Source organism: Erpetoichthys calabaricus, chromosome 13 (genome assembly GCF_900747795.2).
Source record: "Erpetoichthys calabaricus chromosome 13, fErpCal1.3, whole genome shotgun sequence".
Classification (NCBI taxonomy): Eukaryota; Metazoa; Chordata; class Cladistia; order Polypteriformes; family Polypteridae; genus Erpetoichthys; species Erpetoichthys calabaricus.
In genome coordinates, this window is record NC_041406.2 from 70,219,093 (window position 1) to 70,291,181 (window position 72,089).

At 37.1% G+C, this 72,089-nt stretch overlaps 1 protein-coding gene across 1 annotated transcript; it reads right to left on the minus strand.

The window, feature by feature from the left end:
• Positions 1-2,957: 2,957 nt before the first annotated feature.
• On the minus strand, positions 2,958-54,833 carry steap4 (STEAP family member 4). Its single transcript, XM_028791039.2, has 5 exons — positions 54,569-54,833; positions 52,497-52,956; positions 26,936-27,463; positions 9,395-9,559; positions 2,958-3,601 (listed from the first exon to the last, which is right to left on the minus strand). Exons 1-5 carry the CDS (start codon positions 54,586-54,588, stop codon positions 3,326-3,328), a joined length of 1,449 nt encoding a protein of 482 aa, XP_028646872.1. The 5' UTR covers positions 54,589-54,833; the 3' UTR covers positions 2,958-3,325.
• Positions 54,834-72,089: the final 17,256 nt, after the last annotated feature.

Genomic DNA, 72,089 nt, shown 5'->3' on the forward strand with positions numbered 1-72,089 from the left:
TAGACCCATAAATACTTTTGGTGCAATGGCATAGCCTATTCGAAGCACTTCTGGGTCAATCTCCAAAAAGTAGGAATCACGTATGCCTTCAGCACTCCAAACAGCACCAATTGAACCTGATAAGGCTACCCTATGGGACTACAGTTCCCAGCATGCCCTGAGGGTCTCTGTGGAGGTAATGTTAGGATGCTGCTACCTACCATGTCAGGGGACCATGTATTCCTGCCAGGTAGTCTTCTCTGTATTTTATCAGACTGGCTTCCTGTCCTGGTAAGGTATTGGAACCCATCGTGACTGAGATGCCGGCCCATGCATGCTGCCCATTACAATGGTTGAATTTTAGAGCTGTAGTGTTATTCATGTATATTTTGTAACTGTCTATGTAAAATTCTATCTCTCAAGTCATCAGAAGTATTTTACAAAGCATTGTTTTCAAACAATGTAAATATTTTTGAATTATTCTACAACTTTAAACTATAGTGTCTATTAGGGACGTCATGATGCCAGAATTTTTATGTTCAATACTAATACCAGTGAAATTTCGTAATACTTAATTCCTGTTTGATACCACAGCAAAAACAGTAATCCCTTTCACCAGCTTTTTAATTAAAAGTAATTCCATTATTCAAGTGGACAATATTGTGCCTTTTTCTGTAATAGAATATAAAATATATAAATGTAATAGAAACAGAAAATTTAAAATAGTAGTATATCAATCCTCCTGCTCTTCCAATCACACTTGTTTAACAAAGGGGGACACTCTTCCGATTATGTTTATTTCACAAAGGGAGGTGATTTACATTGGCTGTGATTGGGTTGCTAATGAATTTTAAAATGCAAAGCTGGGCCGCGGGACCATAAAGGTTCAGAAACACTGCATTAGCTGATAATAATGAGAATATTATGAGTACTGCTGCTGAAAATATAACACTGATCCCTGTGAGCTGGCAGCACAGAACTGCATGGCTAATTTTCATGCATAATTAGCCATGTGCACAGCTAAGATCTTAAAACAAGTGTTAAAGGATCCCTTCCTCTTCCCCTTCTTGCATCAGAAAGATATCCCATTAAATAATAATCATAACAAAAGATTTAACACTATTTAGAAGGTGCTTATTTCTTCTTGATGATAAAAAAATTGCAAAGTATCTGAAGATACCACAATGTGTGCCACAGGACTGGAACTTCGTGAGAGCAATGATCTGTATTTTATTTACTTATTGCTAGTTTGTCTGCACTGTGGCACAGTGGTTAGCATTGCTGCCTCACAGCTCAGGTCACATCTTTTGCCACAATACATTGGAACCTCGGTTCAGGACCATAATTCGTTCCAAACCTCTGGTCGTAAACTGATTTGGTCGTGAACCGAAGCAATTTCCCCCATAAGATTGTATGTAAATACAATTAATCTGTTCCAGACCGTACGAACTGTATGTAAATATATTTTTTTTAAAGATTTTTAAGCACAAATATAGTTAATTACACCATAGAATGCACAGTGTAATAGTAAACTAATGTAAAAACATTGAATAACACTGACACAAACACCCAGGCTCCCTGCTCAGCTGCACGCACAGGCTCTCTCTCTCTCTCTCTTTCTCTCTCTCTCTCTCTTTCTCTCTCTCTCACTCTCTCTCTCTCAGCAGCACGTGAGCCCCCTCCCCCTCTGTCTCTCAGAGGCAGTCTCTCTCTCTGTAACATTGCAGCAGTCCATGCTATAGCCTTACAATCTGATCGTTGTATAAACACTTTTTTTTTAAATGAGTTTTAAGCACAGGTGGAAAAAAAAGGAACATTTCAACAAATCTGAACTTTATTTAAAAGCCAACAAAGACAGTAACATTGCAGGAGTTCACGCTAATAGCATTACAGCCCGATCGCTGTAAACACTCTTTTTAAATGAGTTTTAAGCACAGGGGGAAAAAAAGGAACATTTGAACAAATCCGAACTTTATTTAAAAGTCAACCAAGACAGTAACATTGCAGGAGTTCATGCTAATAACATTACAACCTGATCGCTGTAAATACTCTTTTTAAATGAGTTTTAAGCACATGGAAAAAAATAAACATTTGAAAAAAAGAGAAAAGTAACATTGCAACAGTTTCTTCTCACCACTCTTCACTTGCTTAGAAGCCATGGTTAACTGCAAAAGCACACAAAATACTGTAGAGCACAAAGAGTTCACTGGTAAAGCACGCACGTCTGACTGAGAACAATGAACAGGGAGAGACTGAATACGTACTTAAATACAGTAATCGGCGCGCACGAACCGGAAGGGAAATGAAATAGAGCCCAAAGAGTTCACAGCGAAAGCACGCACGCACGTGCAAGCACGCATGTCTGACCGAGACCAATGCAACAGGTGTGGAAATCATCGGCGCGCACAAACCGAAAGGGAAACTGGCTTGTTCGTATACCAAGTGCGTGGTTGTGAACCGAGGCAAAAGTTTGGCGAACGTTTTGGTCGTAAACCGAGTTGTACGTGTACCGAGACGATCGTGAACCGAGGTTCCACTGTAATTGATTCAGCATAGCTGGCAAATACTTCCCTAGCCCCCAGGGACACCTAAGAGACCATTTCACATTATATTCTGTTCAAAACTAGTTCAGTTTCTTCCTCCCTATTGATTTCAAAACATTTTACAGAGACTGGCAAAATTCCCAAACATTTCCATGATTTCAGTGAACTCATGGTGAAACAAACTCCCCGGGGTTCATTCATCACTAATAACAAGTTGGCATTCATGTTCACCTGTATTTGGGAGAGAAGTTGGAAAGGTAGTAGGGAAAGTAGTTGGATTGAATGTTAATCTTATAGCAGTTTTAATTTGTTTAAAGGATTAAAGACTCTAAGACATATGGGATATCCATTGGAGTGTGTTTCCTGCAATAGTAATTTTCATTGCAGGGGCAATAAAGAAGATTGAGACAGCACAAATGGGAAGTTGCAATTGCATTATAATTTAACATATTTATTATTATTATTTAATGTGCCCTCACATTAAACTAGCGGAAATAAGCTTGAGTGTGGTACCGTATGTACTGCATATGATTTTAATTAATTATTCAAAACTTGAAAATCTCATGGACATAAATAATTTATTCTCATATAAGTTAAAATTAAACTCAACCTAATACTAATATAGTACCTACTGTATAAATATAGCAGTCTTCCTGTGGAAAAAAAGAAGGTTATCTGTACAGATATAGTATTATTCCTGTTCTGCTGGGTGATTATAATTTAATACTGTATTTCTGATAGTTGGCACAAAAGAACAAAGTTACAAATTCATGAAAGTAATTTTTAGTGACATATTAATTCATTTATAATGCTAAGGTACCCCCAATACTTGTTTTCTTTGCATATGGTGTCTTCTCTGCATGTCGTTCAAAACCTTGCCGAATTCTCATGACTGCTGTATCCACACAAGGAATAACAAGAATAACTTTAAGGATCAGTACAATACAAGGCACAATGAGAGAGAACATGTATGTTGGTGGGAGAAACCACCTATAGTTATGAGCATGGCAGAACATGTCCCAGCCGTACAGAAAGGTATGAAGAGTGCATAGCAGAAGAGTGACGTAACCCAGTTTGGACTGCAAAGAAAAAGTACAGAACTTCAGTAAACATAAGACATTCATTTTAGAAAATCATTATTAAACATGTTAAAATTACATCCTTTAAGCTGTAAACCTTTATTAACAGAAAATATAGTAAAATTTGGGAGGTAATTTGTATCTAAAAATGTAAGTAATGTATTTACTGTGTAAGAAATGCATTTATTTCACTGATTGCATTGTTATAATTTCACAAATTAAAAATACAACTTTAATATATTTATAAATAAATGCTCAAAAGTTTATTCATTATTTGTAATATTTGTTTAAAAATGAACACCACTATCATGTTGCCACTGTATATATGCATATTTTACATAATATGACTCAATAGTGGGCGGCACTATTGTGTGTGTGTGTGTGCCCTGTGGTGGGCTGGCGCCCTGCCCGGGATTTGTTCATGCCTTGTGCCCTGTGCTGGCTGGGCTTGGCTCCAGCAGATCCCCGTGACCCTGTGTTAGGATATAGCAGGTTGGATAATGACTGACTGGCTGACTGACTCAATAGTGGTATGATGATTAACTCAAGATGGGTGTCGACAAAAGTCGCAATCAAAGGGTACAAAGCTAAATATTGAGATGTTGTGTATTTACTTACATTTTTGTGTTTGCTGTTGTTTTTGTTCATGTTGAATCATTTTTCTTATTTGTATGTTATTTCTGTTGATTTTGCTTATTATTAGTTAATTGTGTACTGTCTTTCTAAGTTTGCATGTTTTTCTTGTGCTTTGTGAGTAATGTCAATATTGACATTGAAAAAAAAATCAACCACAGAAGAGTTAGCACTCTTAGGGTTAGGGTAGGGTTAGGTTAGCGGTTAAGGTAGTTAGGTTAGGTAAGGTGTAGGTTTCCAGCCAGGTTGCTGTTTGTCTTTAGTAGTGTTTCTCAACCTTAATAGTGTCATGACTGTGGTACCGGGCTTCAAAAAGAGGGGCTAGGTTTTAAATCCATATAGCCGTGTCGTTCTCCGTGGGCGCGATTGCATGACTACGGGGAGCTGATGAGGTAGTTGGTGCGAATCACACCTGGACATGTGGGTGTGATCGTTCTCAATTGCTTCATTAGCTTCCTGCGGCGTGTGATTAAGGCGCTGCACCCACAGAGGCACGTGGGGATGTGTATATATACGGGTCGGCACCAGGTAAGGGGGATGGATAGATCAATCAAGGAGAAGAAAAGGAAAAAGAGGTTAAAGAAAGTGAAAGGCAGTCTTAGCGGGAGGATTTGGCCACCTGTAAGGAGGAGACAGCATTAGCTGGGCCCCATGAAGGAGCGTTTGGTTGTGGCATTCTAAGGGCTAGTCTACCCCAGTGAATATTCGGGTGAGTGGGGTGAGCAAGGCAGGTGCCCTTCCCGGGGATCTGAGGAGCGACTACGTGAGCGCAAAAGAAGAAAGGAGGAGAGCAGACCTCGGGCAGTATGGCTACAATGTCTGGAGGCAGTCAAGACAGAGGTTGGCCGAAAGGAGCTTGTTGCTGTTGGGTCTCTGCCGGTTACACGAGTTATGGGTGAGCCGGGGAGAATGAGAGAAGGAGGTGTGCTAAGATCATGAACAGTGAGACTGCATTTTTAACTTCAGATTTTAAAGGATTTATTTATCCCCACTGAACACTTGTTTTTATGGATTATTTGTTGAAACCGTGATGCACTGCACTTTGGACACTGTTTTGTTGGTTTTAAAATAAAAGCACATTGGCACTTTTGGAAATATCCCCTGGCTTCATTTGAGAATTGCCCTCATATGTCAGCTCATCTTGGTGACATTACCGACGGTGTCGGGTTCAGAAGCTCCCAGCAGTTGGATGGGAGCGTGGAGCAAACCCGCATCGTCACATTTGGTGGCAGTGGTAGGATAAAAACAATCGTCACAATGACCAAGTTTTTTTTCTCTAAGTATATTCTCAGTCAACAAGGGGGTCAGAGTACGGTGGAGTCACAAGCACAAACATAATAGCAGGGTGGGGGGATTTTAGGCAAGTGCACATAACAGCCGGAGGTGGGGAAGATCATTGATGAATATGATAAATATCATATGGTGACCCACTTCCACCAACTAGCACATTCAACAATAGCAATCTGTGACGCACAGAGGTTGAGAAACACTGGTCTGGATTATGGCCTTTTACCAAGGCAAATGTAGCTATTTTTTTTAATTTATTATGCAATATAACAAGAAATTGCTTTGGATTTTGTAATTTCATTTAATTTAAATGTGTAGGAATCCATGGTGTATTGAGAATATTACATTTTCCTCTACAGAATTAGATTAGTTGTTGACTTCAAATTGGCCTGAAGTAGTTTTGTGTTCATGAATCTGTGCATGAGTGTCTCCTTTAATCACATCTTCTTCAGGGCTACTTTCATTCTTAGACCCAGTATTGGGAGAGTTCATTCTCATTCTCCACAACCGTGTAATGCAAATTGTTTCAGAAAATGAATGGTGATGTAAATATCCCTGATGGTATTTTGGTTTCCAGAGGGAAAATGTTACTAATCTGTTAGAAGAAGGCATTTTTTAAAAAAGAAACCAAGAATGGTGGACTAAAATCAATACAGGCTAATTGGTTGCAGTAAAGGGGTTCTACGTGGGACAGGTAAAAATAATAATAATAATACATTTTATTTATATAGTACCTTTCCTGTGCTCAAAGCACTTTACAGAAATTCAGAAAGAACAACAGAACATATATACCATTGGATACAAGTAATATCCACCGAAAACACTAAATACAGGATATGCAAAGCAATAAAACAGAATAAAAGACAATAAACGTAGTAATAAAAATAGTATGTCAAAAAAACCTAGAACAAATAACATCATATGTGGTACAAACAGAAATCATCCTGAGCTCCTCGACAGAGAGGGTATACTGAATAAAGGGTCAGAATGTCAAGGTAAGTTAAACTCCTTGGCGAGCAAATGAGATTTAAGTTGTTTTTTAAAAGAATGAATTGAGTCAGCTGATCTCATTAATTTAGAGAAGTCATTCCAAAGTCTGTGAGCTATAGAGCTGAAGGATCTGTCACCCATGGAGCACTGGTTAGTTTGGAGCCTAACAAGATTACCAGAATCGGTGAACCTTAATGGGTAAACAAAAGCATAGTAATGGAAGAGGATACCTTTGTAGTCCAGTGCAAGGCCATGTAAAGCTTTATAGGTTATTAATGGAATTTTATACACAATCCTGTAAGCCAAAGGAAGCCAGTGAATCAGCATGGGTGTTATACGTTCACTGTTGCAGGTCTGTATAAAGACTCATGCAGCAGAGTTTTGAATAGGCTGGAGCTATGATAACTGAGTAGAAGGGGCACCTGGGTTCTAGTTTCACTGAGGCAAGTTATGAGCTGAAAAACCTCTGATGAACTTCTCCTTTTTACACTGAAATAGATCTGAGTATCACCTGCATAAAAGTGGCAACCCAGTCAAAAGTTACAAATAATATGGCCAAGAGGAAGCATGTAGATACAGAACAGCAGAGAGCAGAGGACAGAGCCTTGAAGAACCCCTTGTGAGACTGGCACTGAGCTGTACCTACTGTTGCCGTGACTAACAGACTCTTGCCTATTAGTCAGACAGGACTAACTCACAGGAGGGCAGTGCCATAAATACTCAGAAATAATGATACTTGGTAACTTTCAGCAGAAGGTGCCTTGGGTACATGTCTGTATAACTGAGTTTAGGGTATCAGAGGCATAGGAACATTTGAGGTCAACAAAGGGCATCCAGGAGATAGCCTGTGGATTTTCAAAATAAATCTTTTTTGATCATAGTAGTAAAGGTGACTCCCTATCAGAGGCTAGAATCTAGAGAATAAATAAGGTAAAGTTTTAACTGGCAGCAAGGTTTTTGAGAGAAAGATTGTGTTTTGAAAACTGTGTGCAAGGCAAATAGACATAATACTACTGCATTACTACTAAATGATCCTTTCCTACCAAATGAACTATATTTTTGCCTTGAACCTCAATAATATATGAACAATGAACAGAAGTTCAGTCTTAATTATGGGAAATGTATCTTTTTACTTACTTTCATTTTCTCATCATTCTCTTTTAAAGATTAACTATTTTTGGTCACAGTAACAGTTTGTTGTTTGTTTTTTATTAACATGGAGCTTTTTACATGCATGACATCAATAATCAGTGAGTCTTGTCTCATATCTAGGCCCAAGAACTCAAAGTGAAATCTTTTTAGGTAAATAATAAAGGTTATCTCTGTGAGCACAGATAAGACTTTGGTCACACCTCTGGACACTAGTGTCAAAACCCAAAGTTTTCTTGGTTGATAGCATTTTTAACATACTCTGCTAAGTTTCCTTTGTTATTCAGCTGGTAATTCTAATATAGCTTTACCATTGCTTCCAACTGTTTTTAAGAGTCCATACCTTTTATGTGGGTTGTATATTAATTGGATTAGATTAATTTGAGTTTACTGCTTCAGTTTGCCATTTTCTGTGCACAGACTTTTGGCCATGCTAACAATGAAATTCTGTCAGACCCAGTTTTCACTCAGTTACAGTAATAATTTGGGAATGTAGTAAAAGCATGGACAAGTTTCTCTGCATTTGAAAAGGACAGGAATGTACCAGTATTTATAGAAATGTGCCGCCAGTGCTAAATCACTATACTCAAGAAGTTACTGTAAATATGGTGTCCCACAGCGCTTAGTACTGCGACCATTACTGTTTTCATTTTACACGCTTCCATTGGAAACTATCATTAGAGAACTTGGCATTAATTTTCCCTCATATTCAGATGACACCCCATTACACCTTTCCCAATTATACACTAGCCTGATGCAGCAACTAGCGATTATGTGTAAACAAATAAAATGCATGTGGGTTTAGTGCTAGCGTAGTACTTACCACAGTCATTGCATTAAGTCATAAATATTAGCGGAAGAGCATTTGCTTAAGGTCAGGTAGGGTAGAAGTGAATATGTTATGTACTCCATCTCCATGCACCTAATAACGCTGACAGTTAAAAGATGTGTGGCTAAAGACATAGCTTAAATTGTATCCACTTAGCCAGGCTACACAATGAGTAACTTCATTCAGATTAATCCCAGTATAAAGAAATACATCTGTTTAATTTTCATTCTTTTCTCTTTTTCAAAATAATCACTTTAAGCCACTGAAGGAGCCACATCTTTGAGCTATTATTTAGAGTAGGAACGACACATCATTTTTGATTTCAAGATATGTGTATTTGTTTAAAGTATAGAAGTCCAATTTAATTTTTTTTATCCTGGTGCTAGCATAAGGTTCTTATCCATTGCAGATTTGTTATTCTCAGTTGACCATCCAAGCTGACATGTGGAAGAGATCTCCTTTTCATTAGCTCATCGGTTCGAGTATTCCTCTGTCTCTATATTTCCATAGGTCCATTTGGGAACTTTTCTAACCCTGTGTCTTTAACACTTCTTTATTAGCAGCTGTACTAGTGATACTTAAATTTTTAAACGTTTTTAAAACTGCATGCTATTTTAACTTGTATAAAAACAAATAGGTACTATGGTTGCTAGCATGAACCTTGACCTATGTCCTTGTATTGAGTTTACATATTCTTCTGGGATCTCTGTACATTTTCATTATAGTTACTTATTTTTTATTCTCTCATACAAAATTGTCCAAAATGAACGTGAAATGGATCAAGCAGTTTTATGCATGGAAGGATAAATACAAATATGTCATTTTGCATTTGTAATTGATCCCATTTAAATTTTTAAATTGTCAGATTCGTTTGTTCCAAGTAAAAAAAATCAATTAACAAATACCTGCACAAATCTAAATTCTCTCCAGTTGACTGTATTGCTGACAGAGGGTAGAGAGGTTATTCCCAATAAAAGGTAGAATCCAAATCCTAGAATTCCTGCACTCAAGTATGAATCATTGCGCCAGGCATAGAAGTTCTGAAATATTATTGTTTCATTATTCTTGATCTATTAAGAAAGAAAAAAAAATTATATAAAAACTGGCACAAACAAAAGACTTGACAAAAACATTTGGGAACAAAAAATGATAGGTTACAACATAATTAATAATAATTAAATTTGGCTGCATTCAATTGGATGAGTTTAGAAATGTATTTTGGTATTGAAGGATTAACCATTAGAGGGCCATTGATTAAAATGTCAGGAGCATGTTTCATTAAAACTTGTGTTAAAACTTGACAAATATCATCTTCACTACCATGTGGTAGTTTTCTACTATAAACGGATTGACAACACATCTAATGTCCACTCCTGTTTCACAAAAAAAGTTCTTCATAGTCAGCTCCCTCTTTGACATTTTTTGCTGTGTGTTGAGCAGAGGGTGATATTGCATTTTTTGCATGTATTGGTATGAATATAGTAAACACAAATCACATGTCACTGTTTACAGATGATTATAATAACCTGACTGCATCAATTTGTGATTGTATTGGGCTAGTCATTTTGTTCAGGGACCTTCATTAAAGGTATTTGTTTGGTATGCATTTGGGATTGCTTTGGTAAGATTATGATTTTGCTATCACCATCTCTTTAAACCAATGGTTAGGATGACAGGTCAAAACCGGATCGACTTTTATAACTGTCAAATGCATTTGGTATGGACGTTTCAACTCAGTTTAGTCAGCATGGCTTTTCTTTAGCATTGTACCTCCAGTTTTAGGATAGGGGGTAATTGACCATATATATCACTGTATCTGAGTGTGGAATCACTGCTCTACAGCAGCTGATTGGAAAGAGAATTATCAGTATGCAGCATCAAGCACACACTGCCTCAGCCATGCTGTCTATTTGAACTGCTCTCAAATGACAAGCGCTTCAGAGCCTTTCCTGTAGGGGCATTGCAGTTCAAAAACAGTTTAATCCCAAGAACTATAAATGCACTCAATTATTCCATCAAGTGCTCCTTGTAGAACTGTTTGTACTTATAAGTACAATTACCTCACTGTAAACTTGCAATACACTTATAATATTGCACAACCTGAGCCACTTTATAAAGCACGCATTTACATATGATGACGATATCATTTTTAAGATGAAATTCAGCAAAATATGTTTATTACATTATACTGATAAAATGTTAACATTATTTAAATAATCTATACTGTTAATAATTAAACATGTGAGGACACGGTGTCGCAGTGCTAGTGACAAGCTGGCGCCCATTCAGGGATTGTTCCTGCCTCATGCTGCATCCTTGCTGGGGCTGGCACAACACTGGAGGGATAGATGGTTAGAATAATTAAACATGTACTACGAAGATATTTCAATGTTCCTTAAAAGTTTTGAAGAATCGGTGTTTTAAGCCTACAGATGGCTTGACATCTACGTATTACAGAGCTGATTGTGTGGCGATTGGTTACTTGGAGAAAGAAAAGGAATTACAGGAATTGGGGGTTAGTACGTTTGAAAGAGACAGTACTGCTGCAATAAATTATATCATCGAAGGTCGAGCATGATGCAGCAAGCATCTTGCGGGAATCATGAACAATCTCTGGATGAGGCGCCAGCTCGTTACTATCACTGCGCCACTGTGTTCCCATGTTTAAGAACGTGCTTTAATTCCTATCATCATGAAATGATAACAAGTATGCATCTCAGTATTTAAATTATTCAATGAGCTCTAATATCACAAATGTAATGGATTCTGTGTCCTGTCGGAGGAAGAGAAAGCCCATTTAAGAATCATGTAGTGATTTATCCACATAGAGCACATAGAAGAACAAATAGAATACAAAGCATTTAATGTGCTACTTTAGTTACAATGGGATTTGACAAACTAGTAAATTGAAGATTTTAAGATGATTTATGATAAGTTTATGATGTTCTGCTTTAATGACAAAATAAACTACGTGATTAAAGTGGAAATTTTGAGATTAAAGTTCCATGATTTTTTCTCACTGTGTCCCTATTTTTTTTCTTTTCTCTGTACCCTAATAAGCTTCCATATGACACTTAGACGGTGGGCTATGACTCACCTTTTCATGGCGACTTTGATATCTGACAACTTCCTTTTTATTTCGGGCACTGTGCAACTTTGTGAACATATTCAAAGAGGCGTAATTCTGGGAGGAGTTGGGGAGTGGCAGCAGGCGCGTGCACGTACGTTACTTTTCACACTGACCGGGATTTACAGTATGTAGCAGAAGAACGGAGAACATTTATGCATCTGGATTTTTTTGCATATGAACATTGCCGCTTTTGTCCATATACCCTATTTTAATGTGAATTCTACACACAGCGTTATGCATGAGGCCCCTGGATAGACATAGATAGTTTCGCTTCAGTTCACAAGTAAGGAGATCGAAAGGTATCCTATAAATTATGAATCAATAAGTTTTCCTGCTATTTCATGCATAATTATGGAAAATATAACCAAACTACTGGAAAACTGTGAAAAATGTATATTTAACAGCCAGCATAGGTTTAAAAGAAGCAATATCATGCTAATCTCATTTTCTAAACAGGTAATTGGAGTAGTAGATAAATAAAAACATATGATATGTGATGTGAATTTTCACCAAATAATGGCACTTATGAAGGTAGGTTTTAATCTAGATAACTAAAAGCTAAACAAACAACTGATTGATCTTTTTGCCAAATTCTTTGTTTTCTTAAATATAATCATAATTACTGAACATTTAACTGTGTGTTGTTACTTTAGTATATGTTACATTGCTGACTTTATACTTTGTAAATGCCAGGGGTAACTGTTGCCCCTTTTAATCCAACAGACAGATACGAAGACATAGGGTAAAAGCACAAAGAAGTGCTTTTAATTGTTTTTTCTTCTTCAAAGTGCCTTTCAAGCACCACAGCCACCATAAACAATTAAATAAGCAATAAATCAATAAAATCTTTCCTCCACACCTCCCAGCAAGCTCTGTCTTCTACCTCTCAACTCCTGCTCGCCTGCTGGGTTTTCAGCAGTCCTTCTGTTCTTCCTTCCACGTGACTTGCCAGCACTTCCAGGTCAGATGGAAACCTCCAATTCTTTAGTCAGCCCGGAAGTACTTTGGCACTCCTGTCCATGTGATCCATTAGTACTTCTGGGTTATAGGAAAAGTATGACTCCCCTGGTCCTTCGACAGCTCCCCCTGGCGGCACCCACAGCACCCAACAGGACTCTGAAACCGCACTCCAAATCCCAGGATGTCCTGTGGGAATCCGGAGCACCATTAAACTGCAAGGGAGCTGCTATCTAGCGTCTTGAGGGAGGCAGTGTCCAAAAGTTACTGCCTTCCCCCATCTTTTTCTTCTTGGGGTGTCCCAGCCAGGTTAAACTGCCAGCCGTCCATCACAACTTCTCCACACAGTTCCCTTTTTACAAATACATTTAATTAAAGATTATTTTCATGTGTTCACATCCTACCTTCAACCAAAAGAACACAGTTAGCATTATCTATTTAAAACCTGCAAATAATTTTAACAGTGTTGTGTAGTTCCATTGAAAATACATGTTGTGACTACCTTCTATATTTTTTTAAACATAGCATTCATGTAGCAAGTCTACACCAATGTGTGTAGCTGTAGAATGTCTGTAATAATTTTTACTTATTGTTCTGTTGAGAGAACCACATGCATAAGCCCTTTAATTGAGACAGGCCCAACCATGTAAAATAATTACCGCACATTGAAAAGTGCCCTGAGAATTCAAAAACATAGAGTTTAAATGTTAAGTGACTCAGCATTTATGGAAAAGCGCTAGACTGTATGATGTAATGGAAACAGACAATGTGGTCTCCTATTTAGGAAGAGAGTCTTTAAATGTAGACAGAATTGATTTGAATGTTTTGGAAGAGTGCGAAAGACAGAAAATAAGAAAACAGTATAACAGAGATGGCTGCCCTACTGAATGTAAGACTGGGAATACTGGCTTTAAATGCTGAGTGGCTTTCTGATTATAAGTGCACTTTTTATTCTATAGAGCACTCTATATTCTATTGATACTTGCTTAATATTTTGACTATTATGTACTATTACACAAGAAGCCTATAAATGTGTATTAAAGGAGATCATCAGTTCACTTTATTGTTAATGCTATTGCATGAGTGTAGGCGGCACTGAGAATCAGAACGTACTAAAAGTACGTATGGAAGTAGCCCAATTCTGGTAAGTCTATGCCTGAAACAATGAGGTGGCAGAGTCCCAAAAGAGGTTCACCCATATGCATTTCATTTTGTGAATGTTTCACCTAGAGTGGTGTTTACTGTATTTCAAATGAAATTACTTTATTTTTGGTTAAGGTGATCTCTGTAAGCTCAGGCAGAAAAGAGGTAGATGTCAATAAATTTGGTTCAAAGGAGATGTATATCCATATGAACAAAAGCAAAATAGGCCAGGTGTTCAAACTGGAAATTAAAAAATGAACATTGGGAAGTTATTCAATTTCCAGAATTATCTGATAGTCCTAAGCTAAAGGGAGATATGCTTATGGGTAATATTTTCTAGCACAAATAAAGCCATCAATCTCTATTTATAGGGAGGGAAGTACAGTTGTAACAACATTACAAACATTATTGAGTGAAGCAGAATTTACACTGAAATCATAATCCTGTTATCCACTATTTTCCTTAACCATAAACATGAACATTATGTTCCATGACGATAACCGGAAAACCCATAATGTGGTCTGTGAAATAGCAATGGAAATTCCCAACTCAGGGGTGTTGGACACTTATGAAAAATGCCTCTTAGCTGTTGTAACTATATAAACAGTCTACTAGGTGACTCATCAAAACCTTCCATTCATTGGTCCATCATTCTGTCATATCTGCTATTAGAATTCAATATCCATAGGTGTAAAAGATAAGCAATACCAATTAAATATTAGCATAGATTTCTTCATCTGCCAACTGGCCATATATAAAAGCCCTTATAACAATTAAAGCATTTTTTGTAAATAATCAAACTTCAAACAGATAGTTTTCTGAACAGCTAATCTTATTTTGGGGTCATGGAGAAATTAATCTTAAACAAGTAGAAACCTTCCCAAGAAAGGCACCACTGGCTGTAACAAGATTTGCGCATCTCAAGCACATAATGATATAGGCACACATAAACCAGGGCATACTAGTGCAGCCCTTTAAAAACTGAGCTACAGAGAAAAGCTGCAAATGATAGGACAGGGAAAAGGTTGTAGAGAAAAAGTATATGAGAAAGAGAAATGAGGGTAGAGACAGGAAAAGAGAAAAGAAATTTCTAGATGGAGAGTGCATGCATTTAGAAATTATGTGATTAAGGATTAAGTTGCCGACCAAAAAACTAAAGTTAAGTTACAGGAGAAGAAAGTTTAAAACCTTATGTTTGTTTAATAAATAGCCTATTCTACTGCTATGCTAACTGTTTTGCAAGACTACAGGGTATTGCAATTGTTTCCAAGGACTGAGCTGAGTGAGGCAGCCTGGCAAACTGTGCAAGCTCTGTCTCTTAGGTGCTGGAGAAAACTGGCACTTAAGTGAAACTTGATATTTTGAGGTGCACCAAATTTACCTGTAGCTGACTGTCAGCTGAAGCTGAGTATATCTTTAACACAACGTCAGACATTTGGATCACCTGATGTCTGCTGCAGACAGTGGAGTGGAGTTTCAAGTGTGCTGTACAAGTGTGAAGTGGGAAATAACACATCACGTAAATAGCCCAGGTGAGTCCAATTAAAAGCAGAAGCTGGTTGGAACAAAAACCTGCAGCCACAAGACCGAGGTTGGGAAACACTGGTCTGTTCAAAGGAGCTCAGGTCAGGATCCTCAGCATATGCCAAGGGAGGCAAGATGGCGCTAAACTAGAGATATCTTTAAGACACCAACTGATTTGACTGAAAAATGTAACAGCCTGATATCATCCAATCAGTACTGTATAGTCAGTTTATCTGTGCTAGGCTGGCTGTCAGTATTATCATCTTCTGACTGAAGAAAAAACATACCTTTGCTACATATTTATAAAGGAATATATAACATATACTACATAAAACAATGAAAATGTATACATAACAAGGAATTAAAGCATTAGCAAATAATTAATCAATATAAATCAATTAATGGGAAAGCTGAATAACCAACCAGCCCTGCCTGTAAAAGGATTGGCTTCCCCTTAATACCACTTTTTACCGTATACCTCAAATCTAGCCATCCCTCTTTATTCTGCAAACAGCCGTCTCCAGAATAAAAAGGTGTCTACAGTTATCCAAATATGAGCTCATTTGGTTTGCTAAAAATATTTCCCTTTTATAGCCAGCACCTTTATTATCAAGGCTCTTTATTATCTCCAGCATCCCTCCATTTCTTAACTGAACTTCCTGCTGGTAAGCTGTAACCGCTTTTTTTTGTCTTGTGTAAATATGAGTTAAAAATTATTTGATTTCTTGCCACACACCAAAAACAAATTAAAATCTCAGATCTTAAACATTTGAATGCTTAATGTTTAAAATGTTTATTTATACAAATGAGATGATGATGATGATGAATGGCCCAATTGGCTCTGTTTTCCACAGTGAGCAAATATTGACTGGAAGGTGAGTAAAATATTCTGCTATGTAGCAAGATATACTTCTCGTCAAAGATTTAATATGTGTTGCCAGCAACAGGCTTGTTATTTAAAGAGACGTGGCACAGGAATTTGATCCATCCCCTTCGGGGCATTCTGCCATGCCACTGATTTAAAAGAAAGTAAACATCTGCAGGGAACTAAATATGAAAGTCCTTTGCAACTGAACTCATAGAAGAGTGTGGATTAAAAGTCAAAACATTTCACTTGTCTAAGAAACTAAAATGTTTAAAGTGTATTGTTACATAAAAATATGAACTTTCCTGGCTTCTGTAAAAAGGCCTTAAGTTAAGAATAACTTGAAGGTATCAGTTAGTTTTATAACTTAAAAACTAGACATTAAGATGATCCCAGGGCTAAATTTAGCTTGGCAGTATGTAGACTCCATACTCTTTAAAATCACTATTTGTCGACTGATACTAACTCATTTGGAAAGACCCTGAAGTGTTAGCAGCAGCTGTAATTCAGCCTTGCTTTTCGAGGTAATATATCACTGTTCAAACACCAGCAGGCAACAGGCTGCTATTCTATAATTAAGTCCATATCAATGCCTACAAGTCTACAATATTATCAATCAAGGTATTGCTTATTTTGCACTCTGGATTCAAAAATGTATTATCATAACAGAAAAAATTACAAAAGAAGCATTTTACTTAATGACATAAAGCTGTCTTTGATAAAAAATCTCTTCACTTCCACAGAATCAGTTATACTATAAAATCTGTACAATTCCGACACATGCAAGTACACATAATAATATTGACTTAAAAGAGTCTTTCTTAAAACAAGGAAAAAGAGTGCTACAGCATGAATGGAATATCAATAATTAGAAAATACTATGATTAATATACTGTAGTATAAAAGGAATGTAGGCAATACACCTTCTTAAGTGTTGAGAGACAGAGGTTCATCTCACTTGCCAGTCAGTGTTTAGCTCATCTAGCAGTAATAACTATGGCTAACATGACTTTGACATTTTAGCATCCATGGTCCCCCTCAATACCACATCCAAATTGTGCTGTGTATTCAATCTGTGTTCAATAAAAACAATTTATAAATATGTTTTTGTTGCTCATTACTAAACAAAGCAAACATTACCTTGCATTGAGATCACACATTGAGGCAATTATTAATTTCTAAACTGGGAAAAATGTGGCTTTTTACAGAGGCTTTTTAAAGAAATATGTGAGTAGATAGATAAATAACAATGCACATACACACTATGGTCTGAACACACACCAGAATGACTTAAAAGGAAGAAAATTTAAAAAGAAAGTGTAAGATCTTAGAAAGTTAATATTAATCTGAAATCCACATAAGTGTCTGCTTAATTTCGCTAGAATATTAGTTTCTCATAATTACTTAGATTATGGTATGATCTTTTACCTCCTGTAAGTTAGCAGGAAGGAAAACTTTCTTAGCTATTCCTGTAAAAACAGAGTGTTAATTAAGCCAGTTAGGAAATATTCTCACTGATAGCATAGACTGTTAGATTAGTTTACAAAGACAGTTTTCTGACTGTACTGACCAATATACACGTAATATGACTGTATGACCAAACTTAGAGAGAAGTGAAACAAGTAAGCCTTAAACAGAACTTTCTTTAAACAAGAACATTTTTTTTCTCTATAATAGTATTTTTTTCTCTATTCTTGTATGAAGTGTTTCGCTTTGAATTTTACTAAAAATTTTTTAAAACAAAGATATGTGGATTGTGGAATTATTTGAACACATGTCATGCTATTGCCTGAACTTTTCTATGAAATGAACTAAAAGCTGCAGAACTTTGGTAATATTTGATAAACACAGCTACAGAAAGAAAACTTCTGACTTGGCAATCACAGTCCCAGTGAGACATCATGGCAAAGAGGAACCTTCTTGTTATCCCAGCTTGTGTGTCTGTTCAGAACCCCGTCTCAGTACAGCTTGGTTGATTATCACTAACACTTGCCAAGTCAGTATGCAACCTTGTGGTGGTGATTGATGGTCAGTTGTCCTTTAAGGGCCATGTTGCTGTGGTCTTTCGGACTTACAGATTTACTCTGTACAGTATCCACAAGATCAGCCTGCATCAGACAGAATATGCAGAACAACTCCTGGTCCAGGCTCAGGTCTTGTCACGGCTGGACTACTGCAACTCTCTGCTGGCAGGACCACCAGCATGTTTTTCCAAGCCACTGCAGATAATTCACAATGCAGTGGGGCATGTCTGGTATTCAATCAGTCAAGGCAGGCACATGTTCAGATCACTACACTTGCTTCATATATTGGCACATATTAAGTTCAAATCATGTATGCTTGCCTACTCAGTGGATCTACGCCTACAAATATGTAGACACTTGACACCTGTGCTGCTTCTTGACCACTCAGATCTGCTGATGAATGGCGTCTATTGATGCCACCTCTGTGTGGTATCAAATCTCAGTCCAGACTCTTTTCATATGTAGCCCCTGGCTGGTGGAACAAGCTGCCCACCTCCATTTGAAACTCTTGACTCCCTCACTGTATTCAAGAAGCATTTGAAGACTCTTGTTTGGTGAATTTCTAAGTGACTGCTGGTAGATTTTGCATATCTGGGAACTGTAACTAGTTTATACTTTGTTTTTCACTTGTGGAAATCAATTTTGTACCCTTGTCCTATAACACTTGATCTCAAAGAGTCCCCAAACTGATATTACTCGATTATGTTGACCTGCTTTGTAAGTTGCTTTCAATAAAAGCATCTGCTAAGCAAATAAAGTAAAGAGTAAACTAATAGGTGTCTTCAGCAAAAATATTCAGAATGACTTTAAATTGTGTATGCCATATCAACAGAACCCAGGGCTGTACCCCTTTATAGGTTAAGAGGGAACATGGTCACTGCTTTTAACAAACCTTTGAAAAAATGGGTATCAGTTATACAGGCATGTGGAGTGTCATTTTATGGTATTTCAAGATGGTTGATCATGAATATTATAATATTTAACGGTGGTCTTATCCCATTAAGAGCTACTCCCAGAATGTTAAAACTGGTAAATTTCAAACATAAGCATGTGGTTATCATTTAAGATTATTTCAAGTTCAGTGAATATGAATATGTTAATATTTTTGATTTTTAATCCTTTACTAAGGAGCTCCATCAAAGGGACAACAGTGATACATTTGTACTACAACCAATTAAATTTGGACTTTGAACATTGAAACTGAAGCACACATTTTACTTTTTCAATATTTAAAACAGCTATTTTTGTTTAATCTGTAGTTCTACCTCAAGATGATTGTACATTTCTTATGAACACCCCCAATTAGGGTTGCTTACGCTAATTGAGACTTTTTAGAATTAAAAGTCAAGCTGGATGCTATTTATTACTAATGTGTTTTGCCCTTCCTTTGCCTATTGTCATGGTGCTTGCACCTGTACTTGGTCAGAAGTTCTGTGCAAGAACAAGGTGCTTTGTACCATTTTATTTCTGAGTTTAAAATGATAGATTGGTCATCTAGCTCTGTAAAGAGGATTACTTGTGTTCTGTTTTGTTTATTGTATTTACCCCTTTTTTTCACACCCATTGCAAGCCCAACCTACCTGGAAGGTGGTTTCTCTGTTAATTGCCTTTCCCAAGATTTTTGCCATTTCTTATTTAACAAGTTTTTTTGGGGAGTTTTTTTAAGGAGTCAAGGCTGGGAGGCTGTCAAAAACAGGGCCTGTTTCATTGTGGCATTTCTTGTGTGATTTTGGGCTATACAAACAATAAATTGTTGTTGTTATAATTTTGAAGAGTGTGTCTGGAAGAACTGGGCAAATAGTCAATATCTGAGATAAAAAACACACAAAAAAGTGATAAAAAGTGATTTTGTTGTAAGTGTGTGCAATATGCTGGTGTGCTTATCATCTTTTTACAACTGGACAGACTCATATGCAGAATATGATACATTTGTATGGGCAATAAACATTTAGGCTGGTTTTATTTTTTATAAAATGATGTAAATTTTCTAAAATTCTTTTTAATTTTGAACTTGGTAGAATTTAAATTATAAAGTTTTTTTGTGCTGTTTAGAGCCAGTTTCATTATGTACTATATCCAGTTATTGTAACATTACTCATTTGAGATTTTCATTAAAAAACATTGAACATTAATCACCATTACTAAATTAATTATAGAATGAGGATGCTTATGGTTTCATAAAGAATTTATTTTTCCACAATTCAATTTTAAGTAATTTAATTTAATTTAATAAACTTGTGTTTTTATATTTGCATACACTTTGTATTTTTATATGTGAATAGGTGATTTTTGTTTTATAGAAAACGGAATTCAATTATTTCTATTCCCATTTATTTTTTTTGTGCATCTACCACTAGACCTGCTGGTGTCAGTGTTGACTGATGACACAATTTTCTGTGTAGTACTGCTGTTTAGTAGATAAAAAAAAGCCCTTATTGTCAGATATTTGGTCATAAGGTACAGATCACGCACTCTTTAAAGCACATTTACATATTAATGTTAATTAATGCATTAATATTAGCACAGGGCACTATTTTCAGTTTATGATTTTGAGAAGTTCCATGTTTCGTTATGTAAAATCAACAAATCTAAGAAGAGATATTCACCTAGTCAGTCAAGTTCACTTGTTAAACTAATAACTAAGTTGTACAAATATCTTATTGAAATGATTTTAAACGTCACTAGAGTGTCTCCTTTAACTAGACAAGTTATTAGTTTAACGCATTGAGCCTTGTGTTTGTTGTGGATTCTCTTCTCCTTCAATTCCCTTCAGTCGATGTGGAACATGCCCTTTGTCAAGAGATGCAAAACGTTTGGTGCTGCTTGGTTCTTTTCTTATTGTGGTAGTCAGAAATGCAACAAATACTCCAAATACAGTTTATCTGGAACACGTAGGAATTTGAGCATATGTCTTCCTTTAACAATGTATGTGATACAGACTAACATTTGTTTAGCCCTTTTAATTGTTTTGGGGTGTAATCATTCCATGGAAAATGAAAATATTGCATCAGTAGAAACCTTCAATCTTGTTAAGAGCGTATTTCTTATAAGGCAATATTACTTATTGTGAATCAATGATTGATTGTCTCTTTATTTGCATGTAGCACCTTTCACTTGTTTACAATGAAATACATTTTTCAAATACTTGCACAGTTTTAAAGATTTGCTGGTTATCCTAGATTGCTTTTTCAGCCTCCTCAAAATTTGCTACCCTTCCAATATTAGTGTCATATGCAGATTTTATAAGTTAGAATTTTAATATCTAACCATTTAATTGTGCAGAATGAAGTAATGCTTTTTAATACAGCATATACAAATAGGGTCTCATTCATGAAACATGGGCAGAAAAAAACTATAGAGATACATTTATGTGCATTTTGGTAATCAGTAATTTTAAAATTTGAGAAATGAAAACTTTTTTTTAAAAATTGGCAAACAGCAGTTTTAAGTTTAAGAGAATGTTCCCTATACAATCCTACATCTTTATGACCAATAGGGCCCAAATTTTGTATAGTGGCTCTCTAGGACCATACAACAACAACAACAATTTATTTCTTGCATAGCCCAAAATCGCGTAAGAAATACCACTATGGGCTTTTTTTGACAGCCCCCCAGCCTTGATGCCCTAAGAAAACAAGAAAAAAACTCAGACAAGGTAGACTACATTGGAACCCAAAATTTTGACCTTGGATGTCCCAGTGGGTTTTTTTCCTGTGTGCTACAGTTTGCCCACCAGTGCCACCTGCTGGTTCAAAGCAAGCATTATAATCTACACCTTTTGACTGATCTGGACGAAATTTTGCATAGTTGCTTTGTATGTGTTTATAGATATGAGAGACTATGTTAGAACACAAGCAAATTCTTAGCTTATGAGAGCAGAGACATTTCTAGAGAGGCAATATAGATGACTGGTGGCACAGCTAGCAATAGCAACAGGGTCACCATTTAAAAATACCTAAAAACTTTTGCTTTCTTTCCTTAACTCATTCAAAAGTATACCTGGGCAATACTGGGGTACTTCTGCTAATAGGTCTATAATAATTATGTTTTCAGGTTTTATTTTCTGCATATACAAAATCAGCCATGGTTATTTTGTGTCTATTTTCAAGTGATACTATTTGTGTTTGACGTCTTGAACAGTTCATATAATGGATGACACAGAATTAGCAGCATTTGTTATCTTCTTACACGTTTTTGATTTACTTATTCTTCTACTGACTCTAGAATATAAAATGTTTTTATCTTTTTTTTTACCGACCTCTTCTAAAATAAAACATATTTCAGCCTCTGAAATTTTTTTCTATTCTTTTGTTGGGTCATTTTTCACACAAATTTTCGTATTAATCACCAACTCCATATTAAGTAATAAGGTGGGTTGTGAAGGGGCTAGATTTATACTGAGTAATAACATGAGTGTGCTGGCCATTTACGACTGACTGCGATTTTTCAGCCTACACGGGCAGTTGTGGTCACATCTGGTTTCAAAGCAGAGTTCATGAATATGGTGTGAGGTTTTGTTGGACAATCTCTTACATGGCCAAATATATCTATAAATATGCAAGCATTTCATGAATGAAATCCAGTAATGGATACAGTAACTACCACATTTAGAAACACTTGTAATTATTTTAGCATTTATTGTTTGGTTGGTTCTACCTAGGTTACAAAAAAGGTGACTGATGTTTAAAATACTAGTTGGGCTCCAAGGAACACCCAATAAAGTCATTCCAGGCAATTGTCAAAGCCATAAATAACAACAATAGTGAATAATTAAACAGATTTTCATAGTATCGTGTTGGTTATAAGAATTACTGCCAAAATGGAGGAAAATTGTTCAGTAAGATCATCTCGAAATTTAATTTACAGTTCATGCATAAGAGGTTAAAACAACCTGCTGTGAATATGCTTAAGTCTTTACAAAGTATTATAAACATGGACCATTCACAGTTTTGCAGGTGAATGAAAGACATGCAAAGCACAGGACTGATTTTTTCAAATTAATCATAATTAAATTATAGGGTCATTGTTGTCATGTTTCATTTTTTTTATCAGCCCCCAAAATAAGTATTATACATACCGTATATACTCACATATAAGTCGGCTCTTGAAACCCAAAAAATCAATCATAAAATCAGACCCCGACTTATACGCCTGTTCAGAAATGCGACTCTTACATTTTTACATTTTTTTTTTTTTTACATCTTCTTGCCTCCTCCAATCTCTAATCAGTTTCTCAGACACATTGAATTTTGTTACAGCAGCGCAGTTACCAATTTCTTTCATTACTTCAATGACGTTTAATTTAAAACCAGTGTCATATTTTCTTCTGATCGAATGCTCCATCATAGATAAGGGATGCTCCAACAATAAAGGTGTATGAGGGTATGAAATACAAAAAACACAAATTAGTGCAAACATTGCTTCAGAATATTTCGGGTTTTATCATATGGTCACGTAGGCACAATAGAGAGAGAGAGAGAGAGAGGTTAGGAGCACATGCTAATACAGCGCATTGCTGCACCCACATAGATAAAAAAGGCTGTGTACTCCATGGTTGCGCTCTCAAGTGGTTGTTAGCATATAATAATTTCTAGGACCAATAGCATGAGTTTTCTGCATTCAACTTATATGACCAAATCAAGTCCAGACTTATCCGCGGGAGAACTTATCTGCGAGTATATACGGTAGTTCATATACCATATACAAGTCCACAGACAAAGACGATATTTTTAAAGAATGAGCAGGGTTCATTTGATATTTTTATTACCTTTGCCGAACCCTTCATAGCAGTCACAGAACATAGGAATTAGTGTTCTCTTCAAAAACAAATGAAACACAGTTTACCAATACTTTTCCTACTACTGCCTAATGCAAGAGGACATTCTTGTTATGCCATGCAGCCCTGAAACATTTTGAACTTATTGAGATATGTTCCATTTGGTTAGATCCTACTCTGCTGGGCCCTTGAGCAAGGCCCTTAACCTTCAATTGCTCCAGGGGCGCTGTACAATGGCTGACCCTGCACTCTGACCCCAAGGGGTATGCGAAAAACTAAGTAATTTCCTTCGGGATTAATAAAGTATAATAAAATAAAAAAAATTCTTTAAGGAAATGACTACGTACTGCCCTCAGCAAGGTCTGATAGTAATCTTTCCAAACTTCCATGTTTTTGCCTTGTCGACTAGTTATATCTAAAGGTGGTAGCCCCATCAGGTACAATAGATCCGTTGGAAGTTGTCAGACTATTAAAAGTACCCATGGGCACTATTATGAGACTATTTTAAGTTTGTCTTCCCATTTAGGCACAGTTAGAACTAGTGTTGATTAGTGAAAAGTGTTTTTTGCAGTGAACACACTGTACTCATAGGTGACCTTGTTTGTTGAATATTTTCCTGAAAATTTACTTTGGAGCTGGCTTAGATAAAAATTTTTTCCCAGCGTCCCATGATGCTTTGTGAGGATCAGCAGAACTGTGCATGCATGATGTCACGACCCAATAAATGCTCCACCTTTCTACCCCATTTGCATTTAAAAGAAAAAAAAAAAATTTTTTTTAAGGGCTGCATTATCTGACTTAATGAGAATATTATGAGTATATAACAATGATTTCTGTGCACAGTTAGCACATGCAAATTATGCATGTGCTGCCGCAATGAGTCAAAACAAGGAGACTCTCCCTTTCAGAAAACACAGGAAACCCTGTGAAATAATAATAACAAAAGTTTTATTACTATTTACAAGCAGTTTCCTTCTTCTTGGTAAAACAAGAAAGCACACAGATAAATGGGAAACAAAAAAAGATGATCCAGCTGTGACCAAGGCTGCAACTTTAAACAACAGAATGAGACATTCTCATGGTGCATGGCCAGTGTGCCCCTCAAGACTGGTACTCTGTGAGCACAATATATGTATATATATATATATATGTTAAGTTATTGCTAGTTTTGGCCATTTGTTTTATTTTGTTTGTGGTCTGCATCTTTTGTTGTTTGAGGCACAGTGGTGTAGTGGTTAGCATTGTTGCATCACAGCACAGTGCATATTACATTTTAAGTCACAATAATTGGTCCAGCATAATTGGCAAGTGTTTTCCTAACCCCCGGGAATACTTAAAAGCCTTTGCACCACTATAATCAGCTGAAAACAAGTTCAGTTCCTTCTTCGTCATTTACTACAGTGCATTTCACAGAGTCCCTGAACATTTCCATTGTTTCTTCAAAATCACGGCAAAGCACTAGCTCATCGCTATTTAGAACATTAATTGCAATGTTATGGTTACCATACTGGAATTTCCTAACAAAGCGGTCAAGTGCACCCTTCTGTTTATGGTCTAAAATTTGTCATATGCCACAAATAAAAGAAATGTGTATAGAAGAAATGTAAAGGTAGTTTAAAATCTTACTAACTTTAGTTCATAGGGTTCATAGACAGATGGACTTCATACAATATATAATTGAAGCAAAGAGGTTGAAAAAAATCAAAACAGTGGCCATAAATCAAAGGTTGACTATGTTTTCTGGACACCTTTTGTTGGAAGTGTACCAATCACAAGCCACTAGAAGGAGACCAAAGGTGAATTCAGCAAAATATGATGGATTTTATCTCAAATCCTATCTGTTAACAGATGGTTATGGACCATGAACAAATGGAAATTATTGCTGGGGAAACAGGATATCTGTTATACTCTACTTACCATGGTGACCCTTCCCAGAACAGTGAAGAAACACAATGGGTCATAAAACTAATAGTTACAAAATGTTCTTTTTGGGAACTTTTTTTTTCTAATCATTTTTTGTAAATTACTGTAACAAAAAATAATGAATTTGAATTGTTCTTATGCTTGCTCTGAGATAATAAATTTCACCCTTTTTTATTTTATTTACTATATGATATGATAAATGCTTTCAGAAATGTTTGTGGCTGGCACAGACAGGAGGTGATGAACCATAAAGATAGAAGTATTAATTATAATTTGTCATTTATACAATGTCCTTAATTTAAATTCATTATACAAGAAATATTCAACTATGCATGAATAAACTGGCAGCTGCAACTTTTAATCATTGCAGACCACTGATTATAATTTTGTTAGATGTAATGAGGTAGGTTCTTTATATACTGTAACAAGATGACTGGCAACAGAGGAGCATACAGGTTTATAAAATGGACAACAAATTATCCTTTTAAATTATAAAGGAGTATTTAATATTTAAGTAGGAAACATGTTGTCACCATTGTGGAAGGTCAGGGTCTAGCCAAATTCATTGGGTTCGTTTTGCATAGAGGTCTTTTAACTTTGGGAAACTTGATTTTTAGTCACACACCATCAAAACCAAGTTCAGACTCCTCATTAGCACTCTTGTCCAGAGATGTGCAATAAAGATTTCCAGTGAGGTAAGTCAAGGTGGTGACCGACAGCACCATTACTCTTGGAATTGTCTAAATGTCTCAGATTTATTGGTTGTGACCTTGGTAGCCACATTTTCAAAGCAGTTTAAAAGTGCAGGAGTTGTTTGCCTGATATTTATTGAAGGGCTGTCAGGAATATACATGCTTGGAACCTGAGGGGCTAAAAAGTCAACTTGTATCATGTTAAAAGTGCAGCTCATTTCTGACACTACTGCAGAAGAAAATCTGGCTTCGGGTGTCAAGAATGTAATGACAAAAAAAAAATTAAAAAGCACACTGTAGGCTACACCCATTGGTAAGGAAAACTTCATACAAATAAAACAAAATCCTTTATACTACTTAAGTAAGGCTACTGGGAAATGCATTGTTAGGTATTTAATAACTGATTACTTACCTGTTTGGCAAGGTAGGAGTTTTGCCTATGCCTCACATAGTATCTGACAGGAATGATCAACGAGTATAAAACATGAAGAAAAGCAAAGCCCAAGGCTACTAGCCCAAGTTGTTTCCGGCAAAGCATCCATTTGTCTAGCCATGCAGGGAAACGCTTGTATTTTGTACCATTGTACAGCTGAAGAAAGGCTGCAATCACCCCAGGCAGATAACACATGGCCAGCATGATCAAAGACACAACTGGAAAAATGTGATTGGCCAGAGAAATAAGGATCCGGAATGAAACATCTTTTCCTTCTGTGGCATAGGCATAGACAACATCTCTGATCACACAGTAACAGAAAAAAGCAGCTGTCAGACATGTGGCAATGCATAGTGGGAGCCTCCAAAGAGGAAAGAGCTGCAGAGGGTAGTTCTCTAATTCATTTGCTGCTCGGAGTGAGCCATAGTCAAGAGCTATAAGTCCCAGATGCTGGGCAATTTCCATAACGATGCGCTTTGATTTGTAGTCGTTTCCACAAACAGAAACCTGCCAGAGAAAGAACATGTGTGATAATTACTGATAGAGGCTAAAACATTGTGTGATATTTTTTCTCTCTCCAACTGGTTTATTTAAAAAGAAAGTTGTTTTGTTTTAAGCAATTGGTGAGGTAACACATGTGTGCAAAATTCACAACAAGCTAGAAAGTAACTGCAAGTGCAAAGGTTGCTGAACAAACATTTTGTAGCGCTCCGACATAATAAACTTCATGACCTCAGGAGACTGCCATAGATGAAGAGGTTATAACAGCCTGGTGCGGTCTAGCTGACATCGCTAGCAAAATGATGATGCTGGAAAAAGAGTTTATACCCAGGCAACCACAGGGTATTACAAAGTGCATTCACACACTGAAAATTAATTCTCAGCAGCTGAGAGTTCAGCCAAAAAGACTCTCTCTGACTTTCCATTTAGTGTTCTGGGGATCCTTGACATTAAACATAATCTGTGGAAAGATTAATCGAGTCACAAAGAATATAACATCTAGAGTTGCAAAAGTAACAGTTTCTAAGAACAGGAACAGTAGATGTCAGAGGTACTAAATATGTCTGCATGGTACAAGTCATGACATCTCCGTCTGAAGAGATTAATAAGCATACAGCATAAAGTTATTGTCACATTAAAATTGGGAAAATATATACATGCACATAAATCTACTTTATACAGTTAAAAATCAGATTCTAAACCATTTTATAGCACATTTTACTTTAAACATCAGAAAAGACTCTATGACTGTGTACAGGAATGTAATTTAAATAGATTAGTTAAGCTATATACTTCATAAGAAACCAAAAAGGCAAAAAAAGTTTTATGTGTGGGTAATCTGAAAATTACATTTTCTGACAAATTAAATAATACTAAGTAATTTCCAAATTGAGTGTACTTCGGGTTTACAAATATTCAAACGATAAAGTAACATGTTATGGGTCTGCAGAGAACTGAGAGAAAGAGTTAGTGCACTCTGCCACCCACTGGTCTGGCATGGAATTACTCTCATTCAGGCACTTTAGCTATATATATATATATATAAAATATTATTTGCTGTGGTCTGGCATTGGTCCCCATAGATGGCCAATCTATCAAAAAGTTTCAAAATTTTTCTCAGCCATCACTACAAAACATATGGAATAAGTAACATATAAAAAATATGTCATTTTTGTGTACCTAAGCTCTGTCTGCACACCAAAATGGGTTGTCCAGAATTCAGTGCTATGCCATGCCATTTTGCCTCTGTGTTTTCAGATGTAAACATTTCATGTTAGTTAGTGTCAATTATCTTAAAGAATTGAAACTTTAGGAAGCATTCAAAGATTTTAGAGTTTAGACATGTAAAAGTGTAGCTAAATGAAGACCTTGGTTTTTTATTAACCCAATTCTTCTTTAATCCAAGAAAGTTTTAGTCTTTAATTTGCAAAACTTAAAATATTCTGAAAAGAGAGAAAAGATGATAGTGCTATCTTGAAAATTAGTAATATTTCAACCTCGTAATTTTTGCATTACAGTATGTAGGTAGTCTCTGAGTGCTCACTTTAGAGTGCATGTTTAGTTTCTTATAGAATGCATTGTCTTTGAATTTAAAGTAAAACATTTTAAAGTTGGGAGGCATAATAATGCAGTGCTAGTACTGATTTCTTAGATCACAAGAGACCTAGCCATGTTTCTGTGCCTCTTCACTACCTGTTTGAAATTTTCTCATTCTTTCTTGTCCCATTTTCTAGTCAGTTGGGATGATGTCATCCCTATCTGGAAAGGGAAGGGTGATCGCCTGGTTTGCAGCAACTGCAGGGGAATAATATTGACTTTGGTGCCAGGTAAGGTCCTTTCTAAGGTTATCCTCAATAGGTTCTGTGATCATTTGTTCACCTACCATCGACCGCATCCTATCACTGAGAATTCTCATCGAGCATATCTTTGGAGAGTTTCTCTGCAGCCTTTGTTGATATTTGTAAAGCGTTCAACTCACTTGATTGAGCTGCCCTTTGGGACATCCTGAAACTGTGTGGGATCCTCCCGAAGTTGCTGTATATCATAGCCGGCCTGTACACTGGTATTGTTTGTGCTGTGCATAGTGGAGGAAAAACCTCTGCGTTTTTCTCAGTTGATTCTGGGGTCCATCAGAGGTGTGTTCTTGCTCTTACTCTGCTCAATGCTTGCAAAGGGCTGGGTATTGGGCTGGGTCGTGGGGTCCAGCGGCTGTGGGGCATCTATCTGTTGGCGAAGAAAGATTAACCGATCTTGAGTTTGCATGACTTTGATCCAGGCCTTTAAGGAACTCTTGGGCATAGCCATTAGCAGTGTGTCTGTCTGAGGAGAGACTTACTTACCTTGTCAGTGACATTCATGTCTCTAGAGACTGTTCCTATGAAGTCGGTATACAGACTGGGAGAGCATGGGTTGTCATGAGGTCACTAGAAAGAGGTATGTGGCACAATATCTCTGCAAAAGGACAATGCCTTTAGATTCCAGGTGCTTTCTTTTTTGTTATAAGGTTGTGATAAATGGATGCTATCCAGCGACCTGAGATGAAGACTGGACTCCTTTGGTGCTGTGTCTCTTCAGAGAATCCTTGGCTATTGCTGCTTTGAATTTGTGTCGAACAAGTGGTTGTTCATGAAGTCCTGAATGAGGCACATTACCTGCCCTGTGAGGGACACCCATATAACACTTGGCTGCGGCAGATAAATGGTCATTTCCAGAGAGTGTGACTGGACCGCATATCTGCTTGGGAGGTTGCCAACCAGGATCCCTAGTTGATTCGTAGTGTGGTGGGTGCAGCAATGTGCTGTACCAGTGCATGCTTCCCAACCTGACCTGACCTGACCTTACCTTTCTGTGTCTACTGTGGTTCTCCATTGGTATTGCTTTGCTCCAACAGCCCGAACACGTGCAAGTAACTTTAATTTTCGTCTCTAAAGTGAGTGAGCTTGGATGTTTACTTGTGTGTGCCTGCTGATAGTCTAGTATCCCATACAGAACTGGTTCATTTCTTGAGCCCGATGCTGCTTAAGTAGTTTCTATCTATCTTGAAACCTTTTGTTTTAAGAGTGGGCTTTGAAAATGGACAGGCTGTGGGAGGAAGCCAGAGCATGCAGTGATTGAAATCAAGATGCAGACTTTAAGCATTAAATGAAGTTGTATGATACTATTAAGCAACACAGCAAGAGTAAATTAATATAATTATAACACATTTGGAATGAATATTAAAATGGCATTAAGAGAACCTAGATATAAGTAGAATAAATGTTAAAATGCCATAAAGGTGGTAATTCTTAGACATGTGCAAAAATATCTGAAAAATTCAAAGTGAAATAATGAGCACAGTTTATTTGATTTCTATATTAAAATGACCTTCTTTTTCAGCTGTCAACAGAACAAGATTAGTAGAGCAGTATGGTGTAAGCTCCCTTTGCTGAAAAAATAAAATTTGAGGAGTATTTCTAAGTGCAGTAATTTTTTAGAACTTTGTGAATTTGAGGTCTTCTAGGCTAAAAAACGTTAAACCAATTTATTTAAGCCAGATTATGCCCAAAACATTTCACAAGGTAACAGAATCTAATCAGGTTTGCCTTGCCTCCCACGTTTGCTATTAACAGAAAAATGGTCACGATCTGAATACTGCTTGACATAGCTCCACGTTTTCATGCTGTGCTTCTTTTTTCATGGGCATCTGAATGTTGCATTTCTCTGTGAAAGCAGAGGGTTAGGTCAGCAGCCTTTGACAAAAAAAGACAATAATGCTCCTGGCTACATTTACACGACAGTTGCAAATGAAAAATTACTCAAAGTAAATGAAACAATGCCAAATTGGCAACTTTTTCAGCTTTTGAAGAAGCAAGCCAAGAAAGCACAAAATAATGTTTTTTTTTTTCATATTATTAAAAATGAGTAGGCATATAAAATGCCAAGAGATTAACTTATACTTTATATTTGTCATCCACTTGACACTTTCTCTTCTGTAAAAGAATGGGATGCTGAAGTTTTTAATGCACGCTTTTAAATACAAATTTGAAATGGATTATTGTATCTGAAAGGCAGATGGTTCAACAGGAAAGATGCTGAGCTGCAGGAAAAGATGTATTTGTCATCTAGTATTGCACTAGTAAGACCACATCGTTAGTTTTTTTCCTTACTTCTTTATATTGTATTAGGCAAAAAATTAATAATTGCTTTCACATATCCCTGTAGAAGAGGACATGTCCTACTATTATAGCTTAATGGGATTCTTGACAACAACAAAAACGTGAGTCCATCTTTTAGCTAAACCATCCAGTCTTCTAATATGCCTATTTTGGTATATGGTTTTGGAAAGAAACCCCTATTAAGGGTTTAGAAAATATATTTGTGTGAGACTCAGCCCTAAAGTAAAGAATATTTTTGATTACACCTGACATGTCTAACTATACTGAAACACACAGCAGTAGTTTCATCTATAGACTCACATGTGATTAAGAAATGATATCACCTACCTAAATTATGTGTTCATTGTTTAATACAAGACAATAGTTGACAATGACTTGAATTTTAATAATGTGAAATGATTATTGTTCATGGCTTGTGACTGCAAGGTGCCATATTCTAATCTGCATTTGGCTATCACACCATTGCTTTTCTGATGAGCTGAGCTTTTTATTTTCTTTATTGCTTTTGGTAGACATCAATTGTGGAGGACTAGTACAGAATGATTGCCGACCTCAGTCCTGTCTTTCAAGTGCTTTAGCCATCAACCAACACTGCTAGCACTGACACAGGAACCACCATATTAGCCACCATATTTAAGGCTATGCATGAATATTACCCATAGGGATTTCTTCATTTATAAGAAATCTAATAAATATTGAGGTAGGTGCAAGGGCATTGTCACTAGTTACTGTACCATTGCCAAACAGCTAATTGACTCAGAGCTTCTTAATGAAATACCTGATTTACTGACTCTGATGTCAAATTCAATTCCTGATTTAAACATAGTTTAAATTTCTAACAAGTACACATTTGAATACTGAAAAAATATTAATGTTTGTTTTTGCAATGGATAGGGCACAGATGGAGATCTTGAGCTTTATTTCATTATTTTATCATCTGTGGTACTTTGAACCATAATCCCTCTTATTTTGGTCTTCTTATCTTATCGCTAAGTACACATGATGCCTCTCTAGTGGAGTTCTACTCAGTTTATATTCAAGGCATAAACTGAAACTGAAATGCCTTGGTTATTACCTGCATGTTGTTTACGTCCAGGGGAAGGAATAAGGAAGGACAGATTTTGGCACAGATCATGTAAAGCATTTGGAGTAAGGAGAGGGTGTGTGGGAGGGTTGGGGGGGTTCACAGACACTGTTTCAGGACTCTGTATTATTACAGGAGACTTCACCAGTGGTGGTATTCAATAATGTTATGATTCAATAGATGATTCAAAGTTGATTTAAAATTGTTACAAATCATGACACTGTATTAGCGTCAAAGCCTAAATCTATAACTGCTTCAACTTTAGATGAATTTGAATAAATATCTACCAACAAGAATCAATTAATGTTACTAATACTACTTTCTACCATATTCTGAAAAACAGTAACCCTGCATATGCTAAAATATCAAGCTTCATTCTATTTCATCATGGCTTATCTTTGTCTCACTTAGTAATGATGTTCAGGTGTAAAACAGCATTTGGTTTTTCAAAAATGTAAGGCTTTTTGCTATGATAAAATATGTGGTATCACCAGTTCAGTTTAGGATTATTGTCACACCTATAAAGTGCAATTAAATTCTTATCTGTGTGCTTGACCAACTAGCACCACACTACCACTGTCCTTGTCGAGAAAGCTCAAATCTCGCTTCATAGGTTATTAAAAATTTCTCACCAAAAAATCTATTAGGCAGTGATGAACGAATGAGCTGTTTCCATTCGTATGTGATTTTGCGAAATTGACTTTAACATTTGCTTCATACACAATTTCACAACTGTAAAACTCACTAACTGCAGTGGGTTGGCACCCTGCCCGGGATTGGTTCCTGCCTTGTGCCCTGTGTTGGCTGGAATTGGCTCCAGTAGACCCCTGTGACCCTGTGTTCGGATTCAGCGGGTTGGACAATGGATGGATGGAAAACTCACCAAAAACAGTTTTGTTATGATCTACTCCTTTTACACATAATTTTGTGTAAATTCCTGTGCAGTTTCTATTAATCTATATGTGGATTGTAAGGTTTTCAACTTAAAGGATTCAGATTTGGTGTGTAATTTTGTCTGGAATCTATCCTGAAAATGTTCATCATTTAATCAAATTCTACGGTGGCACTTTGTTTCTTGCTTTGGCGCTGCTGAGTTGGGTTTCTTTTTCTGCTGTCTCCATGGAGATCCTTCCTAGAATTCACCAGGGTGTGCTTGTTTGTGGTGTCAGTTTTGCAATGATACAAAGAACTTTCCGGATGTTTCTGGGGTATCCGAGCTTGATGGATAAACCTTGTTTTGCTGCATCAAAAGACCTTTCTTTAGCTGTTCCTGGTTCCTTTTTATTGTCTCTTGCAATCCTAAAATTTGTTGTTTTTGGTGGAAAACAAGGAATACATCTTCCTAAAGCCTTTTCCATACTTCCATGTTTATCTGTGTTCTTTTCTGCTGTGTAATGCATGTAATGAGTATCCATAACACACCAGTAAAAGCAATTCTATCTATGCCACTTGTTCACATCACCACAGAGTTCATTTTAAAAAATGTAACATTCTGCATATATTCCATACAAAGACGCACCAGAATGTATATTCTCCACATTACTGTGTTTACTCTACAGTCGTGACATAGCAACCGCCTTATCCTAATGGATACTTCCCTTGATTTTTTTTCCACAAGGAATATTTATTTAAATACTAAATAACAGTCTAGCGCATGCAGAATTCCTGAAAATGCTTCCAGACATGAACTAAATGCTTCTCTTCATATGTGACTGTCTGGAAATGAAATGCAATTTATTTCACAATTTTTTTTTTTTTCAAAGTGAAACACTGAATTTCACTGCAAATACAATTTTGCATAAATTATTTTATTTATTACAAATAATTTCCATTAAAAATATATTACCTATGGTAAATAATATAAGACAATTACCCAGAAATAAGTAGCATTACAGACGTTATTTATACTTAAGGTATAAGTCAGAATAAAATTCCAATATTGTTCTAAATGTATAGATATTCAGAATTAATACTGGCTACTTATGCGGATAACAGAATAAGTTACACCATGGTTCCAGTAAGACAAAAGAAAATAAAGAACCTTTTCGTTGTTAACCTTTAAAATTGTAGTCAAATTCAATGTTGGGGAATACCATTAAAACATTAGAACAATCTTGATGAGAACAGGCCATTCAGCCCAACAAAGCTCACTAGACCTATACACTTAATTCTTCTAAGTAAACGTCATGTCTAGTTTTGAAAGACTCTAAAGTCCTCTTGTCTACCACACTACTTGGTAGATTAATCAAAGTGTCTACAGCTCTCTGTGTAAAGACTTCCTAATGTTTGTTCGAAATTTACTCTGAATAAGTATCCAACCGTGTCCCTGTTTTCTTGATGAACTCATTTTAAAATAACAGTCTCCATCCACTGTATTAATTCCCTTCATAATTTTAAACACTTCAATTATATCTTGCTCTTTTATTCTTTCCTCATAATGCATCCCCTGTAGACCTGGAATCAGCCCAGTTGCTCTTCTCTGGGCTTTTTTCAGCACTGCTATGTCTTTTTTGTAGCCTGGAGACCAAAGCTGCACACATAAGCAGCATGAGCATAACCTCCTTGGACTTGTACTCCACACACCATGCTATATAACCTAACATTCTGTTTGCCTTCTTAATGGCTTCTGAACACTGTCTGGAAGTCGCTAGCATAGAGTCCACTATGTCTCTTAAATCCTTCTCATAAGGTTTTTTCAGACTTCCCATTGTGTATTCAAACCAAACATTTTTACTTCCTTGGTATAATACGTTACGTTTACTGACATTAAACTTCATCTGCCACAAATCTGCCCAAGCCTGTATGCTGTCCAAGTATCTGTGTAATGATTTAATGGATTCCAAATTATCTGCCAATCCATCTATTTTGGTATCGTCTGCAACTTTAACCAGCTTGTTACTTATATTCCTTTCCGAATCATTTATACATATATTAAAAATAGCAGCATCCCTCGCACTGACCCCTTATGGAACCCCACTCTTACCACACCGAATGCCTCCTGAAAAAATACTCAATCACTGCAAAAGCCATTTTTCAAAAAACAAAATAAATAAATCAATTTTCCATTTGGCAACAACCACTTTGTAGGACTCACAGAAACTTGTAAAATTAAATGAATAATCTTGCATTTTTTCCCTTTTCCAATCTTCAGCTTCTTCTGTACAATGGAAAACAAAAAAGTCATCTTAGAGATCTATTTAAAAATATCACTTTTCTGATTAAAAGTCACAGCTCCACTAATACTCTATAGTACAAAACACCGAAAATATATGCAGTCACGAAAACCTGACAAAACAGTGAATTAAGCATCTCCAAATCAGATACAAATACAAATAACTGACGCAAATACAAGTAATATGGATTTTTATGAAAATCCTAAACAAAAGATGAAGTCTAAATTACAAAGCAAAGATCTCAGGGTATCTAGAGATCCTTTCCTATAAAAACAAAATCACTTGAAGATTTTTGATTGTTTTTAATCCATAATGTGCACATTGGTTATGCTGTGCGCCCATCACATAAACAATGTCAAACACAAAAACACAACATGCGGCAATGGAAATCTAGGGTAAAATAGCACCAGCCACAAAGAAAATCAACAAAAAGGTGGCACCATGATGACATTACAAATGAAATATAATTTTATAACTGTAAGGAATATATAATAGCAATGAACAACAATTACCTAAATGGTATCCTGGGCAAACCAAATTAAGATTCATAAAAGGAACAGCCTTGCCTTTAATTTTTATTTTACAGTAATTTGCAAAAAAGTTAAGTTTACATCATCTTTAGAACAACAAAATACAATAATTAGTAATAGTGGAAAGAGTTTTTAAAATCACTGGATCTCTTGTTTTATTATGGCTGTTACAAGTGTAAAATGGTACATGGTGCAGCTTGAGGTAATTTTATTTCATGTCATATAATAAGGAATTAACAAAATTTTTAATTGCAGTTGTATTTATTTTTTATATATATATTGACCAATGCGGGCGGCACGGTGGCGCAGTGGGTAGCGCTGCTGCCTCGCAGTTGGGAGACCTGGGGACCCGGGTTCGCTTCCCGGGTCCTCCCTGCGTGGAGTTTGCATGTTCTCCCCGTGTCTGCGTGGGTTTCCTCCGGGCGCTCCGGTTTCCTCCCACAGTCCACAGACATGCAGGTTAGGTGGATTGGCGATTCTAAATTGGCCCTAGTGTGTGCTTGGTGTGTGGGTGTGTTTGTGTGTGTCCTGCGGTGGGTTGGCACCCTGCCCAGGATTGGTTCCCTGCCTTGTGCCCTGTGTTGGCTGGGATTGGCTCCAGCAGACCCCCGTGACCCTGTGTTCGGATTCAGCGGGTTGGACAATGGATGGATATTGACCAATGCAAGCAGTTAGGGTCGTAGAACTAATAAATAAATTTCTTTTATATTAAATTTTTTAAGCGACCTTGAGTTTGTTTAAAGGCACTCTATAAATGCAACTTATTATTATTATTATTATTGTGGGCTTAACCAGAAGAGTGTGGTAGTCTATTACTGAATAAACGCACAAAAGCATGAGCCTCATTATGATATAAAATATCATTATCTCTCATAATTTGCAATTAAGTATTTAGGATAGACAGTTACAAATAACATTCAAGTAATGTTAAAGTGGTATGAATATTGTAAAAGGCTTCTGGTAGAGGAAAGGAATGATTATGTTTAAAAACCTTTATATGAACAAGATCTGCTTCAAAACACCCATTTAGGTAGCCTGCTTTAATGCATACATGTGTGTGACACCTAATAAGGAAATGTGTAGAACTTTAAAACTTGTAAGAGAAGAGATGAACAAATTACATTTCATCTTCAAAGACATGCATTCTAGAAAGACATTCATTTATTGCTAATACTTTATGATAACTTCCATTAATAAGTCATTAACTAACATTATATACTGCTTTACAGATTAGTTCGTGTACATTCAAATTGTCATGTCATTACATGTTAATTCACATACTGGTAACACTTTATAATAACTCCCATTAATAAGTCATTAGCTCCCACCATGTAATGCTTCTTTAAATCTTTTCAAATCATGTATTCATTAGTTGTAGATCCTTTTGCAGTACCTAAACTAAAGCTGAAACCATTCATTCATTGCAAAGGTTTGTAAAGGTTTATTAATGAAAGTTAATGAAAGCTATAATGCAAAAATGTTACATACTGTAATTATCAATAGTGAAACTCACAATTCTTTAGCATCTTGACTGGAAATGACTGATAAGTGCAAAACATGATGAGAAAATTGTAACTGCCTGGTTTCATTTACTGATCCTTTATTTCATCTTCTCAGTAAAACCATTATCACATACACTGAACATCATTAAAATAATGTTTATGAAGACAATATAAATGACAATTTATTTCAAATTTTCCAATTAAATTTTCCACTTAAGACGTGGATTATATATTCCCATGCGTTCATTTCCCCTGGAGAGCAAGTGTTCATTTTGGCTCATTGCATTTGGGAATATTTTTAGAAAGCAGCTGGGGAATAATTTGATTTTCATTTCATTGTTTTAATTAACCTAATTTACTGATTTAGTACGCCACTGTAAACCATCCAAGTAATCATCCCCTTTTTGCATGACTTTCTGTTGATCCAGAGGTTTCAGGAAGTTTTATTATCTGTAAATGTAAACACACAAAGCGGTGCAGTTTAGGAAAGAGTTATATTAAAAATTCACATTTGTTCAGTTATCATTAGATTAATAAATTAAAGGAAATAGCTTAAGATATTCATTTGTTATTATTTACTGAATAATATTTGGAATATTTAAGAAATTGACATAAAATGTATTATTATTATTATTATTATTATTATTTAATTTTAGTTGTATAACCCAGCCACAGGGGATGCACAAACCAGAGTGTTTCTTCGTGCCGGTCCCAAGCCCGGATAAATGGGGAGGGTTACATCAGGATGGGCATCCAGTGTAAAATTTTGCCAAATCAATATGCGGACAACAATACAAATTTCCATACCGGATCGGTCGAGCCCCGGGTTAACAACAACGGCCACCAGTACTGTTAGTCAACAGGGTGCTGGTGGAAATTGGGCTACTGTTGGTCGAAGAAGAAGAAGAAGGAGAAGACATCTGGACAGAGGAAGAAGGAAAAGGAAACTTTGTGGTGGAATGGGGAAGTACAGGAAAGTATACAGAGGAAGAGGATGGCAAAGAAGAAGTGGGATAGTCAGAGAGATGCAGAAAGTAGACAAGAGTACAAGGAGATAAGGTGCAAGGTGATGAGAGAGGTGGCGAAGGCTAAAGAAAAAGCGTATGATGAGTTGTATGAGAGGTTGGACACTAAAGAGGGAGAAAAGGACCTGTACCAATTGACTACACAGAGGAACTGAGCTGAGAAAGATATGCAGCAGGTTAGGGTTATAAAGGATAAAGATGGAAACATACTCACAAGCGAGGAGAGTGTGTTGAGCAGATGGAAAGAGTACTTTGAGAGGCTGATGAATGAAGAAAACGAGAGAGAGAAGAGGTTGGATGATGTGGAGATAGTGAATCAGGAAGTGCAATGGATTAGCAAGGAGGAAGTAAGGACAGCTATGAAGAGGATGAAGAATGGAAAAGCCGTTGGTCCAGATGACATACCTGTGGAAGCATGGAGGTGTTTAGGAGAGATGGCAGTGGAGTTTTTAACCAGATTGTTTAATGGAATCTTGGAAAGTGAGAGGATACCTGAGGAGTGGAGAAGAAGTGTACTGGTGCCGATATTTAAGAATAAGGGGGACGTGCAGGACTACAGAAGGATAAAATTGATGAGCCACAGCATGAAGTCATGGGAAAGAGTAGTGGAAGCTAGGTTAAGAAGTGAGGTGATGATTAGTGAGCAGCAGTATGGTTTCATGCCAAGAAAGAGCACCACAGATGCGATGTTTGCTCTGAGGGTGTTGATTGAGAAGTATAGAGAAGACCAGAAGGAGTTGCATTGCGCCTTTGTGGACCTGGAGAAAGCATATGACAGGGTGCCTTGAGAGGAGCTGTGGTATTGTAAGAGGAAGTCGGGAGTGGCAGAGAAGTATGTAAGAGTTGTACAGGATATGTGCGAGGGAAGTGTGACTGTGGTGAGGTCTGCGGTAGGAGTGACGGATGCATTCAAGGTGGAGATGGGATTACATCAGGGATCGACTTTGAGCCCTTTCTTATTTGCAATTGTGATGAACAGGTTGACTATGATGAACTATGATGTTTGCTGATGACATTGTGATCTGTAGCGATATTAGGGAGCAGGTTGAGGTGGAGATATGCTCTAGAGAGGAGAGGAATGAAGGTCAGTAGAAAGAAGACAGAATACATGTGTGTAAATGAGAGGGAGGTCAGTGGAATGGTGAGGATGCAGGGAGTAGAGTTGCCGAAGGTGGATGAGTTTAAATACTTTGGATCAACAGTACAGAGTAATGGGGATTGTGGAAAAGAGGTGAAAAAGAGAGCGCAAGCAGGGTGGAATGGGTGGAGAAGAGTGTCAGGAGTGATTTGTGACAGACGGATATCAGCAAGAGTGAAAGGGAAGGCCTACAGGATGGTAGTGAGACCAGCTATTTTATATGGGTTGGAGACGGTGGCACTGACCAGAAAGCAGGAGACAGAGCTGGAGGTGGCAGAGTTAAAGATGCTAAGATTTGCATTGGGTGTGACAAGGATGGACAGGATTAGAAATGAGTACATTAGAGGGTCAGCTCAGGTTGGACAGTTGGAAGACAAAGTCAGAGAGGCGAGATTACGTTGGTTTGGACATGTGCAGAGGAGAGATGCTGAGTATATTGGGAGAAGGATGCTAAGGATAGAGCTGCCAGGCAAGAGAAAAAGAGGAAGCCCTAAGAGAAGGTTTATGGATGTGGTGAGAGAGGACATGCAAGTGATGGGTGTAACAGAACAAGATGCAGAGGACAGAAAGATATGGAAGATGATGATCCACTGTGGCAACCCCTAACAGGAGCAGCCGAAAGAAGAAGAAGAAGATTTAATTTTAGTTGTATATGCAAGAGTGTATAATACTCATGGGTTACAAATGGTTGTGTGCTACTTAAAAATAGAATTTCCTGCCAAAATAACAATTTTAGAAATCATGTTTTGAGAGGGTGAATTTCCAAAAACATTTATACCTATACTTTTTACTCTGTTTCAATTATTAGATGAACTTCAGGTGGTGGCATCCCTTGTCCTTCATTGCACTACAAAATTTAAAACGTTTATCAACAATCTATTAGAAAAAATAATGTCTCTGTTAATAATAAATGCAAGCAGAAAAGTTCAAAATGTGGGTTGCAAGATGATATAGAAATCTCTGAATACAATAAACATCTGGTTAGGAGACAATTATTGTTAAATACGGAGTTCTGAAAAGTGGGATCATGCAGGATTCTATATTCTGACCGGGGTCTTTTTTTTCTTCTACTATATCTATTTTTCAAATCATCTATTAATATCAGAACCCACAATAAGAATGGCAATGATGTGTTTTATGGTCAGATTTGCTTGACACCTTGTATTGGGAGCATATGGAGTTTGAAATCATAGTACATTTGAGATCAAATCCATCAAACTATTGATTGGTAGTGGTGGATTATCTCTTAGCCTACCTTTTGCATTATCTAACTTTCCTCCTAGGGTTCTTTTGCATTTTTATAATGCATATTCATGCTTATATATAGTAGCAACATATGATGCTATTATTGTTAATATTATTTTAACTTCAAAAGTTTGATTAAAAGAACCTATGTGTCTTCAAAATGTGCTCAGTGATCTTTAAAACAGGCAGTCTGTTCATTGTAAAATGCCCTTTTAAGAAGTTTAAGCCATTCTGCATTATCAAATTTATTTCTTAATTCCTCAATATCCACAAGGTCATATCATATCTAGCAGAATATTCAGCACAACTCCTCGTCCAGGCTTTGGCCTTGTCACATCTGGACTCCTTCATCTCTCTGATGGTGGGAGTACCAGAGTGCGTCACAAAGACGATGCAGATGATTGAAAATGTAGCCGCACGACTGGAGTTTAACCAGCTGAGGTGGGCATATGTCACTCCTCTCTTCAGAGGAGGTCCCTGCAGCTCCACAAATGAAGTTCAAATCCTTGATGCTTGCCTATGGAGTAGTCAGTGGATCAGCACCTATATAAATGGACAGTTGTCAGATCTTATGCTCCTCATCGACCACTAAGGTCTACAGATAAATGGCATCTGGTGATGCCACCTCTGTGTGGTATCAAATCTCAGTCCAGACTCTTTTCATGTGTAGTTCCTGACTGGTGGAACAAACTGCCAGCATCCCAATGTGTTTAAAATGCATTTGAAGATTCTTTTGTTTGGTGACTTTCTGCCTAACTTACTGTTGGGTTTTGTAATCTAGGAATTGTATCTAGTTTGTTCTGAGCTCTTCACTTGTTTTGTGACCTTTTCCTGTGTTACTTGTATCCAACCAGTCCCCAGACTGATGTTAATTTGAATATGTTGACCTCTTTTGTAAGTTGCTTTGGATAAAAGTGTCTGCTAAGCAAAAAAATGTACATTTCTAAGTTTGCAGTTAAATAACTGTTTTCATAGCAATGGCTAGAACGATAATAAGCAAATAATATTAATGAGAATAGGCCTAGAGTTGGAGAGCAGCTGGTTAAATACCCCAAGATCACCAAGAAGGCACAGAAATAGAGAAGTAGGCACAATAAAAATAGCCAGAGAGCATGGTAATAAGGGTCTGGTGTATCCATTGCACAGTGTATCCATTTCTCTGTGTGAAAAAGTTCAATTGTATATATTTTATATAATGTAAAAAGAACACTCTAGTTTATTTTGCATTCAATTAGTTAAAGATAAGTTTAAGTAGTTAACAAAAGAATATTTTTAAATATGTCTTAACAGACTCCCGTGTTTTAATAGAATTGTAAATTATTTTCCCATCTGCATTATGAAAAAAGACTAAGAGATCAATGTTTGAAATTCACTTTTTTAACTTCTTTGTGGATAGTTTTTTCATTCAATTAAGATGCTTGAATGTTATTATGAAGTATGTTAACAATGAACATCCTCGTTGACTCCTACTCTTCTCCTGACTCTACACTCAATGTGGTTTTGACCACAGATTGACTTCCATGTCCCTTTGGCCATCACTTTTGGCCAAGCTCAGAAATCAGTTTTGGGCCCCATGGCATGCTTTACTCCAGGAACATCACAATAAAACTCCTCCATGTAATTCCAGATGTCCCTGTTGTCCATATATACAGTACATTGTCCATGTGAAACCAAGATCTATGCCCAGTTTCTAAGGAGAGGATCAGAAACTTCTGCTATAAAACTTCTGGTGACCTTAAAGCTGCCTTCTTTACACGATATACATGCACACAATCATTAATTATTAGAATTTATTGATTTAATGCCCATAGTAAACAACCTGCAAAGTAATATATTAAAATCCAGCCCTAGTGATATTTATTTAATCAAGAACTGGCAAAATCTTAATCAATGAGACACTCTTATTTTTATAAGTAGAAGGAAAGTTGATTCACATACACTACTGTAGCAGGTAAACCTGTAAGTAACTTACATTTACTTATTTGGCCTTTAATCCAATGCAATTTACAACATTAGAGATGCAATTGGTCACATTTCTTTAGCTTTTTTACAGTATCAGTAGAGGGATTTGAACCCACAACCTCAGGGTTTGAAGTCCTAGGTCCAAAGCCTTAACCACTATGCCACACTGCCTGCTTTGACAAAGTAGAAGCACAGTCATATAGAAGTATTTGAGAGGGGGGCCCATCTGTGGTTTATATTTTGTTTATCTTCTAAAAGTGAAGCAAAGGAGTTGTCAGACAATGCACAGGTTGGTACACAAGAGTTTTAAAGTATAGACCTTTTAATATATCCTGTAGAGCAATGTTTCTTAAACTAGGGGTCACGACCCACTTTGAGTGTTTTGATGCCTGAACTTGAGACACGACCAGTCGAGAATTACAAAAGTAAAGATGTGAGCGGTTTATAATAATAATAATAATAATAATAATAAATTTTATTTATATTGCACTTTATATTTTAGCAATCCCAAAGTGCTACAGAGTAAAAATAGAATAATAAAATAAAAAAAAAAAAAAAAAAAAAGAACAGAACAGTCTATAAAATACTTTAACAAAATGACTTTCTAAAAAGATGAGTTTTTAGGTTTCGCTTAAAGGCCTCAGTCGACTGTGGGGCTCTCAGGTAATCAGGGAGGGCATTCCACAGCCTCGGTGCCACCGATGAAAACGCCCTGTCACCCATGCTGCTGAGCTTAGTTCTGGGGACTTGAAGAGTGTTAGTGAGTACAGAGCGGAGGGAACGTAAGGAGTTATGGGGGGTAAGGAGTTCCTGTAGATAAAGAGGGGCATGTCCATAAATGCACTGATGGGTAAGAAGGGAGACCTTGTACTCTATTCTGAATGAAACAGGGAGCCAGTGAAGGGTTTTCAGGATTGGGGTGATGTGATCATACTTTCGCACCCTCATCAGGATCCTGGCAGCGCTGTTCTGAATATACTGGAGTCTCTGGATACTCTTGCCAGGAATCCCAATGAGGAGTGCATTACAGTAATCCAGCCTGGAAGAGACAAAGGCATGGACGAGCTTCTCTGCATCTGCCAGGGTGAGTAATGGGCGGAGTTTGGCGATGTTCTTGAGATGGTAAAAAGATGACTTACAGAGATATTTGATGTGGGTGTCAAAAGTAAGTTGGGAGTCCATTCTAACACCCAAATTAGTAACAGATGTGGAAAGAGGAATATTTTGGCCAGAGAAAGTAATACTGGTGATGGTAGAAGAGCGAAGATGATGTGATGTACCAACTAAGATGGCTTCTGTTTTGGATCTGTTCAACTGAAGAAAATTGAGCCTCATCCAAGCCTCTATCTCCTCCAGGCAGGTAGACAATGTAGATGTTGGCAGAGGAGCAGTAGAGGAGGTGGGAGTAGTCCTGAGGTAAAGCTGAGTGTCATCGGCATAGCAATGGAACGATAAACCATGTCTGCCAATGACAGTTCCAAGGGGGAGCATGTAGATAGTAAAAAGGATAGGGCCCAGCACAGAGCCCTGTGGAACACCACAGGCGACGTTGTGGGTGTGGGACTTTGCGCTGCCAAGGGCAACATGCTCAGTTCTGCCAGTCAGGTATGATGTAAACCAATTTAGAACAATTCCTGAGAGTCCAATAGTGTATTGCAGGCGGTGAAGAAGGATGTTATGGTCTATTGTGTCAAAAGCAGCTGTCAGGTCAAGGAGGATAAGTAGTGAAGGTGAACCAGTATCTGCCGTCATCAGAAGATCATTGGTGACCCTGACCAGGGCTGTTTCAGTGCTATGGCCAGGGCGAAAACCAGACTGAAACTTTTCAAACAGATTGTTCAGTTTGAGATGATCGTGAAGTTGTGCTGCAACTATTTTTTCCAGGACTTTGGAGAGAAATGGAAGATTGGAGATGGGCCTATAATTGGAGAGAACTTCAGGATCCAAGGTGGATTTTTTCAGTAGAGGTCTGATGACAGCAGTTTTTAGTGCAGAAGGAATATGGCCAGCCAGGAGGGACTGATTTATTATCCTGGTGATAAGTGGAGAGATGGCAGAAATGTTGGCCCTCAGCAAGGGTGAGGGGAAAGGGTCCAGGGAACTAGTAGACGGTTTCATTTTCCTGATGACATCCTCCACCTCTTCCCGTGTGGCAACATAAACTGAAAAGCCTTGTGTTATGTCACCGGAGGCAAGGGGAAATCACCACCCATCCCCAGAATGACAAGATTAGTGGTGATTCTCTAAGTTGGAAGGACAACAAGGGGGAGCCCCACCCAGGATGACAATTGCAGGCAATTCTCGAAAGGGGATGGATCCCCTTGATAACACTTCACAGTGACTGAGATTTGCAAAGACACACGAAAGACAAAACTGGGTTGTGAGAAAAAAAAGTTCGAAAACCACCAACAGCAGGTTAATCTGTTATGCTGGCTTGATTAAATCAGCCATATTGTATACGATACAATAGTTTCTCTACCTTGATGAGTTTTTTTTTTATCAAATATGAAATACTTTATGATCACATTCAATACTGTAACTCTGTCAGTTTTTTTTGTTTTTTTTTGCTGTAGAAGCATATAAAACACCTTACCTTAAACAAATAAAACCAACATGTAAAAAATCTACATTAAGCAAGACAATCTCAAAAGTGTTTAATCCAAAGCAGTGTCACAGGGGGTCCAAGCCTGCCAAGCAATACAGAGTGCAAGGCTGGAAAGTGCCCAATAGGCACCAGTTCACAAGAATGCCCACTCACACTTATAAAGGGGCCATTTTGTGATCAGCAATCAATGAAACTTCAGAGAAAACTCACGCAGATATATATAATCTCCACATGGACGTCATCCAGGCTTACGTTAAAACCCAGGATGCTGTATCCATGAAGCTGCTCTATTGTTCTGTAATAAAGAGGCTTTTTCCTTTTTGATTATTCAGCAAAAAGATATATTCAGTAGTTATAACATTAAGGTGCAGAAAGAAAATGTAATCCTTTAAATTACTGGGTATGCTAGGGTATGTCACCTTTAATTAAGTAATACATTTACCATATAAGAAGCAGCACGATTTCATTTCCCAGGCTCACTTGCTGTCTATGTGTGTGTATGTTCTCCCCATTTCTGAGTGTGGTTTCACTAGTTTCTTCTGCATTTTAAGTTGTTTTTTTCTACAATAAATTAGTTCAGTGAAGGTAAGTGGTTATGTATGAGTGGGCCATAGGTTGAACTGCCAAATATGGAAACTTCATAAATACAGCACCCAGGTCAAACCTGGTACTCCAAATCTGTGTGAGGCAGCAGCTCTAATCATTGTGCCAAAATTCCACCTCAAAAAAAGAGTTTTATTGGCTAGATAAGTTGTAACATGAACCAATTATAGTTCGGAGATGTGTGTCATTCTTGTCTGACAGATCATTTCAGTTTGATAATTTGATGTTAAAAATTTAATCAACTTTGATGTAGATGGATGGCTCAGTATGACTTGATTAAATTATGATTGACACTTTATTTTGCAGCCACATTACACTTCAGAGTGTAAGTCTTTAATCAAGAAATCCTATTGTCATATTTTGAGTTCTGGTAACGGGAAAGTTGTAGTGACAGGGATTTGCTCATAATAAAATTGTTCTTTGACAGACAGAAACAAATATGATGTTTAATTTGGAAGAATTTAACAAAAATGTTGCCATTGGGAAAAAGTACATTGAAGCATTCCATCCAGATGATAGAGGATCATATTGGTCGAGAAAGACAAATGTCAGAGTTAATACACGTTTAAGGCTGGCAAAAATCAGACAATACAAGTCTTTATGTAGGGGTCCGAAATCAAAAAAGGCCCCTAAACAGTAAAAAAGTCATAAAGCCTGATGAATAAAAAAAAATAAAACCCAGTGATTGCATAGAATAAAGTTCTATTTTTAAATGTTTGAAGACATGAGAAAACACAAGTGACTAATCCAGAATTCTAACAGGGGGGCATAAAAAGCCATTATAATTAGAAGAAGAATGAGAATTTGAAACTAGTGAAAGAAAAATACCATGAAATTGTAAACATTTTAAGTGTTTCTTTTCAGCATTAGGAATAAAAACAGAATTTTTTAATGGTCTGTCTCCTTATGAAAGGTTTCTGTGAGATGCCCATATGAATGATATTTGGTTGAGTGTTGTGTTTTAAGTGAAAAATTCATTATTATCTTAATATCAAAGAAAAAAATAAAATGCTTCTGGAAAGAAAATATAATAATATCCTTGGGAAAAATACCTTTTCTAATCTCACCACAGCCCACTCCACTTTCATGGGGTCCATGCTGAATGATATACTTACCCCATACAAGTGTTGACCATCTGACTAATTACAACAATAACACAGACAGTTAAATGCAGCCATTAGCCACAGGATCAGTAAACTTTAGCCAGAGTAAAAGACAGAAGAATAACTCCCTATAAGAAACATGTGAGTAAAACCTCTAACCATTTCAATAACCCTGTCTGACTTTGTGACGCTCATCAAATTTCTTAATCATCTTGACAATTGTTAAAAAAAATTATAAACCATTGTGTACCATACCTCTGCACATGTATAATACCTCAGAATGCTGTTCAATATAGAAAGGTACTATATCATATAAAGGTTTGTTCAGTTTGATGGAAGTACAGTAAATACCTGGGACTGAGATTTAACAGAGGTGTAAGAAACAGAATGGCCTGTTGTTCCATTTGTTTTTATGTGTTGGTTAGGCACCTTCAACAATACGCACAGAAACTATCTTAACAACAAACAATTATTACTTTGCAGCAGACCTCTGTGACAGAGCTGCATTACAGATAGGTTAGAAAGCTGACTTCGTTCTGAAACACAACAGCCATTTTCATAAATTTCAGCTGTGGCCATCAGGCTGCAAATTTTTGCTCCTTAGGGTAAAGAGCAACAGATTAAGAACTCTTTTATTTCAAGGATTTTGAATACTGTTAATTGAAGAGATGCTGCTGAATTCTGACTTATCATTTAGTGCATTGTTTAAGGTAATTGTTGTTCTTTATATTCTTTAAATCTTGAGTTTGTGCATGTATACAGTAACACTGGCTGTCAGTTTTTGTGTCTTGGCTTATTTTCTTGTATCTGTCTGACAATGCCTTATGTTTTGTACTTTCCTGTTGCAAATAAAATTTCCCTCTAGTATAATAAACTCTGCCTATCCTAACTATACACAAAATGAGAATAAATGCATTCCTGTTTTAACTCAAATAATTTTCATTTTAATTACAACAATAAAAGCTCTATATATTTATAACTGTGTGTTTTATTGCTGGTTCAAATTGTCCAAAGAAACCATGTAACAGAATGGTAAATCCAGAATATGGTGAAATGAGCTTGTTGGCATGTGGGATGCCAGACAGTACTGATAAATCTGTTTTATTAGACTTGCGCTAAGATTTCTTCTATTTTACTTGCTGCATGTCTCTTAAAAAGTGATTTATATTTGGCTGAAAATAATCTGTCAGTTTCACCTTGTATTGCTATAGTGTGCTGAAACAGGGCTGCCATGAACAAGGGTAGCCAACACACTACTGCAACAAGACTGGCAGCTCTCCTTACTAATTGGGCCTTTTACATTGACAGCAGGCTAGCTTTTTCAAGATAGCAATATAAAGAAAAATCAGTGTTAGAAACTAATCACACACACTTCACAGAAAACATAATTTCCTTCCTGTTATTGTATTCTAGCAGCTTTGAAGAAATTAAAAATTGAAAGGCAAAAAAGTGGTATTGAAGCATTAAACTTGGAGATACGTGAGTCTCCCTTTCCTCCTGCTGCCAATAGGTTTCTCTTTCACACTTTTGAGCTCTTGAATCCTCTCCAGCTTTTTAACATCATGTTCTTATTTGCCCTTTTAATACTATTTTTTTAATTCTTTGCTTTGACTTTTGTTTGTTTAAAACTATACTGCAGCCTACACCTGTGGTTTTCAACCTGCAGTATGCATATCACTGGTGGTACGTAAGAGAACACAAATAAAAGTGGGGAAAATAGTGGACCTTAAAAGCACTGTTGGTTATACAGCAGCCAAACTTGAGTCTTTGTTGCAATTCCATTGCTTCATCTCACGGTGCTAATGGATGCTTCATTTTTGTCTCTTCTACCTGGTCTCATTCTCCTCTTCCAAGCTTTTTCCCAACACCAGTTTGAACCCTCCCACTGCTCACATGTGCTTTGCCTTCTGTATCTCCTTGAGCCGATCCATGCCAGGATTGAGACATACCAGGCCTCAGGTGCGAAGGCTGCTAAATTTTTGTAAAAGAGGGCATCCTTACAAGTAATACTCTTCCCATCCTCCCCTTCCATGCTGTGTATGAGCAGTATGAATATTGTTTCTCAGTGTCTCTCTCTCTCAGGTCTGGTCTAATGACGTTACAGTATTTTGACTTTTGATAAAATTTGTTGGTCTGACATCATTTTTAGAACAGTTTTAGAAATTGGCAGACTAGTGCAGAAGAATATATATTAAGGAGTAAAGATGATTGTTAATACTGTCACACACATGCAATTGGGAGACAGCTGAAAGGTCTTAAGAATAGTACTACTATGCCAGACCAGGGGGTAGCAAGCTGCACTAACTCTCTTTCTCAATCTTCTGCAGACCATCTACGGGAAATCTCACTAGGTCCCGGCACCATGGATGACACCACTTCCGGTCCTGGTCCCAGTGATGTCATGTCCTGTCTTGGGCTTTATAGCCATCATCTTTTCATTTTACAATCAGTTCTGTTTTGGACTCAAACCTGTGAACATCACAACCAATTCAACCCATTTGCAGCCAAGGCACAATATACGGGTGGCTGTCCCAAACCTTTTGATGTCTGTGGTCTGCTTTTGTGACAACACTTATTAATAATAAAATACATGCACCAATCATTTCATTTTAGTATTAATAATATTAATCAAGAGTGGAAAGTTATTGTTTGTGGCAGAGCTGCTAGTGTTAGATTACCTTCTTCTTTCCTTAAAAAAAGATAGGTTGAATGTAGAAGAAGAACTGCACATAGTTTTTATAAATTTACAAATAATTTAAAAAGTATTTGTGATACACAATAAAAAGTAAAAGACACAACCGCCCCACAAACAAACTTCCTGTAATCCCTTAAACATCTCTAAATACAGTATTAGGGTCCAGATAAAGAAATATCTCCTTCAGTTGTGCCTAGTAAGGGTCCAGTACTTAGCAATTTGAAAATGAAAACTGATAGTACTTTATAACATTTCAGTGTTTGGAGGTGGTAGGCAATGAAAAAAATGTTGAAAACCTCTGCCTAGACCTTCGAATACTGTGTTTTCTTGTTTTTTGTTGCCTATTATGGCCCTTATCCATTTTGATTAAACCTTGAACTGCCTTTAAGTCATTTTTCTGTTAGTTTACATCATTTTTATATAATGTAAACAAATATGGCTCCAGTTGTGTCCTGGAGCTTGCACAGTAACATGAGTTTGACAGAAGATGAATTGCTAGTACAATTTTTCTGCTCGCTATACCAGAAACCCACTTAGTGTAGTTCTGACTAACATTTCAATAAAGTTCATAAAACATTTGCTGTGGCTATAAATGGTAGATTTATTTAATTAAATTTCAAGGTTGGCAAGGTGGAACAGTAGTTAGGGCTGCTTCCTCACAACTCTAGGAAAATGCATTCAACTCACACCCCAGTTACCTATCTGTGTACAGTTTATGGATTCTGTCCACATTTGTGTAGATTATTCTCCTGGTACTTCAGTTTACCTCACAAATTGGTCCTGCATGAGTGAATAAGGCTGTGCAAATGAATGTACCTTGTGATGGACTAGTGTCCCATTCAAATTTGGCTGGAATCATCAATTATGCCAGTTTTAATTGAATTAAACTGAATCAGAAAATAGATTGATGTATGTGTCACCATTATATCTGTCACTGCAAATCTCCCCCTGAGATAATAAAAGACTACCTGACCTATTTGATCATTGGTAGCCACTCCTCACTCTCTTTTACTTCTTAGTACTTTTCAGAGGTTCTTTGGGACCACAGAGCTGGAAAAGAGCTTTTTGCCACAAAGGCATGTCCTACTCTGAGACGGTCAAGGAAGTAAACCTCTTTAGCCATAAACAGAAGACTTTTTGGGGACCTATTCCAAGTCAACAACATTCACAAAAGCAACTGATCCAGCAACCAGGAATCACTTTTTTAAATAAAGGGTAATTGGAATCTGGAACAAATTACATACTGAGTAATGAAGGTGAAACAGAAACCTGTCTGGTTGATCACATTTCCCTGGAACACTGCCCTAAAATGTTTGTTTCTTCGAAAGTTTATCTCAGCAGGATTTTTTATTTTACTCTTATATTTTGCTAGTTCACTTACAAATGTCTTGCATCATACAGTACATATTAACATTTGTGTATTTATGTCTTATTTGTTTTGATGGTCTCTCTGAAGGGCTACATCCAGGGGCAGTATCATAAGAGGGAAGGAAGAACGTTGTAGAGTTAAAACACATGTTTCCTAGGGCTTAGTATTCTCCCTGAAGGCTGGAAGAGGACCAGGAGATGAAACATAGTCAAAACCAGAAATAAGTGAAAACCAAGAAGATGAAACCTATTGCACCAAAGCCTAATCACTATTCAGAAATCAAAGTGAGAGTGAAGGAGCTCTAACCTGGGGTTTGTGAAACAAATAAAAAGTAGGTCAATCCTCGATTCTACAACATGAGTAGAAGTGCTCCTAAGAAGGGCTTTAAAATCATCTTCAGAGACAAAAGCCAGGTGAGTGAACAGTTGGAAGGAGAACTGATGGAAAACATTCTATTGACAGGAAGAATGCAGGCCATAGAGAATGACGGAGGAAGAAATAGGCACACATCCTAGTATATCAGTGTAATGTTTCAAGTGCTAGAAAGTGGACAGGGCGCCCAAGGAGATAAGCATTTTTGAAAAGAACAGAGAAGTAGTAGGTCTTAGCTATTTTCTCTTTAACAAGAACTTTATTGTTTAATAGTTTAGCCCGATTCTCTTCACTCTAGGTTTGGGGTCATTATGAAAGCACCACTTATTTTTCATAGCTAATTATTACTAGTTTGATATTTTGTGTGTAGTTTATGAACACTTTCTAATTTATGTAATGTCGGTATAATACCCATCCAGTTTATTATTCTTTTTACCAAAATTTCTGAGATGTGTAATCAAAGTTTTTGATCGTCTCACCTGTCTGCTTCCGTCAAGGTTTCCCGACTGCAGAGCCCAGGCCGAAACGGTATTAAAACCCTTTACCACATTGGCATTTGGCATCAATTTGCTGAGATATTCCGCATTAGATTCTGAGTACTGATTCTTCTTTAAGTTATTGCTAATGTCCACCAAAACCTTCCCTTCTATTTGATCAGAGATGTCTGAGAGAAAGTCATAGTGTTCCCGATGTACAGCCAAAAAAATCACCTGTGAATACTCTGCAGCTTCTTTATGAGACAGGACTTTGGCTCCTTTGGGGAGAAGGCTGGAATTTTCAGGATTGCGACTTCCGTATACTACAAGATAGCCAGCTTGTAACAATCTTAATCCCAGAGAGCGACCAAAATCTCCTGTTCCAAAAATGCACACTGTACCCAGTTTGTCTTGTGCTTCAAGTCCTAGAGGTGACATATTTAAGCAGTCGTCCTCCATGTCTCTAAAGGAGTAATAAAAAAATGACTGTCTCATTAACAGAAAAGTCCATCTTTATAGTGATGCAGTATTCTAAGGCTTATCCAGCTTTAAAAAAAATATTAACAGACAGTTGTGTTTTTCTTTTATATTTTCTTGGGAATATAAAAAAGTGTAATTACTGTTAAAATGCTACAGACCGACAGTCTAATTTGCATAAGAATTAACTCATCTTTAATAGAAAAACAGAAAGCAACCCCATATCAAATAAATAGCAAACAGCCAGCATACGAATGCTTTCATCTCCTAACAAAAATTTAGATTCAGCATTTGCTACAAGACAGAGTAAGCCACTAAGGACATTTTGATCTTACAGGGGAAAATGGCAACAGTGAAGTGTCATCTGCAAATGAAGTACAAATGACTGTTATCAATGCATAATGGAACACTCAACCACAAAAGGAGGCCAGTGTTGTTTTAAAACTCATCTATTCTCTGACTATTGATTGAGAGTGGCTTACCTAATATACAAACATATCCTGGTTTCACCACGTTTGGTTTCAAATCAAAAAGATAAGTAGTAATGTAGATTATTGATTGAATAAGCTGATTTTTTGAGCCCATGTGGATAATGTGTTTATCTGCAGAAAACACAGTATAGCATTTCAATTGCTTTTTTTTTTCTTAATGCCTCTTTGCTTTGATAACGGTTTTAGCTATTTTACCTTTTAATGTGACATAATGGCAATATGTGACAAAATAAACTGAAGTGGAAATATCAGACTTTTCATTGATTTAGCATGATATATGAATGGCATGTCACTTAGAGATTCCACCTCATAACTCCAAGAGGCAGAGCTTGATTCCCGGGTTTGGTCTCTATCTCTGAGGAGTTTGAATGTTTGCTCTGTGTCAGGATTGTTTTTTACTTTGGATACTTTTGTGTTTATCCTGCATCCTAAAGATGTGCACTTTAGGTTAAATGGTGACTGTAGAGTGTTGCAGAATATTTGCTGGTTTCTGTGACCCTAACAATTAGGCTTAGTGGGTTCACTTAATGGACGGATAATGGATTGATAATGAGAAATATGTCTAATAAAACTCATAGATGAAAACAATCTGTGACTTAATAGACGGATAATCGATTGATAATAATAAATGTGTTTAATAAAACTCATAAATGAAAACAAACTGGAAAACATAGCTTCACATAAAAAAAAACTTCATTAACATGGACTAGTCAGCAATTAATTTTTCTAAAAGATGAAAATGAACAGAATGTGGCAGAAACAGATGCAAATGTACAGTTTTATTTTTATCTGTACATGATAAATATGTTCCATTTGATAGTGGATGAATTTATTCGGTTTTCTTGTCTAATTCTTTAAAAATAAATGGGTCCATTAAAACAAGCCACTAAAAGCCTGAGCTGTCCAAAGCATGTGGTGTTTGTAGGTAGAGTATTTATATATGTGTTCCTGTCTTTCTGGCAAAAAAAATTAATAACAAAGCTAACAATGAATTCACACAAGGCTCAGTTTCAAAGCTTCTCAATTATGCATCAGGTAACAATCTAAGTATTCCATAATTGAAACTGAACAATAATAAACATACAAAAAACAAAATGTAACACTTACAAACTAGTACGGAAAGCCATAGGCAAAATTCAGATGAAATGAAGGACAAAGTCTTGAATGATTAGATCTGAACAAGAAGGCTCTCAACTTGAATGCTTTGCTAATTTATAGAAATATATATCCAGCCTGCCAAAATGTGTTGCGTCTGACAAGGAAGGTTATGTGCCTTCTGATTTGGAGGTGCCGTGAAGCTCCAGCAGCTTTCTCTTACACTGTACACTTTGTAAACATACCTTTCAAATAAGCGTCATGGCTGCAATTCAGCAGCTTCAGAAAGGCTGCCAACTAGAAAAATTCCCTAACAAGTGCCAACAAATTAAATCTGTTTTTCCAAGGATTGTGCAAGCTCACAGAATGCTGGGAGAATTTCAGTGTTGTTGATTCAGATTAATACACGTGTCTTATAAGAGATTCCTATGAGATGAATAAAGATGACAATCTTTATTCTGTAATTATTTCATTCTGGGTTAGTGTTTTGGAATTTGTCATAGTGAGAATATACTTTTGGTAAAATGGATTTCTTACTTGTTTTCTCTGTTTTCTCTTCTGGTGAAGCGAAATTTGTATTGCCATTCACTTTGTTAATATTTCACATACTGTCTCTGTACCCCTAAGGGACCTTTAAACATTCAAATGACATTTTCAAGTTGCTTTCTCACTTTCTCTTTTTTTCAATGAGATACCTGTGTTACAGTACCAACGACATTGTTAAATCAGACATTCTTTTGCAGCTGCAGATTCTCTTTTCTTAGTTTGCTTTGCAATTTCTTTTCTATTCACAAAATGCAGTAGACAGAACTGAGAAAAATCAGCTCACTTTTATTTATGTCATGTGTTTCTTTATGTAGAAGTATTGTGCTTTGTCAATGTCTTCATGAGCAGGGTTATAAATAGAGGCACAAAATAAATCCATCCATCCATTTTCCATCCCGCTGAATCCGAACACAGGGTCATGGGGGTCTGCAGGAGCCAATCCCAGCCAACATAGGGCACAAGGCAGGAACCAATCCTGGGCAAGGTGCCAACCAACCGCAGGCACAAAATAAATGACAGGTAAAATTAAACTGACTATTTTTGCTCGGGCTACTTTTGGCCATTAACTGAGTAATTTTTATACTGCATTGTTATAACTTGTGTAACCTATGGAGCAACTACAATATACTACATTTTCCATGTCAAGCAAATAACCTACATCTTTTACACTACCAATAAATATGCTCTCTGTGTATTGTGCACACCCTTAATAGAACAATACTGAGCAAATAAAAATTGTACATAGATGCAATTAATCTTAACTGCTAAGAATAAAAAGTAAAGTATGGAAACCCAATTCATTATGTCATATTGTCACACATGTGCAATTAGGAGACAACTAAAGGGCCTGAATAATAGTAATTCCATGCCTGACCAGGAGGTGGCAAGGAGCTCTAATTGTCTCTCTCAGTCCCTTACAGACCATTCTCGGGAAATCCCGCCCGGTTCCGGCCACCGATGATTTCACTTCCAGTTACAGCGCTGCCGATGGCGTCACTTCTGGTTCCAGCCCTGATGATATCACTTCCTCCACTTGTCTTTAAAAGCCGTCATCTTAAGGCAACAATTCAGTTCTGTTTTTTCTACTCACATGAGTAAAGAACTCTTGAAAAATTAACTCTTTATAGCCAGGATATAATATAAGAGTGGCTGCCCCAAAACTTTTCCGGTCTCATTGTGCTTTTTGTGACAATATGTATGACTTTAGAAGGGCTTCAGCACTTCACTTCACCACAGGTTCATCCTAATTGATGCATTAGGGAAGAGTTCAGATCTACACAAGTGTTCATAGTTTTTACAGACCTGGGGCCTCATGTATAACACCGTGCGTAGAACTCACACTATAACATGGCGTAAGCACAAAAGCGGGATTGTGCGTACGCACAGAAAAATCCAGATGCAGGAATCTGTGCGCACGCAAACTTTCACGTTCTTCCACTACATAAATCCCGATCAGCGTGAAAAGTAACGCACGTGCACGCGCCTTCTGTCCCGCCCCAACTCCTCCCAGAATTACGCCTCTTTCAATATGCAAATCAATATAAATAGCTTTCTGTGAAAAGACAATGGGAAAAGCACGGGGGGAAATATAAGAATTTCAGCGAATACCAAGAGGAGGAAAAGGAAAAACATACTATTTGTTGGTTTAAGCAGTGGTATAATCAACAAAAGAAAGTTGATCGAGTGACAGAGTGTCGGAGAAACTCGAAAGATCCAAGTTCACAAAGTCGCACAGTGCCCGAAATAAAAAAGAAATCACATATCAAAGTTGCCGTGAAAAGGCGAGTCGTAGCCCACCGTCTGAGTGTCATATGAAAGCTTATTAGGGTACAGAAAAAAAAAATAGGCACACAGTGGGAAAAAAGCACGAAATGTCAACTTTAATCTCGAAATTTCACGTAGTTTATTTTTCCATTAAAGTAGAACATCATAAACTTCATCTTAAAATCGTTTATTTTACTAGTTTCTCAAGTAGCACGTTAAATGCTTTGTTCTGTATTTGATCTTCTATGTGCTCTATGTAGGTGAATCACTACGTGCTTCCGTTCTTTCTCTTTCTCCGACACAGAATCCATTACATTCGTGATATTACAGCTCTCTGAATAATTAAAATACTGACATGTATACGTGATATCATTTTCATGATGATAGGAATGAAAGCATGTTATTAAACATGGGAACACGGTGGCGCAGTGATTGTTCATATCTCACGCAAGAGGCTTGCTGCGCCATGTGCGACCTTCGATGAAATAATTTATTACAGAAGTACTGTCTCTTTCATACGTACTAACCTCCAATTCCTGTCCTTACTTTTCTTTCTCCAAATGACCAATCGCCACACAATCAGCTCTGTAATAGACGTTAAGCCATCTGTAAGCTTAGAACGCCGATTCTTCAAAACTTTTAAGGAACATCGAAATATCTTCGTAGTACATGTTTAATTATTCTATCCGTCTATCTTTCCAGTGTCGTGTCAGCGCAAGAATACAACACAATGCAGGAACAATCCCTGAGCTAGCTAGCGCTGTGGCACAGTGTCCTCACATGTTTAATTATTAACAATACAGATTATTTAAATGAAGTTAAAGTTTTAGCTGTATAATATAATCAACATATTTTGCTGCATTTCATCTTAAAAATGAATACCGTCATCATATGTAAATACACACTTTATAAAGTGGCGCAGGTTGTGCAATATTATAACTGTAGTGCAAGTTTACAGTGAGGTGATTGTACTTATAAGTAAACAGTTCTACAAGGAGCACTTGATGGACTGATTGAGTGCGTTTAGAGTTCTTGGGATGAAACCTTTTCTAAACCGCGAAGTCCGTACTGGGAAGTCACTATAAAGCGTTTTGCCATGGCTCAGGCAGCGTCTGCTTCATGCTGTACAGTAATCCCTCGCTATATCGCGCTTCGCCCTTCGCGGCTTCACTCCATCGCGGATTTTATATGTAAGCATATTTAAATATATATCGCGGATTTTTCGCTGCTTCGCGGGTTTTTGAGGACAATGGGTCTTTTAATTTCTGGTACATGCTTCCTCAGTTGGTTTGCCCAGTTGATTTCATACAAGGGACGCTATTGGCAGATGGCTGAGAAGCTACCCAGCTTACTTTTCTTTCTCTCTCTCTTGCGCTGACTATCTGTGATCCTGACGTAGGGGGTGTGAGCAGGGGGGCTGTTCGCACACCTAGACGATACGGACGCTCGTCTAAAAATGCTGAAAGATTATCTTCACTTTGCTACCTTCTGTGTGCAGCTTTTAAGTATGCTGCACGGTGCTTCGCATACTTAAAAGCTCAAAGGGCACGTATTGATTTTTTTTTATCTGTCTCTCTCTCTCTCTCTGCTCCTGACGGAGGGGGTGTGAGCTGCCGCCTTCAACATCTTTGTGCCGCGGTGCTTCGCATACTTAAAAGCAAACAGCCCTATTGATTTATTTGCTCCTTTGAAGAGGAAGATATGTTTGTATTCTTTTAATTGTGAGACTGAACTGTCATCTCTGTCTTGTCATTGAGCACAGTTTAAACTTTTGAAAAAGAGACAAATGTTTGTTTGCAATGTTTGAATAACATTCCTGTCTCTCTACAACCTCCTGTGTTTCTGCGCAAATCTGTGACCCAAGCATGACAATATAAAAATAACCATATAAACATATGGTTTCTACTTCGCGGATTTTCTTATTTCGCGGGTGGCTCTGGAACGCAACCCCCGCGATGGAGGAGGGATTACTGTATACCGATATTTCAGCTGCTGCTGTGATTCCCCACTCAGATACAGTGATATAAATACTCCGAGTGGTGCAGCGAGAGTAATATGGAAAAAGATGATCTGCTGTGGCAACCCTTAACGGGAGCAGCTAAAAGAAGAAGAAGATGCAGTGAGAGTTACAACGCTAAAGCAGTTATGGTATTTGGAATACTATGGCTATTCCCTGGACCATTATATTGCTGCAGGTTAATTACAATCAGATGCATTACACTAATAAACAATATGCAGTTAGTTTCAGTGTATTTATAAAGCAGCGTCAGGAATGTGGATCTAAGAAAGAAAGGTGATCACACAGGAACAGTAGCACTGCTTTGACGCTGGGTGCCGCCAGTCTGCAAAACCGATCGGAGAAATTGCGTACGCAAAGGTATGAGTTACCGTGGAAATGTGCGTGGCTTTACGCCAAGTTTAGGTTTTATACATCGCGATTTGAGCGTGGAAACGGGAGTACGCAACATTTCTGTGTGTACGCACCGTTTATACATGAGGCCCCTGGTGTATGAATTCTGTCTTCATGCAGTCTTTCACTGTTTCAGTGAAACAGCTAGTACCAGAGTGCGTTTTATTAGGCCACAGTTTGGGCTACAGCAACACAGACTGCATGTTGGAAAACAGCCCTGCGCCCTGCATGTCTTGACACACTCACATGCTCACAAGGAGCCAGTTTGAAGTCACTGGTCAAGTTACCCAAGTAAACAAACTAAGAGAATGTGCAGACTCTATACAGAGAGTGCATGTGCAAGACAAGATTAGAACCCATGAACCTGTAGTAATTGGGCTGCAGAGGTAACAACATCTCATAGATATACAGGTGAGGTTGATTAGTGGCTCTCAATTGGCTTATTATGTGTGCCAGGTCAAGGGTTCTCAACATGGGGCCACAGGTGAAAATTACGAAAAAGGGGGGCCACGGCACAAGATTAGGCAGCCACAGAGAAAAGTGGGAAGCGAAGAAAACAGAGACGTGAAGAAAAAAGAAAACAGAAGTGAAGTGATTTTGCTTCCTAGTGGATGAATCACCAAGCGCGCTCCGTGGCAGCAACGTCGCTTCCACTTCCATCCTCCACCCACTTCCTCACTCCAACCCTCGTGCAGTACTCTGGGGCTATTTCAGTATCTCATGTGTCATGGGAAAGGTGTGTGGCTGCTGCAGTGTTAGTGCTGTTTCTTCCTATGAATATTACAGGTCTTTTAGCTCTTGTTTTTGCCATTCCTTTTGCAATTGCTGCTGAAAATAATTGCTTAATAACTTTTATTTCCAATTTGAGAGTTTATCTTGAAATTAGGGATGCACCTTTTCCAATCAATTTACAATAGACTAATTTTGCTATTAAATAATATATATAAATAAATAAAAATTATAAAAATAAATAAATTCTATAAATATTATAGAATGCAAAAATTTGCATATTTCATTAAAACAAAAAAAAAGAAGGTCCCTGAAAATAGCCTTTCAATTATCTTTGTTGAGATATTCTAACGGGGGATTTCATCTCAAATCGTACAAAGCATGTATATTAACCATCACCGATTTGACTAAAAGAAATATGTGAGACCCCCATACCTGAAATGAAATTACCCGCATTCACTTTGCAAAATTTGTACTGTGTCGTGTCGTAGTAATACAGAATCAGATTTCAGTGGTGTCAATTATTTACTGAGCCAAACACGGAATCGTCTTACCATAATGGACAGAGGAGATCTTCGGTTATCCTTCCCAGCAATAGAAATTAATTTAAAAAAACATGTTTCTGATTATCAAGGACAAGGGTCACATTGAATGAGAAATACTTAAAGTATAAATTTTTGTATTTTATAAATTAAGAAATTATTGTATGTATTATGCATTTTAATGTAATAAATTGCATTGTTTTATAATAAAATGTTCTATTTACAAACAAAACATTTAAATAGCTACCTTTCTAACGGTAGGACAGGGGGCCACAGGAACAAAACAAGGTCAAAAATGGGCCACTGTTGAAAAAAGGTTGAGAAACCCTGGTGTATATTATCAATCAATATTATCAGCCTTTTTCCTTATTTTTTATTTGAACTGTTTGACTTTGAATTGAAGACACTTGGACCATGAAATTTTTTTTGGAACTCTCCAGAAACCCTTTACAAACATAGCTACAATATACATATAATATTGCAGAGCTGGGAGAATTCCCCCTTTGGATTTTGAGTTCGCTGGTATTCATACATTGTGTCGAAAAGGGGTGAACCCCCTTTGGGTTTTGAGTTTGCTCATATACGTATATTGCAGCGAAAAGTGTCTCCCTTAGGTTTTTTTTGTATTAGCTGATATACATTGTGGAGTTTGACCACCGGATACAGACAGACGGACTCAGAATGTCCCCAAATACACACAGTTTATTTTACTTTTCCTGCAACACACAATGCAAAGACAAATTTCCTCACTAACTCAGTCCTTATCTTTTATCTTCCTTTCCTTTTCTTTTCTTTTCTGCCCCGTCTCCACTCCTCTCCTGCAAGCTTCGTCCTCTTCCATCCGACTCCGGCTCCCCGAGTGGAGTGAGGCGGCCCCTTTTATACCACACCCGGAAGTACTCCAGGTGCTCCTCAATTAAGTCCCAGCAGCACTCCCGGGTGTGGCGGAAGTGCTGCATTTTAAATCCAGCTCCTCTTCTGGCAGCACTTCCAGTTGAGGCGGAAGTGCTGCAGACCACAGCTCCATAATTATCCCAGCGGTCCCTGGTGGTGGCCACATAACCCAACAGGCTTGAGCGTTACAGCCGCATGCTCATGGCCCAGATGTAACCCAGGGTGGCTGTCCTTTCATGTCCTAGGGAATGGCTTGCCCTTTTCTTGGTCCCCTGCTCTCCCAGGCTTCCTGACAGGGCACAATCCCTGGCCGTCCATCACAACATTTATTGTTTTAAAAAGTTTTGTCCCTTTGGTGGTTTAGCAGTGGTAAAATTAATGCACTACTGTGGAGAGCCAGGGAGGGGAAATAAATAAATTAGGGACTTGGCACAATATATTAGGGGATTAAGCCTCTGAAGCCCCTCCTTCCCACTGGTCTTATCACTTTTTTCTGTTTTGTGGATTTTGCACATTTCACCCTGTGTTTGAGTACACACATAAATATACATCAAATAGCTGATATCAAGTTAATAGTTTTATGGATGTGGGCCCTGGCATCTGTTGGTAGGTTCCAGACAGCACAGCAATGCCACATCTGCAATCTATTTTTGTGTATGCATGTGTGTTTACTTCCTTTCAATGAAGGACACTGTCCAATTCATATTTGGGTTTCAAATTTGCTTTTATCATTTAGGCTGAAGTTTTCTTTCCATTCTTGTGACAACATCTGGTTGTGATTATTAGTCCTCTGACATTACATTCAAACTATCTGTTAAAAAAAAAGGACTACTGTGGAAAGCAGGCACAGATTTGTTAGATTCTAATCTAACATCCCCTGCCCCAGATGGTGCTCATTCTCCACTTTTGAACCACTGTCCAACAAATGGTCTCTGCATTAACATTAATATTAAAATGGTCCAAGTCCAGTTCTATTGAATCTGCATTCACAATGTGCATTACACCTTTGTGCGCATGATTCCCATGACGCAGTTTTGTTTAAGTGTGTTGATGTTACTTGCAAACCCAGGTGCCATCTGCTGGTGAAAGTAGTATAAGTGCTTTAGAACAGCTGAAAAATGGAAATAAATTAATACAAAAGTTAGAACTGTTTACTAGGTTTGTGAAACAGTTCTGTGATTTGCATCAATACATAATCTAAAACTGGACATTATAGTTACATTTTTAGACAATGAATTAATGTCAGTCCTATACAAAAGACAAGACTGTTTGGGACATTGTCCAATTCAGCTTAAAATCTCTTATCACCTGCATCTTTCTTAAGTAAGAAAGGCAAATATTAGCTCCTACCGTGTTTCCCTGAAAATAAGACCTACTCTGAAAATAAGCCCTAGCATGATTTTCAGGCTGCTCTGTAATATAAGCCCTACCCCAAAAATAAGCCCTAGTTAAGATCGTCAGCTGAAAAGTAAGGCGCCTAAGGCCAGGTTTATACTTCTCGCGATGTGACGCGTGTGTCTGAAACATCCATTAAATTCCGTGGACACCTTGCCGCAATATCTCTGAAAAGGATTTTTAATGATTATATTCATCAATTTGGGGATGCACCCATTCCAGCAGCATCGGTGCAAGACAGAAACAAAATCTGTGGACGGTGCATCCGCTCATCGCAAGGTGAACACAAGCACACACACATACACTAACGTCGTTGTAGCTTCACCAAATCCCCAAACCTTCATGTCTTTGGATGGAAAACTGAGCACACTGTAGAAACCCACCGGGAAAACATGCAAACTCCAGGCAGGGATCACAAGGGACGTGACTACGTGTGAGACAGCAGCGCTACCGCTCTGCCACCGTGTCACCCCATATGTTTAACTATTAACAGTATTCATTATTTAAACAAAGCTAATGATTTATCTGTAAATGTAACTTACATATTGTAATGCATTTTATCATAAAGTGATATCAAGTATAAATCTAAGAATTCTAAATGTGCAGAGAGCTGAAATATTATAAATTTAATGTGTTCTGTGTGGCGATCTATTGCTGCTTGCTTCTGCTGTCAGGTCAGGAGGAAACCCCAGAAGCTCATTGCGATTAACAACTGGGATGACATTTATGATGGTCTGCTTTAATGACAAAGTAAACTATGGGATTAAAGTGGACATTTCGAGTTTAAAACCAAAATTTTCACTTTAATCACAAAATAGACATTTTCATTATGTCCTTATTTTCTTTTCTCTGTGGCTCAAATACGCCGCCATACATTCTGATGGTATTGTAAGGTACAAAAAAAAGACGGCACAGAAGATGGTAGGCAAGACTTTTAAAATGTATCGTGTCATTACTTTGGGGAATATGCGATGCTTGAATATAAAAGCACCACGAATGTATTTGTATGTCTGCATTTTGCTTCACCACATCGAACCATTCATCAAACATCGAAGCAGGCACATCGATCTGCAAAGTGGCTGGAGTAGCAAGAAATTCAGGCTGGAATTCAGGGTTTGAATGTGAAGAGTTATGACGATATTCCAGAAGAAGATGACATGACTGTATGTGGATAAATGTATATTGTTGTACATGAAAAAATATAAGATATCTCCTGAAAATAAGCCCTAGTGCATCTTTTGGAGCAAAAATGAATATAAGACCCAGTCTTATTTTCGGGAAAACATGGTAATTGTAAGAGATGCATTTGAGTTTTTTCAATTTCATATAGTATAAAACATTATTTTCTCACTCAATTATAAAAGGTGGGTTGGGATTCTTCCATTTGAGCAAGGTAAGTCTACGTGCTAGTAGTGTGGTAAAGGCAATTACAATCAAATTGTTCTTCTCCATTTTAAGCCCATCCAGGAGTACACCAAACACAGCTGTTAATGGATCAGGAGGGACTGTGACACCAAGGCTGTCTGATAGGCATTAAAAAATTTTTGTCCAAAATTATGTTAGTTTGGTGCACACCCAAAATATGTGACCCAGTGAGGCTGGAGCTCGACTGCTGTGCTTGCAGGTTGGATCTTGGCCTGGATACATTTTGGACTATTTCAGACAAGATAAATGTGATTGATGAAAGATTTTTAATTGAATGACTGAAAGATTTGTGCATATGGAACTGGAGTGTATTCTGTGCATGGTGGCCTTCCACTCCTTCTCTGAGATATTAAGTGAAAGGTCTTTTCCGCACTGCACCCTAGAATCTTTAAAAGGGAGAGACTTTAACATGTTTTTATATATTGTTGAGATGCTGTCTGAGTCTTCAAGACTGGTCAGTATTGCCTCTGGAATAGAAATGGGTGGGAGATGAGGAAAGTTGGACAGGTTCCTTTTAGCAGTTTCTGATTTGAAACTAGTGGAAAAATTGTGTTGTTGGGAGGATATAGAAATTGGTAGAAGGTGTGGAAAATTGGGCGCATTCATTTTTTTCTCATTTGAAAGTAGTGGAAAAATTACGATGATGGGAAGTTAAATTTGAAGCGTAATTGTTCATAAGATGCAAAAATATTATCTAAAAACAGTTCTTTACTGTGTTTTAATCCTGGATTAAAGATTACATACTGTGTGGGCTTTTTTTCTTCTTTCAGCTGCTCCCATTAGGGGTTGCCACAGCAGATCATCTTTTTCCATATTGCTCTCACTGCACCACTCGGGGTATTTATATCACTATATCTGAGTGGGGAATCACAGATCCACAGCAGCTGATTAGAAAGAGAATTATCAGTATATAGCATCAAGCACACGCTGCCTCAGCCATGCTGTCTATTGAACTGCTCTCATATGGCAAACTCTTCAAAGCCTTTCCTGTATGGACCTTGCGGTTCAGAAACAGTTTCATCCCAAGAACTATAAACGCACTCAATCAGTCCATCAAGTTCTCCTTGTAGAACTGTTTGTACTTATAAGTACAATTACCTCACTGTAAACTTGCACTACAGTTATAATATTGCACAACCTGAGCCACTTTATAAAGCACATATTTACATATGATGATGATATCATTTTTAAGATGAAATGCAGCAAAATATGTTTATTATATTATACAGATAAAACTTTAACTTCATTTAAATAATCATCATGAAAATGATATCACGTATACATCTCAGTATTTTAATTATTCAGAGAGCTGTAATATTACGAATGTAATGGATTCTGTGTCCTGTCGGAGGAAGAGAAAGCCCAGAAGCATGTAGTGATTCACACACATAGAGCACATAGAAGATCAAATACAAAACAAAGCATTTAATGTGCTACTGTAGTTACGATGGGATTTGAGAAACTAGTAAATTAAACGATATTAACATGAAGTTTATGATGTTCTACTTTAATGACAAAATAAACTATGTGATTAAAGTGGAAATTTCGAGATTAAAGTTGACATTTCGTGCTTTTTTCCCACTGTGTGCCTTTTTTTTTTTCTCTGTACCCTAATAAGCTTTCATATGACAACCAGACGGTGGGCTACGACTCGCCTTTTCACAGCGACTTTGATATGTGACAACTTCTTTTTTTAGCTTTCAAGTTTCTCCAACATGCTATGTCACTCGATCAACTTCCTTTTGTTGTTTATACCAGTGTTTAAACCAACAAATGTACGTTTTTCCTTGCCTCCACTTGGTATTCGCTGAAATATTTCTATTTTCCCTTGTGCTTTTGCCATTGTCTTTTAACAGAAAGCTGAGCTTAAGGGCTATTTACATTGATTTGCATATTCAAAGAGGCGTAATTCTGGGAGGAGTTGGGGTGGGACAGCAGGCACTTTACTTTACTTTACTTTACTTTTTACTTTACTTTTCACGTTGACCGGGATTTATGAAGAATGTGGAAGTTGACGTTCGCACAGATTTATGCATCTGGATTTTTTTGTGTGTACAAACATTTCCGCTTTTGTGCTTACGCCATGTTATAGTGTGAGTTCTACGCGCGCCATTATACATGAGGCCCCAGGACTTAACCAACAAGCTGTAAGACATATTAATTTAATATCCATCCATTTCCATCCATTTTCCAACCCGCTGAATCCGAACACAGGGTCACAGGGGTCTGCTGGAGCCAATCCCAGCCAACACAGGGCACAAGGCAGGAAACAAACCCTGGGCAGGGTGCCAACCCACCGCAGGACACACACAAACACATCCACATACCAAGCACACACTAGGGACAATTTAGAATCGCCAATCCACCTAACCTGCATGTCTTTGGACTGTGGGAGGAAACCGGAGCGCCCGGAGGAAACCCACGCAGACACGGGGAGAACATGCAAACTCCACGCAGGGAGGACCCGGGAAGCGAACCCAGGTCCCCAGGTCTCCCAACTGCGAGGCAGCAGCGCTACCCACTGCGCCACCGTGCTGCCCATTTAATATCCTGATGTGCAAAGTGCAAAGACTCAATCAGGAGAAAGTATGTGACCAGCGTCACCCTGGATTGTTTTATTCTCTTTAACTTACTATAAATGTAAAAATAATTGTTTGACTTAGTAACTGTTCAGCTAATCAAGAAATATTACAATATTTCAGTTGTAAGTCTATGCTATAAATCTGTGTGTATGTCTCAAACACAGTGATTCAAACTCGGTTTAGTATGGTAGGTTTTCAGCTGAATTCTCCAAGTATTGCATGGACCTTTGGCTGTGGCACAGTAGGGTTCAGTTTACAGTACAGAATTTTCAAAAGACTGGGGCCACTTCAAATTTAGGTTCTGTTTCTAAAACTTTGGAGGAATAAACTCACAACTCAAATGACATTTTAAATAACATTCTTTACATAAAATGTAAAATCTGACTTTTGCCTGAGTCGCATCACAGAAACACCCATAACCCATATATTAAAGAATATGGCACTTTCCTCCAGTGTATAAAATGCTGTCACTATTATGCTTCAGAATTTAGGAATATCTAACCATTATATTGCATGATATGATAGCACTTTGCCTTGTTAATCTTGAATCTTCTCAAATCTGCAAGGGTTTTTCCAGGTTCTCCTCCCATAAACCAGAAGGATATGTATGTTGGGTTAATCAACTATTCTAAACAATGCCTTCGTATGTGTGTGATTGGGCACATGGTGGCCCATTCAAGGTTGGTTTGTAGTGTAGCCAACAGTGTGTGGTCAGGACTCCAGAAATCAGTTGTGGTGCTCCAAGAATAGCACCATACAAGCAGGAGATCATCTTTAGGACTACATCACAAAGGAATGAATAACTGCATGAGGTTTGACTAACTTAAAATATTTTGTGGAGATAGTCCTGTTTGGTTGTGATTTTTGTAGACGGCAATGTAGGTTGGGAGTTTAATTGCTTGTTAGTAGAGGCCTATCAATAATTACTGAAAAGCCACAAGGTACAGTGGAAACAAATCAGCCCATTTTGTCTAACATTTTCATGTCTTTACCCTCATAAAAAATTAGTGGAAATGTATAAATTAAATTATAAATTTCAAAAGAAGGTAGTGTTTGCCAGGCTCAGTGTTTACATTGTTGTGCATCCCATGTGGCCTAACATCTGCTTCCTAGCTTATTAAAATGCTTATTGACATTCTTATTCTAAAGCTGATCATGAAAATAATGTTTTCAGAATACATGTATTTTATTATGAGTTTATTATTAGTCTCCCTTATGGAAATCTGGAGCCTAAATGTTTGCTTCATTGAATGGGTAAAGGTACTAGGCAAGTCTGTCCTTAGTAAATGAAAAATAAAGAACAACATAATAGGGAAGTAACAGTTTATATAGAGCATATTGATTTTAATTTCTTTCTGGTAAACACCATACCAAACATAAGCACTTTAGCATAACCTCCCTAATTAAAATACATTTGCTTCACATCTATCCAACTTCAAAATGGTCAACCTGTAATGATCTTGCTGATCCTAGTTTGGCATCACCTAATGTTCTTACCATACCGGTGACACAGTGGCAAAGGCACTGCTTCTTCCTAGTAATGAGATATTGGGACATGTCCGGGTCCTTCCTGTGTGGTAAAGCTTTGAGTAGTGAGAAAAGCGCTTTATAAATGTAAAGAATTATTCTTATCTACATCATTGATATATTAAAAAAAGGAGTGGACATTACGGCAGGCCAAATTAACATGTAGAGGTATCTTAAAGTGTATTTTAAGATATATAACAAAGAATTATGGATATCAGAGAATGTATCCATTTCAAGGTATCTTAACTATATGTTTAAATATTTCAAATCCATATAAGATATGCAAGAAAATGACATCCTGGTCATTTACATATTTGAAATTTATTTTAAGATATTTCAAATACATTTCTGGATGTCGTGATATAAGTTCCTCTGCCCTTAACATATTTTTTTGTATATTACATGATATTTTAAAATGTCACTGTGTGCACTTTGTGAGTAGTAATTTAAGATATTTTAAAATGACTTCTTCTAAAATTGCTCCTGCTTTAAATTGGAATTCTAGTAATTTTAAGGTATCTTGAAATTAATTCCAAATATCTCAAAATTGCACAAGATTGTAAGGTATCTCAAAATGCATAAGAATCTATTTTAAAATAACTGGAGATGCATCTCATGCATATTCACATTGACTTGCATTCAAAATATCTAAAATGCATTTAAGAAATCTCAGTTCATTTCCTGATACAAGTATCTTAAAATGGGTTTCTTTAAATGGGTTTCTGCTCTGAATTATTTTAAAATGAATTTCACGATATCAGGAATTTTATTTTAAGATATCTCAAATATATTTAGAAATATCTTTAAAAAGACATTGTTATGTCTTGCACCTTGTAAAGCTACCTGAGTTAATGGGAATGACCACAAAAGGGAATGTGCAACAAGGTAGAAAATTAAAACCTAAAGTCACTTGTTTCATTTGTCTAAACAAAACCATAACCTAATAAATCATGGTATAGTTTTCAGAAGCAAATGTCTACAACTAAAATGTAGCTATAAAAAAGTCAAATTAAAATAATGGGTTTTTCAGCAGTTTTTATAAATTGTTCCACAGTATTAGCCTGGCATATCTTTATTGGTAAACAATTCCAGATTTTAGGTGCATAACAGCAGAAAGCCACCCAATCACATCTTTTAAGCTTGGCTCTTGAAATTATAAGCAGACCACCATTAGAAGTTCTATGGTTATGACTTGGAGTGAAAGGGGACAGCCACTCCAAATTATAGGAAGGGGCAAGATTATTTAAGGCTTTTATATACCATTAGTAGTATTTTAAAGTCAATTGTAAAGAACACAGGTAACCAATGTAACAACACTAAAACTGGTGAGATGTGCTCAGATTTTTTCTAGTTAAGATTCCGGCTGCTGCATTCTGTACTAATTGCAATCAATTGATGTCTTTCTTAGGTAGTCCTGTTAGGACTGCATTACAGTGGTCTAGCTGACTGAAAACAAAAGCATGAATTCATTGTCTTGTAAAGTTATAATAGGTCTAACTTTTCCTGTATTCCTTAAGTGAAAAAATCCAGTTGTAGTAATCTGGGTAATGTGCGATATAAAGTTTAGGTTCGAGTCCATGATTTCCCCTAAATTCTTTACCTCCGCCATGACTTTTAAACCTAAGGAATCAAATTTATTTCTAATGCCCTTGCTATTTCCATTTTTGTGAAACACTAACATTTCTGTTTTTTCCTTATTTATTTTGAAGAAGTTACTAATCATCCATCAGAAATACCGCTAAGACATTGGATCAGAGATCCAAGAGTATCAGGACCATCAGATGCTATCAATAAATAAAGCTGTTTGTCATCTGCATAGCTATGGTAGCTCACCTTGTGTTTTGAGATTTGGAGTTCAACATCACAGCCTTGTTTAGTACTGTGGGTGCCGCTGTAGGACATTGGGAGACAAGGTTCTCATCTAGCCCGGAAGTACTAGTAGGTCATGAGGACAGAAGCCCCGAAGTACTTCTGGTCTGATTAAAAACTTAAGTGCTCCATCTGACCTGGAAGTGCTAGCAGGTCACCTGGACAGAAGAGCAGAAGCACTTCCGGGTTGGGCACTATATTAAGGACTGCTGTGAACCCAGAAGGCGAGGCAGAGTTGGGTAGAGGTGGATGAAGCTTGCTGGGAGGTGCAAAGGAGAAAGAGAAGATTTGTGTTTGTGCTTGATTTACTTGTCTGTTTATTGTGGCTGTGGTGCTTGGAGGGTACTGTTTAAGAAGAAAAGAATTAAAAAAATACTTCTTGGTGCTTTTACCTTGTGTTCTGCCTGATGTCTGTCTGTTGGGTTTAAGGGGCAACAGTGACCCCTAGGGTCCACAAACCAAAGCAGAAACAAGGTCATTATGTTTGAGCTCAAACTCAAAGCATGTCCAAAATGAACACAAAAATCCATCATACACTACTGTAGTTACCATGTCCATAACTATCATTGACTGAAAGAATATAGAATGGATCTCAGTTGCTGCCCCATCTTCATCTCAACTTTTTCACTACCACCAGTTGGTTCATACATTGACATTATTGCAACAACAACAACAACAACAACATTTATTTATATAGCACATTTTCATACAAAAAAGTAGCTCAAAGTGCTTTACATAATGAAGAAAAGAAAAATAAAAGACAAAATAAGAAATTAAAATAAAAATAAAAAGTGGGGGCCAGTGATATTTCAGTTCTGATATTAATTTTAGATTTAGTTTTATTTTATTTTATAAAATTCTTTTTTATTTTTATTTCATTCTAGTTTTCAGTGGAGTCAACAATTTTTATTTTTATTTAGTTCTGTGTTTAAAATTTTAGCTTTTATTTTATTTAGTTCTGGCCTTTTTATATAATATTAGTACAATTTTAGTTTTTTTTTCTGTTGCAAGACCACAAATGCTGGCCTACACATATTTCAATGCAAGTTATGTTTCAGTCAACAAAATACACTCACAGTACATAATGCCGTTAAACACAGCTTGACTATCAATGAGCAAACAGATTAAGTGGCCTAATGAGTACAGTCAGCAAGATCAAATGTTTCAACCCAAGAAACCAGTCTGTGCAAGTATGTTGCTATTAAGGTTTAAACAAGCACACATTTCAAGAGATTTGTTCATGCTGCAATGACATCCATTACACAGATAGCCACAGTGAAAATATTCGATTGACGAGCGCCTGTAATGCAGGTGCACAGACAAGGTCCTCGGCACTATGAGGGGCACCAGCAAGACTATATGTTAACAATTTCTGCTTCCAGTACCGAAGAAGTGATGTCGGTGAGGTTCGTGAGGCACTGACTCCTTCAGAATCAGATTTACAAATATATGAACCCATATCTTATTTACTATTCAATTGGCAGCATGCACATTGACTACTGGTTATGATTAATATCTCATCAGCGTTCTTTACACACGTATTTGGCTAAGAAAGAACGTTACATTTATTGCAGTGAGAGAGAGCACATTTGCTCTGCACCCAACATATGTTCTAAATTTGCCGTTGCAATTTCACAATTTGTACTCATTCAATACAAATGAAAGTATAGAGTGGTGTACAAAAAAATGGATTTCAATTTTGACCTTAATTGAAATATTTAGTTGTTTTTAAAAGATTGTAATTCTTATGCTTTAATCAATTTTAATACAAACTATTCAACAAAAGGATAACAACAAAAGCAAATGAATATTTTATTTAAGGTCAAAATTTAGTCTTTAAATATTGGATT

Coding starts and splice junctions, on each gene's coding strand:
- steap4 (XM_028791039.2), bottom strand. CDS start 54,588: ATGGCTTTCCGTACTAGTTT. Junction 27,464..52,496: donor ACCTTGACGGAAGCAGACAG/GTGAGACGATCA, acceptor TTTCTCTGGCAG/GTTTCTGTTTGTGGAAACGA. Junction 3,602..9,394: donor GAGAATTTAGATTTGTGCAG/GTATTTGTTAAT, acceptor TTTTCTTTGCAG/TCCAAACTGGGTTACGTCAC.